Source organism: Thamnophis sirtalis, unplaced genomic scaffold (genome assembly GCF_051295495.1).
Source record: "Thamnophis sirtalis isolate CommonGarterSnake01/CBP01778 unplaced genomic scaffold, rThaSir2_p1.2 scaffold_7, whole genome shotgun sequence".
In the NCBI taxonomy this organism is placed as follows: Eukaryota; Metazoa; Chordata; class Lepidosauria; order Squamata; family Natricidae; genus Thamnophis; species Thamnophis sirtalis.
In genome coordinates, this window is record NW_028261387.1 from 89,654,113 (window position 1) to 89,726,201 (window position 72,089).

The window sequence follows — 72,089 nt, forward strand, 5'->3', positions numbered from 1 at the left end:
TTATAACCATTTTTTTAAAACTCTTACAACTGTTGCACCATCCCCATGGTTACATGATCCAAATTTGGACACTTGGCAACTAGATCATACTTATGATGGTTGCAAAAAAATCCAATTTGTCTGAGATAGTATAGTGTTGAGAAGTGGGTTAGACTAGAAGGCCTCCAAGATCCCTTCCAACTTTGTTATTCTGTTATATCCTGTTTTGTTTATTCCTGTTTCTTAGTTCTTCTATCATAAATGTTCAGGCTCTTCTCTGAAATACTGCTTATTCTGGCCCCTGATCCCTTCTTGTAAGATAATTGGTTGACTTTTTTTGAAGTCACAGTGATCATTGTTACCTGTAGTTCTTTCGATGTCCGCATTCTTTCAGCTGATATTTTAATGTTTATACTGGTAGTCCTTTGACCACAACTGAGCCCAAACTTTTCATGGCTAAGTTGTTAAGTGAGTTTTGCTGCATTTGACGACCTTTCTTGCTTTCACTTATTAAGTGAATCACTGCAGTTGTTAAGTTAGTAACTTGGTTGTTAAGTGAATCTGGATTCCCCATTGTCTTTGCTTGTCAGAAGGTTGCAAAAGATGATCCCATGGCCTCAAGACACTGTAACTTGTCATAAATACATGCCAGACCAGTGGTGGGATTCAGCCAGTTCGCACCACTTCTGGGGAACCAGTTGTTAACTTTCTGAGCAGTTTGGTGAACTGGTTGTTGGAAGAAATCATTAAGGCAGAGAACCGGTTGTTAAGTTGTTTGAATCCCACCACTGTGCCAGATTACAGAATAACAGCATTGGAAGGGACCTTGTAGGTCATCTAGTTCAACCCCCTGCTGGAGCAAGAGACCCTACGTCATGTCAGACAAATGATTTTCCACTCTCTTTTTGAAAGTCTTCACTGATAGAGCACTCACAACTTCTGAAGGCAAGGTCTTCACTGTTTGATTGTTCTGTCAAAACATTTCTCCTTATTTCTAGGTTGAATCTCACTTTGATCAATTTCCATCCATTGCATCGTTAAAGATAGACCATGAAAATTTCTAGGAATGAGCCATCTTAACTCTCTCTCCCAATCAAATTATCCAAACTTTGTTGTCTCTTGGCTCTCCGGAATGCAGCCACCTCTGTCTGGCCATCCAGACTAAATTCTCATCAGTGCCCATATAATATATTAGAGCCATGATGGCACAATGATAAGAATACAGTATTGCAGTCTAATACTGCCGACTGCCAGCAGTTCAATCCTGACTGGCTCAAGGTTGATTCATCCTTCCCCCCTTCTAAGGTTGGTAAAACGAGTAACCAGATTGTTGGGAGGGGGGCAATAGGCTGACTCTGTAAACCACTTCGAGAGGGCGGTAAAGCACTGTAAAGCGGTATATAAGGCTCAGTGCTATTGCTATTCTTTAGAATATAATACAATAGCAGAGTTGGAAGGGACCTTGGAGGTCTTCTAGTCCAACCTCCTGCCTAGGCAGGAAACCCTATACCATTTCAGACAAATGGTTATCCAACATCTTCTTAAAGACTTCCAGTGTTGGGGCATTCACAACTTCTGGAGGCAATTTCTGTTCCACTGATTAATTGTTTTCATTGTCAGGAAATCTCTCCTCAGTTCTAAGTTGCTTCTCTCCTTGATTCATTTCCACCCATTGCTTCTTATTCCACCCTCGGGTGCTTTGGAGAATAGTTTGACTCCCTCTTCTTTGTGGCAACCGCTGAGATATTGGAACACTGCTATCATGTCTCCCCTAGTCTTTCTTTTTATTAAACTAGACAAACCCAGTTCCTGCAACCGTTCTTCATGTTTCAGCCTCCAGTTGCCTAATCATCTTTGCTGCTCTTCTCTGCACTCTTTCCAGAGTCTCCACATCTTTTTTACATTGTGGCGACCAAAACTGGATGCCGTATTCCAAGTGTGGCCTTACCAAGGCCTTATAAAGTGGTGTTAACACTTCACGTGATCTTGATTCTCTCCCTCTGTTTATGTAACCTAGAACTGTGTTGGCTTTTTTGGCAGCTGCTGCACACGGCTGGCTCCTATTTAAATGGTTGTCCACTAGGATTCCAAGATCCCTCTCACAGTTACTACTATTGAGCAAGGTACCAACTATACTGTACCTGTGCATTTCGTTTTTCTTGCCTAAATGTAGAACCTTACTTTAAGGGTCAGCAAATCTCATTCTTTAGTTTGCCCAGGAACCATAAATCAACCTCACAGGTAGTGTTAACACATGAAGGAAGACAAATATACGTGCCCAGGATAATGTTGCAGGATTCAATCTGGGTCAGTCACTGGGACCAGAGGTTGAGGCTTCCAAACTTTTGGACTCGTGCTGATGCCCATCCTCAGGGAACTTCTCTCTCTGACCAAGAAGGAAGTGCCAAAGTGAAAACTGTATCGTGAATCATGATCCCTAGATGGCACAGAGTTAATCAGCTTAAACCAGGTGGGGTAAATATATTCTGGGAAGATGGATTTTTTTTAAACCACAGGGTCCCCTTAACAGCTGCATTGATTTGCTTAACAAACATGGCAAAAAAAGTCCATAATATCAATTATAGTTATAAGTAGAGGGGCTACCTGTCTCAGCCCCAATATCGCTTGCTTGCTATCGGCTGCCATAGTAATAGGGCGGGAGGGGTTTTTGGTATTTGGGAGGGGAATCGTGCTGGAGGAGATATCGGAATGAGGAGAGAGTTTTGTTCTCACCATCTTCTGCACATGCTGAATGGTCATGTTTAAGTCCTGGTCAAGGGCAAACCATCTCTGCATTCCAGATGGATGAGGCCACCTGAAGATGTTCTCCACATGACATCCTTGGGGGCTGGAGATTGGACATTTAGCTTGGGGTTGTTGGAGGGAGGGATTTGGGTAAACTTTTGATATGTACAACTTCGCGCCTTTAGCCTCAGATCTTGCTTTACTTTTTCTGCTTTCACTATATATATTCAGTAAAAGTACCCTTCCTCTAAAACAACGGAGTTGGGGGTTTCCTTTCTTGAATTTTGAAGGAGGCGCATCTGACAACCTGTACATCTGCAGATCCCCATCAGTGGTGGGTTTCAAAAATTGTTCGAACCTACGCTGTGGGTGTGGCCTCCTTTGTGGGAGTGGCTTGCCGCCCAGGTGACCAGATGGGAGTGGCTTGCCGCCCATGTGACCGGATATGAAGATGCCGACGACACTTGTCAGAACCACCTTAAATTACCTCACACACAGCACTGGCATGCATAAGAATATGATGTAAACTTGTTTTTTAAAAGGCATCTTTGGTTTGCGTTAAAACAACTTTGACACATGCAATGTTCTGATTGCCCCACAAACGCAGTAGTCATCCTTACCTTTCACAGAGGCACTGAGTTTTATAAATATGAGCATGATAGTGTAGAATAATCATATCCAAGGACCAGTGGTAGGTTTCAAAAAAATTTGGAACCTCTTCTGTAGGTGTGGCCTGCTTTCCGGTCCACTGGTGGAACCTCTTCTAACCGGTTCGGTAGATTTGATGAATCGGTTCTACCAAATAGGTGCGAACTGGTAGGAACCCACCTCTGATCCCAATACATGGTGGTACAGCCACATCTTTAAACCTTGGGGAAGACCAGCAGTGATAAAGATGAAGCCTGATTTTGGGAAACAGGATGATGTTGGGTAAGGACCAGGACAGAAAAGGGTCCCCTCTTGGATCCTACCAGTTGACCTTCTCTCCTGGACAGATCCCAAAGCATACATTATATTTCTCCCACCCTGCAAATTTCTCGTTGATTCAAGGTTCACTAATTCCCTGAACGCATAGCTTTAGAAGTAGTCCTTGACTTATAACCATCCCCATTCGTTCCCCGAGGATGGGCTCCAACATGAGTACGAAAGCTTAGAAGACTAAAACTTTGGTCCCGGTGATTGACCCAGATTGGATCCTGCAGAGTTATGCTAGATTAAAATGTAAGAGGCTTGTTTGTTGTGCAAACAAAGGTAGACTCCATGTCAGGAGATTTAAAGGAAGTGAGATCTGGGCTTAAAGGTGTGGTTGGCTTGACTTAATTATGTACCAAGATTTGCACACATCACCTCTCTTGTGGGAGCTGCATTAGTTACCGATTTGCTTCTGGTTCCAATTCAAGATACTGTCCTGACTGAGGCTTCCCAAGAGTATAAAGCAAACTTCTTGTCCCGACAAAAAAAAACCTTTTATAAATTGACTGTGAATTCTGCTCATTCACACCCTAGATAGTCTTTTAAGGGAGGATTTATAGTCACAGACCTTATCTGGCTTGGAGAGCTGACAGGCTGATATCTGAAAAAACGTGGCAAGGAGTCTCGGAGAGTCACGAACCAATGAAGCGAACTAATTATCTCTTGCCAACTCCCCTCCCCTTTCGCTCCTCTCTTATTTCCTCTGGGAGGGGCCATTCATTGTCCACCTGGGGTCTCACTCCCAAGTTGATGTCTTTGATTTCTTACAGACATTTCATTACACAGCTAGGTAACATCATCAGTGCTAGAAGGGAAAAGGGTTGCGAGGAGGAGGAAGAGGAAGAAGAGAAGGAGAACTGTGGTGTCCTTGATGCTCTCTGAGCTTGGCTGATTTCTTGCAAACATCTCATTACCCAACTGAGTAACATCATCAATCTAGAAGGGAGTGAGGTTTGCGAGGAGGTGGCGGCGGCGGTAGGCGGTTGTGGGGTCATTGGTGTTCTCTCAGCTTGGTTGATTTCTTACAGACATTTCATTACACAGCTAGGTAACATCATCAGTGCTAGAAGGGAATAGGGTTTGCGAGGAGGAGGAAGAGGAAGAAGAAGAGAAGGAGAACTGTGGTGTCTTTGGTGCTCTCTGAGCTTGGCTGATTTCTTGCAGACATCTCATTAGCCAACTGAGTAACATCATCAAATGTAGAAGGAGTGAGGTTGAGAAGGAGGAGGAGGCGGCGGCTGTGGGGTCCTTGGTGTTCTCTTTGCTTGGTTGTTTTCTTGCAGACATTTCATTACTTAAGCTTAGTGATGTTACCTAGGGCGGGCAATGAAACATCTGCAAGAAAACGACCAAGTTCAGAGAGTACCAGATTATAAAGGAGACTATTTGTAGCTCAGGATCCCACAGTTCAATCCTGAGCTACAGATATTCTTCTTTATTGTTTTCTGTTCGCTTCGGCTCAAAGCCGAGGTGTAGACAAGACCATGAAAAGACAACCACACCAATACAAAACTGGCTCTCCTTAACTATCTTCCCATTCACAGAGCAAGCATGATTTGCCCTGAATCCCATTTTTATGATCTCTTGAGCCCTGCGAGGTGGAAGTCTATTTTCAGCCCAGATGCTCCTTCAGGAAATGAAAGAAAGCAGCAAAAATGTTAACATAATGTACCGGTTAATGCTGCAAGCCATGTTGGATGTCTTTGTGGTCTCCCTCTTGATGTTCAGTGTTGCAGATTTCTGCTCTCCTGGCTGGCTCAAGCTATTCCATTGGCGCTGTATTCTTTGTCGTGCTGCCACACCGAATCACAAAACAGCATTTTAAGAGAAACAGAGCTTCCGGTGCAAAACATCCCCCCCACCCCAATACCCTCCTATAGCTTTCTTTTCTTGAATCTTTGAGAAGGGGATTGAGGCGAAGATAGCAAGAATTGTAATAGGATTTCTAAAAAATAATATTTATTTTCTCCGAACAATTTAGACCCTGGAAATGCAAGATGTGAGCTGCAGGTTTTCAGTCTCTTGAAAGACATCCCAAAGGTGTTTTTTTTTCCTAGAGGCAAATGGACTTTCTGGTTTTTCTTGGAAGACGTTTCGATTCTCATCCAAGACGTTTCCTCCGCTCTGAAGGGTAGTCACCATAAATTGCAGAGCTAAATGTCTATGGAGATTCTCAGTCATCTAGGACATGGTTATCCCAAAGGTGCTTTTTCCAAGAGGCAATTGGACTTTCTTGGTTTTTATTCGAAGACGTTTCGCTTCTCATCTTGGATGAGAAGCAAAACATCACTGCTGATGTTACCTAACGGAATAAAGGTAGTCCTTGACTTACAACAGTTCAGTTAGTGACCGTTCAGTTCAGTGGTGGGTTTCAAATTTTTTTAGAACCTCTTCTGTAGGTGTGGTCTGCTTTGTGGGAGTGGCTTGCCAGCCATGTGACCGGGTGGGAGTGGCTTGCTGGCCATGTGACCGGGTGGGAGTTGCTTGCTGGCCATGTGACTGGGTGGGCGTGGCCAACTTGTAAAATGTGGTGAAACTCACTTAACAACGCTCTTGCTTAGCAACCAAAATGTTGGCTCAGAAACTCTGGCATTTGAATCACGCAAGTCTTAAAGCTGTCAAGTTACAAGAGCCTTGCACCACTAACCCTTTAGAAAAAAAACCCAGGGGTGTTCAAACTTGACAGCTTTAAGACTTGTGGACTTCAACTCCCAGAATTCCTCCTCCAGTCATGTTGGCTCAGGAACTCTGGCATTGAAGTGTGCAAGTCTTAAAGCTGTCAAGTTACAAGAGCCTTGCACCCCTAATCCTTTAGAAAAAAACCACCCAGGGGTGTTCAAATTTGACAGCTTTAAGACTTGTGGACTTCAACTCCCAGAATTCCTCCTCTCGCTCTTCAGGGTGGGGGGAGGGAGCTGGAACCGGTTCTAAACGGCACGGTAGATTTGTGGAACCTCTTCTATAGAAGGGTTCCACCACAAAACCGCGGTAGACTAAAGCGCGCTCGACGAAACCGCGTACCTGACGTCATCACAGCGCGACGAAAACAGCACGCTGTGAGCGGTAAACTTAAAATTAACGCGTAAACCTAAACCTAACCCCCCCAAACCTAACCCTAAACCTAACCCTAAACCTAACCCTTAACCTAACCCTAAACCTAACCCTTAACCTAACCCTAACCCTAACGCTAACCCTTAACCTAACCTAAACCTAACCCTAACGCTTAACGTAACCCTAAACCTAACCCTAACCCTTAACCTAACCCTAACCCTAACCCTAACCCTAACCCTAACCCTTACCTTTACGTGAATCGGCTTGCTTTAAAAGCGCTTTTTAAAGCGCCCTTTTTTCTCTGCGGTCGTATTTGTCGCGCTGCTGATGACGTCAGGTACGCGCTTTAATCGGGAGCGCTTTAGTGGACCGCGGTTTTGTCGTGCCACGCTATAGAAGAGGCTAGAACTGGCAGGAACCCACCCCTGGTTCAGTTACAATGGCAGTGAGAAAAGTGACTTATGACCATTTTCACAGTTATGACATCATCCATTTGCAGCAATTGATATGACATTTGCAACATCCCTACAGTCATTTGACCAAAATTCAGATGTTTGGCAACGGGTTCATTTTTATGACCTTTGCTATGTCTCAGGATCAGGTGATCACTTTTTGCGATCCTCTGATAAGCAACGTCAAAGGAGAAGCCAGTTTCACTTAACAACCGGGATACTTCTTTAATGGCTGCAGTGATTCACTTAACAACAGTGGCTTGAAAGGTCATAAAATGGGGCAAAATTCACTTAACAAACGTTTCACTTAGCAACAGAAATTTTGGGCTCAACTGTGGTCGTAAGTCGAGGACTACCTGTAAGAGAAAATTAATCCTATGTTTACAGACCTTCTTCTTTTCGGTGTAGATTAATCCTGGGTTAATTTAATTTAACTTTAATTTTAATTTAGGGGTTTAAGGAATTTTGACTAAAAGGTTTTTTCCTGTTTGCTATTTTTTTTTTTTACCTCGTTAACTTAGTTTCAGCTGGACGGCCAATTTACTAGCGTAGACGCTAATTCTCAGTCCATTGTGGATTCTGCTGATGTTTAAGGAGAGACAATATAACGAAGAAAATATGTTTTGATATAAAACTTCCCGCAACCATTTACATCTCTGTGCTCACCGTGGAATCAATTGCTGGAAGGAAAATGTACCGACCTCTTTTTTCCTTAGCTGGTTATTCTTAATAAGCGGGATGCTATTCTTTAAGCTTTGTAAAAGTTCACGATTTGAGACTTCCAGAACCCCATTATCATGATTAGCTTCTCTCTGGGGAGATGTCTGCCTCACTGTCATTTTTGATACCATGTCAAAAAGGAGACCAGGCCATCTCCCCCCACCCTCCCCCATAACGCTGCCCGAGTATGACCTTTTTCGGTGCCAATGTCTGGATCCTGGCTAAGCGTTACTCCCCCCTTCCTTCCTTCCTCCTTTGTGAATGCATGAACAACATGGAAATCGCACCCCCCCCTTCTCACCCACACCATCCCGGAAGTTTAAAATATGCTTTCTCGGATTTTTACAATCTCGTTGTCACTTGCAGGAGCCCGGGAAGGGAAAGGAAGCATCATCTCCGGCCAATGTGGCAAATGTGGTTATGCCAGATAATGGCGGCGATCGAAATCGAACCTGTCAGCTGCCTTGTGGCCATCCGCGAACATCCCGCATTCTGCTTTGCATGTTAACAGTTTGCAGCTAAGAAAAACCTGATTCACCAGTATCTCATTAAAATAATGCGGGCAGGATGAACAAAGCTGCGATGGCTGGCTGTACGTCACACTAAATCATGACGCTCTGGGGGAAAGCAATTGACGATGGCCTCATTATTTTAGACAAAAGTGGGCTTGGAGGATATATATATATATATATATATAAAGCCCACACTCAGGAATGATGCATTTTTTTCCCCCCAGCCACATTTTCTTTCATGTACTTTGGGCGAAAAGGATTGTCGGCATCAAAAGGAGCCCCAGAACCGGCCTTATTTATTTTCCAAAGAATCACTTTTGGTACGACTCAACAACTAGAGGATTTCCAACTGTTTAAATGCTTTTTTTTTGGGGGGGGGGGAGATTTTTAAAATTCTTAAATTTGCGAGGGTGATAGAATCACTAGAGTAAAATGTAGAAGAGTATTGGAAATATCACGTAAAGAGAGGAAAAGAATAGGAAGAGGAAAAGGAAGAGAACAACAACAACAACAACATCAACAGGCTTTGCATCCACGAAGTGACATCGACAGGTTGTACCTGCTAAGAAAAATAGGGGGCAGGGGGCTACTGCAAATCCATCAAACAGTAGAAGAGGAAAAACAAAGTTTGAATGATTATGTGAACCAAAGTACAGAAAAATTACTACAGGCTGTGCAAACGGAGAACAGTAAAAAACCAACGATTTGAAACAAAGGCAGAATATAAGGAAAAACAGCTGGATGACAGATTAAATAGATGGAAAACCAAAGCTTTGCATGGGCAGCACTTGAAAAACATTGAAGGAAAATGTGATGACAACTTGACATGGACAAGGCTTAAGATGGGAGCTATCAAGAAAGAAACAGAAGGTTTAATCCTGGCTGCTCAAGAACAAGCACTACAAACTAATGCCATGAAAGCGAAGATACAAAAATCCACTGACAACCCAAACTGCCTACTTGGCAATAACAAAATCGAAACGGTTTCACATTTAATATGTGAATCCAGCAAAATCGCACAAACTGATTACAAAGCTAGACATGACTGAGTTGTTAAATTAATCCAATGGTCATTATGTAAAAAATATGATTTACCTGTATCCAGACGTGGCACGACAAAACCGCGCTCGACTAAAGCGCGCCCGATTAAACCGCGTCGCTGACGTCATCAACAGGGCGATAACAGCAAGCGCGGAGAAAGAAGGGCGCTTTAAATAGCGCTTTGAAAGCAAGCCGATTCCAGTTAAGGTAAGGGTTAGGTTTAGGGTTAGGTTTAGGGTTAGGTTAAGGGTTAGGATTAGGGTTAGGGTTAGGTTAAGGGTTAGGGTTAGGTTTAGCGTTAGGTTTAGGGTTAGGTTTAGGATTAGGTTTAGGGGGGTTAGGTTTAGGTTTAGGGGTTAATTTTAGGTTTAGCGTTTACAGCATGCTTTTTTCTCTGCGCTGTTGTCGCGCTGTGATGACGTCAGCTACGCGGTTTCGTCGAGCACCCTTTAGTCGAACGCGGTTTTGTGGTGGAATCGTATCCAGAAAGTCATGGGAACATAAAGTGGAAAAAGCTATTGAAAAAGAGAAGGTGAAGATCTTGTGGGACTTTCGAATACAGACAGATCATCATTTGGTACACAACATGCCAGATATCACGGTTGTAGAGGGCCGAAATGTACAATTTATTGATATCGCGGTACCAGGAGATGCCAGAGTTTAAGGAAAAAAACTGGAAAAATCACGAAATACCGCGTCCTGGCCATTGAAACGACCCAATTATGGATGAAACATGTAACAGTGATACCCATTGTCATCGGTGCACTTGGTACTATGTCCAAGAATTTTATAAAACACATCAAGAAATTGAAGCTTCCTGCAACAACACCAGCGGAAGTGCAAAAAAACGTGCACTATTTGGAACATTGTACATCTTAATAAGGTATTTGGTTGATACCTGGGATGCTGGCAGCAACCCGTATCAACCATTAGCACCAGTCAGTGGTATTTGTGATGCATTTTTGAATGTTCAGTTGACTGAGTTTCATGTTTAATGAATAAAGTAATAATAATAATAATAATAACAACAATTATAACAATAATTGAAAGTATGGTTCATTGACATTGCAATACCTGGTGATACACGAATTGAAGATAAACAGCAAGAAAAAAATCACAAAGTACCGAGACTTGCAAATTGAGGTTGAGCGACTGTGGAAAAAGAAATCATGTGTTGTCCCAATTGTAATTGGAGCCCTTAGAGCAATACCTAAAGGGCTACCTCGCTATTTGGAAAATTTAAATTTATCAGACTCTACAAAAAACCACCCTACTTGGAAGAACTTATATCCTCCGACGACATTACCTTAACAGTTCCTAGGCCCTTGGTTAAGACTCGAGCTGTTGGGCTACCAACCAGCCCCAAAGGCTGTGAATCTCACCAAAGATTAACATAACAACAACAACAACAACAACAACAACAACAACAATGTCGACGAGAAGGAATATGAAAAAAATCGCAAAATACCACGACTTAAAAATCTAAATTCAATGATTATGGCACAAACCAGCAGTGGTAATTCCAGTGGTAATCGGCATACTAGGTGCTATTCCAAAATCACTGGAATTACATTTAAAACTGTTAAAAATTGACAAAATCACCATCAGTCAAATGCAAAAAGCCGCACTGCTTGGATCCGCACACATATTACGAAAATACGTTACGACGTCCTAGACCTCTGGATGGGGCCCGACTAGTAATCAATGCCAAATCCAGTGAAACAACTGGCCGCTGTGATACAATTCTGTTGCGATAATAATAATGTTAGAATGTTGGCATTTAATAACTGATTTTACTTATATTTCGGAGAACCATGATACAAGCAGGTTTTTTTTTTAGTTGCCTCTTAATAAATCATTAGCAAACCACCCTCAAGTAGCTGAAAATAGAAGGTGAATGAATGGGATCTTAAATTTATTAAAACATACCACTGAATCGACTTACCACCACAATTAAGCCTAACATTTCTGTTGCTAAGTGATATATTTGTTAGGTGAGTTTTGCCCCATTTTACGACCTTTCTTGCCACTGTTGTTAAGTGAAACACTGCAGTTGGTAAGTTACTAACCGGTGGTTAAGTGAACCTGGCATCCCCATTGCTTGTCAAATAGTCGCAAAAGGGGATTTCATAACCCAGGGACACTGCAACCGTCATAAACATGAGTCAGTTGCCAAATATTAAATTTTGATCACATGACCAATGGCCGTAAGTGTGAAAAACGAACATCTGGCATTGTTTTCAAAGCTGTTGCAAATTTGAATGGATCACTAAAAGAACTGTTGTAGATTGAGGACTACCTGTACAGTACAAGTATTGACAAAATAGTAGAAGAATTAATCACAAATCTACATTCATCTATCTGTAGGTCAGATTCTTGCCTTATGTCCTAAATTCAATGCCGTTGTAAATTTGAACGGTCACTAAACAAACTATTTTAAGCTGAGGTCTACCTGAGGTCTGGTCTACCAGAATTTTACCCATTGTGGATGGAAATGAAAATAGCTCTTCTGTGCGAAAGAAATTATAAATTTACGACGGCAGTAGCTTACAAAGGAAATCTCTATCAAATGTTTTATAGATGGCATTTGCCTCCAGCGAGATTGGCCAAAATGTACCCAAAGGCCTCCTCTGAGTCCCATCTGCCGGTCAATGTCGACTGGCAACTACGCGGAGGAGAGCCTTCTCGGTGGCAGCTCCGACCCTGTGGAACGATCTCCCCGTGGAAATTCGTACCCTCACCACCCTCCAGACCTTCCGCACAGCCCTCAGAACCTGGCTATCCCGTCAGGCCTGGGGTTAAGACTACAACCCGCCCGAATAGTATGAATGTTGTGTTTTAATTATGTATTTGTCTTATACGTTAAAAGTTTGTCTCCCCCCCGCCTTTTAAGTTGTAAGCCGCCCTGAGTCCCCCCAGGGAAAAGGGCGGCATATAAATAAACTTTAAATCTAAAATCTAAATCTAAATTTATCCCCTAATTGTTGGAGATGCAACCACAAGCCTGGAACATTCTATCACATGTGGTGGACGTGCCCCATCACAAGGAAGTACTGGTGCAAAAAGTGGTTAGAAGAAATTACCGAGCGAAAAATAGAACTCAAACCAGAAGCGTATTCTTATTAGGACTACTGGATCAAAAAATGGACAAACAATCTCAATACATAATTATACACATATTCACTGCAGCCAGGATTGGAAACTGGAAAAAAATCAATACACCCTCAGATGAAACTACAATCAGGAAAATACTCGAATGCGCAGAAATGGATAAAATGACAATAGAACTAAAAGAATGAGAAGAATCGGGCTTCTATAAAGTACGGAATAAAATGTACAAGTGTCTAGAAAACAGGAGCCAAGACAGAAAATAGAGAATACAAATGTATGGAGATATAAATAATGAATACTATTATAAGTGTTAATATTATGTTTGTTACAATATAGGACAAGGTTATAGTGAGAGGAAGGCAATGCAGAAGGGAGAATTATAAAAGCTAAGAAGGAAAGCTGATATAGAAAGCTGTAAAATTATTGTATATTGGTATGTATGTGTGGGAAGTTGTCATCCAGCCCACTCCCAGAAAAATGAAATATCCTATGAAATTTTGAAAAGGCAGAATATTTCTCTGGATATGAAAAGAAAGAAACATGTTTTAAAAGACAGAATAGTTGCCTGTAGCTTCCTGCCCATCCCCACTGTTAATGGGCCATTAAGAAGGCCAAGCTAGTCCCTTTACATAATAAAGACTTCTCCACTGCAGCCCCAGGGGGGAAGGGAGTAAAGGCATGATAATATTGGCCCTTTACTCAACTCACCACATGGCATCTGAGAACTCAACTAAATCTGGATTCAAAACACAGCCCAGAGAGTTGCCCCTACATGGCCCTATGGGAGTTTGACAACCAATCAGAATACATTTCTTACACAGGAACAGGAAACAGAGAGGTGGGACTGAATAGGTTATAAAAAGCCTAGCAAGCCGCTCCTTCAGTCCTTCTCTTCTTCTCCACCAACATTGAAGCATGTGATCCCCTTTTCTGTTCAGGACTCAAGCCATGTGGTCCTGTCCACCATTAAAACCATCTTTCCAAGCAGCCTCCATGTCTCCAGTGTCTTTTTCCCCACTTGAAGCCAAACCCAGAAGGACATTTCTTTCATCATATGTTCTGTGTTTTGTTTTGTCTTATTGTGTGTTTTTTTCCTTTCCTGTGTCTTTCCTATTGTTTTTAAAGATTAAAACATTGAATAAAAATTATTAAAAAAGAAAAGAAAATAGCTGTTCTGGACATGCGTTTGTTAATTTATGCTTTTGGGGCATGAAAATTAATAAAAGAAATTCTACTTAAGCAGGGAAATGGTGGCAGATGAGAATTTCAAAAAGCATTCTCCTCCAAATATTATCTGGATACAGTATTTGAATCCAAGAATATCTGTGGGGAAAGTTAAAAAAGAGAAAAAAGGCAGCCATAACTATGTAGCGGAAGCTCCGCCCCGCCTACAAAAAGGGGCGGAGTGTTATAACCACAGCCGCCATCTTGATATTTTTTGGCTACCTCCCCCCCTGAATGCCCCTTATCTTACATTCACAGTAAAAAAAAATAACGGGAGTGATTGAATACCGTGACGATTTGTTTTGCCGGCATGTGCCAACGCTAAGCCAAAAGTGCATATCTGGGATTATATTGGCCAAATTCATATTTGATTATGTATTCCTGGGATATTTTTATGCTATGATCCTTTAAAAAAAAAAAGGAGGAGAAAGTAATAACCAGCCGCAGAATTGAAAGCAGAATAAATCCTTCCTTTTCCATCCAGCCCCCTCAATAAAGGAGATTAAAAATGAAAGACGTATCATAAATAAAATTTGTATGATCAAAATTACTGTAGTAGAGTCTTCTTGGCATTAAACAGGATTTAGGAACTTTTCTGCTCTATAATATGCGTGTGTGTGTGTGGGGGTGGGAATACCCACTAGGGCTGCCACTAACATAAATGATACATTTCAAGTGTTTGTCTTCTCTTTTTAAAAATGCACTGTCCTTCGTGTGTGTGTGTGTGTGTGATTTTTATTGAAGAATGAGGTTTTACGAAGTTAGAAGTTACAGAAAAATAAAAAAGGACTAGTAGAGGCGAAAGAATGTAAGAAGAAAAATAGAAGATACAGAAAAAGGGAAGAAAAGGTGAATGAGGAATAAAGAAGGAAAAAAGAAAGGAAGAAATACTTAAAGTGACTTCGAATCATAGTTCTACCAGTTATAAACATAATTAAACCCTATTTCCACTCTCTCAAATTATATAACCTAATTCCCTTCTTCTCATATACATCTCTTTTTTAATTAGTCACCAGGTTATTTTTATCAATTTTCAGCAAAAGTCCACAAAGAGTCTCCAGAGAGACTCGGGGGGGGGGGGGGGAACCTATTCTCCAAAGCACCTGAGGGCAGGACAAGAAACAATGGATGGAAACTAATCAAGGAGAGAAGAAACCTAGAACTACAGAGGAATTCTCTGACAGTGAGAACAATTAACCAGTGGAACAACTTGCCTCCAGAAGTTGTGAATGCTCCAACATTGGAGGTTTTCAAGAAAAGATTGAAAAACCATTTGTCTGCCTAAGCAGGGGGTTGGACTAGAAGACCTCCAAGGACCTTTCCAACTCTCGTTATTCTGTCTTTTATCAAAGTAATTGTTGTCCCCTCCTTAATCAAACAAACCAATTTAGCCATTTCTGCAAGCTCTTCATGAACCATTCCTCCATGATTTAAAAAAAAAAATGTTTTTTTATATACAAAATGTAAAAATGTTGAACCTTCCATCCAGTGCGAAAATGCAGTAGGTTGCCAATATTTCATATAAATATTTTCTAGAATAAGAAGAACACTCGTGCTTTTGAATTTTGGTGGCAGAGAGCACTCCTGAGAATACGGTGGAGAGCCAAATAAAACAAGCCAAGGGGATCATCAAACAAATTAACCCAAAGTCCTCATTTGGGGCACAAATGGCCAGGCTCAACTTCTCCTATTCTGGATACATTATACAAAGACCCAATTCTCTGCAGAAGGATCCGATGTTGGGAAAGGTGGAAGGAATTGTTCTGACCGAGGCTTCCCAAATGCATGAAGCGAACTCCTTGTCCCATTTTATTCACTGACTGTGAATTCTGCTCATTCACATCCAGCAAAGTCTTTCAAGGGAGGATTTACAGTCACAGACCTTATCTGGCTTGGAGAGCTGCCAGGCCGATATTGGCAAAACTTGCCAAGGAGTCTAGGAGAGTCACGAGCTAATTAATTGTTTCCCGCAAGCTCCACTCCCCCTTCGCTCCTCTTTTATTTCCTCTGGGAGGGGCCATTCACTGTCCACCTGTGGCCTTACTCCCAAGTCGACCCCTTTTCTTTAGCTGTTCCCTTCGTCTGGCCACTCTGCGCAAGCACACACTGGGAACAGGCTCCAACTGTTCCGCTGCCTCACTGATGTCTGACTCTGAAGGCAGTTGATAACTGGCATACGGTTATGGCCCCCTCTCTGCCTCCAACACAGAGCCCTCATCAGAGCCTTCCCCAGACTCCAGGACTGGCCCATGTTCCTCCCCAACCTCCTCACTGTCCGAATTTGCTGCCAGCTCTGCTGGCCGCTGGTGGACCAGAACAGGAATGACCAAGAGCATGGCCAGCAGTTACAGTGGTGATGGGATCACCATTGCAAGACCTGAAAACCAAGTTTGAAAATCTATCCATGTGGCCGCAAAGAATCAAAACACAGAATAACAGTGTTGAAAGGGACCTTGGAGGTCTTCCAGGCCAACCTCCTACTTAAGCAGGATATCCTAATACCATTTGTGACAAATAGTTGTTCAATCCCTTGTTAAAACCTCCCACATTGGATCACCTACAACTTCTGGAAGCAAGTCGTCCTACTGATTCATTGTTCTTGCTGTCAGGAAATTTCTCCTTAGTTCTAAGTTGGATTTCTCCTTGATTAATTCCCATTCATTGCTTCTGGTCCCTGATCAACCCAAGGGAAGCGCTTCAAGCCGGCGGTAAACAGGCAGCCCCCAGGCTGATGAAATTGGGATGCTCCGGAAGGAAGGAAGTGAAAAGAGAAAGTGAGTCCATCTGGTGAGGTATTTTTTCTATTTTGCAAAAGACTGCCCAAAGAAATCTTTCTTTAAAGCCAAATTAGATCCTTAAGCAAAAGAACTGAGTGGCGAAATTAACCCTAATTGGATTGCTGTGGAAAGCTTTTTTTTTTCTTTGTAACTATTCTTTGTGGATTGAAGTGCTCGCAACATTTCTAATTTCTCCTCTTAAAGTGAACGGATTGATTTTTTTTTCTTCTGCTTCTTGTTGCTTTATCTTTTGACTTCTGGATTAAAACCTTCCTTCTTATTTTAACAGTTCTTCCTATTACTTGTTAGTAAATTTCACTAAAAGAAATCTAAAGAACTTTGTTTCCTATAAGCCAGAGAAAAATATTAGAAAGTGAAAAGTAGCACACTGCCACTCGGAGGTCAGAGGCTGGGGATTTTGAAACAACGTATCTATTTTCTTTCCTTCTTTGACTTCACAGACTTTGTAGCTGAAGGGTTTGCAACTTGTTTACAGAAACTGATAAAGAGCCAAGGGCAGGAATTGTTTTCACAGGTGCCTTTGAGAACTATTTTGGCAGGGGAAAGAAAGCGGGGGGAACAGAACCCTTCTCCTTTGAAGAGCATAAAAGAACTTGTGTTCAAGTCAATCTAAAATAAAAAATAAAAGAGGCCTGGAAGGCTAGAGTGGCAGTGGCTATTAGTTTTTTCTTCTTTCTTTCTTTCTTTTTCTTTCTTTCTTTCCTTCCTTCCTTCCTTCCTTCCTTCCTTCCTTCCTTCCTTCCTTCCTTCCTTCTTTCTTTCTTCTGTTTTGGAAACATGGATCAATATTCAGATGAGGAAACCTTAAAATTCCAAAATATCTTGGCTGGAATTCAAAATCTATTGGAAGGATATGGGAGAATTGAGAAGACATTGGAAAGGCTAGTCTTCCTCACAGCAAAGGATGATGGGGGTTGGAGCCCCAAAAACTAAAGGGGAGAATGAAGATATATAGAAGATAAAGATAAGACAATTGATGAATTTATTAATGGAGTAAATGTGGGTGAAAGTGGAAAGAAGGGAATATGGAAAAGGGACTTCAATGAATTGGAGCTCTACCCCCGATTCCAGGACACAGAAGAAAAAAAATAGTAATGATGATGGACTTAAGAAGAGAAATGTTATCAGAAGCAAGATTGACAACCAAAGACAAGCTAATTTTAGTAGCAGCTGGTGGGCAATGAGATTACCTGAGAGATCCCTCAAGCAACAAAGTGCGGAGAGAAGTCTATAAAAACCTTATAATGGAGATAACAAGAAGACTGACATCACAATTGGCAAGAGAGATAAGACTGTTTTGTTATTGGAAAGATACAGGTTGACAATGAAAGTTGATAATAAAAAATTAGTTGCTTTTGGTGATTAATAAGTAGGAATTTTGTAACTCTTAGATTGTTTTAGATTGTTATCAAATGTTTATTCGCTAACAATTAGTTAACTATAATAACAATAATGAAATGATAATAGATACAGCTTAATGATATATACATGTATTGGCAATCTAGTAAAAGAAATTTGGATATAAATTGCAAATTGTGACTTGGGAAAAGATCTATAAATTTTATTAACAAAATTTTATTTAGATCTTGTTATAAAGGTATAAGGTTTTTTTTGGGGGGGGTTGATGAGAGGAGATGGGACATAAATACTAAATGATTTTTAGCCAATTATAACAACAATGAAATGTCAATGGACATTGTTTAACAATATATACATGCTATGGTATTGGCAAAAGTAACTTTGATATAAATTCTAAACAGTGAGTTGGGGGAAAAAAGGGGGGGAAGGTTTAGAAACTTTATTAATTGACTTTTACTTAAAAGATGTTATAAAGGTGTAATGTTATTGGAGAATTTTTTGAAATAGGTAATGAATGCCATTATGTGGCTGTGTCTTTAAGTATGAATGATTTGAGGTAAAAGCATGTTCAAATAATTGTAGTCAAATGAGAATTGTGGTACATTGATAGTAAGATATACAAAGATTTTTGATTTAAAGTGTATAATCTAATATGAACTATAAGTAATGACTGTGGAAGAAATGCACGAAAGTTATCTGTAACCAATTGACACGCTTTCTACAAGATATAATGAAGGATGATTCTTTTTTCGTGTTTTTGTTCAATTAAAATAAAATAAAAATTAAAAAAAAAGAGTCACACAAAATTTAATCACATTAAATGAGAATAAATAAGGAGTTAGGATAGAGAATCTTGGAAACTGGCTGAATAAAACTCTTACCCCAATTTATGAGTGAATTCATTAATATGTGTCTGTGTGTGTTTGGTTAAACCTTGTTTTCCCAGACTGAAAAATTGAAGGATGGACTGTACTTTTCCCAAAGAAATCTCAGGCTGAAACCTCCATCTGCTCTTTCTTAGTGATGTTTTAAAACAGGGGGTTCCAACCTTGGCATCTTTAATACCCGTGGACTTCAAATCCCAGAATTCCCCAGCATGGCTGCCTGGGGAATTCTGGGAGTTGAAGTCCACAGGTCTTGAAGTTGCCAAATCTTCAGAGTCTTGTTAGAGGACAGCAAAGTGCAGACTAACCAAATACTTTGGGAATAAGGAGGCTATTCTATAAACAGGTGCTATGATAGAGACTCAACATTAAAAGAACTAAGATCTTGGCATCCAGTCCCATCACTTCCTAGCAAATAGCAAAGGAGAAGAAATGGAAGCCGTGACAGATTTTATTTTCTTGGGCTCCAAGATCACTGCTGATGGCGACTGCCGCCATGAAATTAAAAACGGACGGAAGAGTGCAGAGAAGTGCAGCAAAGATGAATAGATGAATAGAGCAGTGTTTCTCAACCTTGGCAACTTGAAGATGTCCGGACTTCAACTCCCAGAATTCCCCAGCCAGCATTCGCTGGCTGGGGAATTCTGGGAGTTGAAGTCCGGACATCTTCAAGTTGCCAAGGTTGAGAAACACTGGAATAGAGGAATGGAGACTCAAATATATGAAGAACGGTTGCAGGAATTGGGTATGTCACTCTAGTTTAATGAAAAGAAGCACTAGGGGTGACATATGATAGCAGTCTTCCAATACTTGAGGAGTGCCACAAAGAAGAGGGGAACAGGTAAACCTATTCTCCAAAACACCTGGGGTAGAACAAGAAGCAATTGATGGAAACTCATCAAGCAGAGAAGCACCCTGAAACCAAGGAGAAATTTCCTGATAGTTAGAACAATTAATCAGTGGAATGACTTGCCTCAAGAAGTTGTGAATGCACCAACACTGGAAGTTTTAAAGAAGAGATTGGACAGCTATTTGCCTGAAATGGCCTAGGGTTTCTTGCCTAAGCAGGGAGTTGGACTAGAAGACTCTTCCAACTCTGTTATTCTGTTATTTTATAGGATTTCCCCATCTTTCCTGGGTCATTCTTTTTCCTTCAGCATTTCATGTCACTGGATCTGATCTACCTTTCCATGGATTATATCAACATTTTCTCTTTTGAAGCCCAGGGTGTAAATGTATCTCCTCTCTGACTCTCTTAGCAGAAAGAAAAAGCCAAAACTTTCTCCCTCAATCCCATCCCTGTCCCTTACTTATTTATTTTTAAAAAAAACAACACTCATGGATTTGCTAATTGCAGCTGAGTGCAGGCTTTTCCTTAATTTGCCTTTAAGTTTCTGTCAGGCCAGAAATACAAAAATTGCAACCGGATGGATTTCCCCCCCGTTAATAATAGTGTCCATCATTCTCATTTTTTTAAAAAAAAAATAAGAACATAAAACTAATAAAACAGTACCCAAACGTACATGTCACCATTTCAAAATGGTCACCTGTCTTTCAATTATATTTCCTGCATTTCACTTTCAAACAGCAAAATCCATCCTGTTAAATATGCTCAATGGGAAGTAAGTTCCATTGAAATTAATACAAATCAGGGTGTTAGTCAAAACATGGCATGTATACACTTCAGAATGGGAATTCTGCAGTCATATTTCACTCTTTCTTTTCCCGATCCTGATGGTGCATATGGAAATAAACATGAATGTTAAAACAGACTGATCCAGATTAGTACATTGTAAAAGACAGCATTATTCCTGATTCACTGCATATTCACTGCACACCAAGACAACTAGACACAAGAACAGTTACTGTATTTCCCAAACACCATCACTCTGCTAAACAAATAATTCCCTCAACACTGTCAAACTATTCACTGAGGTTGCATTACTATTACTATTAGTCTTCTCCATCGTTCCTATTATCCATCTCCTCCTCCCACTTATGACTGCACGACTGTAACTTTGTTGCTTGTATCCTTACGATTTATATTGATATTGATTGTTTCCTGATTGCTTATTTGCACCCTATGACTATCATTAAGTGTTGTACCTTACAATTCTTGAAGAATGTATCTTCTCTTTTTATGTACACTGACAGCATATGCACCAAAGACAAATTCCTTGTGTGTCCAATCACTCTTAGCTAATAAATAGCAATAGCAGTTAGACTTATATACCGCTTCATAGGGCTTTCAGCCCTCTCTAAGCGGTTTACAGAGTCAGCATATCACCCCCCACAGTCTGGGTCCTCATTTCACCCACCTCGGAAGGATGGAAGGCTGAGTCAACCTTGAGCCGGTGAGATTTGAACCACTGAACTGCAGATAGCAGTCAGCTGAAGTGCCCTGCAGTACTGCACCCAAACCACTCTCTTCTATTATTGTCCTATCCTATCCTGTTTGAAAGAATATCAAGAATAATGATTGAATCTAGATATGAAATTTTCTGCAGATTGGAAGCACGCCACTCTATTCTCACGAAGAATGACTAAATTTAACCCACACCTATATTGCATTTACAGAAATATATCTAGGTAGATTAACATACAAGGACACAGACTTTATGCGATCGAGCGTTCATATTTCAAACTACTCTGATGTCCTTTTTCTTTCAAATGTTGAAATCAGCGCAGTAAGCCTCCAGAGTTAGAGAAAAAAAATATATCTTCACTTCAAACAGGAGAATGACTACAAACTATAATTAGAAATACCTATAATATATATTTGTAATTTCTGTTTATATGTAAGCAGGACATTGGGAAATTGTAGGCTCAATCTGAGAATGAAGTTTTGGCCCTGTCTCTGTCAACTACAGGGAACACTTGTGAATTCAGAGTCATTTTGTAAAACCATTTTTAAAAAAAAATCTCCAAACAATAATAGGGAAAAAATTATAGCAGCCAAGATTGGGGAAAAAAAAACCCCATTCAACAACATTCATTCTGTATCTTAGAGAGCAGCTGGATTTTTCTTTCTGCATCCTGACAGTATTTCTTTCAAAAGTATATTAGTAAAACCCTAAACTTATTTATCCACACTGACACTCACACACAAACACACACATGCCTGCTTATACTACAGAGGTTCAAGTGGAAATGAAGTCCATTCCATATCATCCTTCATTTAAAAAAAAACATTTGCTTATTTAATCCATTTTTGTTCACAATTCCTATTTAAATGAAAACTATGCATTTTTAGTGAGAATGGCTAAAAAGAAAGCGTGACCCGTCAAAACCGCGCTCGACTAAGCCGCACCCGATTAAACCGCGCCGCTGACGTCACCAACAGGGCGACAACAGCCAGCGCGGAGAAAGAAGGGCGCTTTAAATAGTGCTTTGAAAGCAAGCCGATTCAACTTAAGGTAAGGGTTAGGTTTAGGGTTAGGTTAAGGGTTAGGGTTAGGTTTAGGGTTAGGTTAAGGGTTAGGGTTAGGTTTAGGTTTAGGGTTAGGTTAAGGGTTAGGATTAGGATTAGGTTTAGGGTTAGGTTAAGGGTTAGGTTTAGGGTTAGGTTAAGGGTTAGGTTTAGGGTTAGGTTTAGGATTAGGTTTAGGGGGGTTAGGTTTAGGGGTTAATTTTAGGTTTAGGGTTTACAGCGTGCTTCTGTCTCCACGCTGTTGTCGCCCTGTTGATGACGTCAGCGACGTGGTTTAGTCGGGCGCGGTTTAGTCGAGCGCGGTTTTGTGGTGGAACCAAAAGAAAGAGAATATGGACACTTTAACTACTCTTAACATTCCAGTTCCACCATTATTATGAATACAAATTAGTACAAATAGTTCAAAGTACTATTAGTATTATTAATATTAATACTAATAGTTCAAGGTACTAATACAAAGTCACCCAGTCAACTTTCATGCCTAAGGTGGGACTTGAACTCACGGTCCCTTGCTTACTAGCCTGGTGCTAATAAAAACAGATGCTGCGGTCACACAAAAACTAATTGCCAGCATTTTCTGATGACTGCCCAAGAACTAAATAAAAGTATATATACTTTTAGGGCATGCCCAAATGATATTTGGAGTTTATTTATTTACAGGTGAATGTTAACCTTCAAGGATTTGAGATCGCATTCTATCAAATACCCCTATTAATAACATTTTCATTAAAAGGCATGCAACGTATTCTTCACCACATACCTAAGTGGTGACGTTCAAATTTTTTTTTTACTACATGTTCTGTGGGTGTGGCTTGGTGCGCATGGCAGGGGAAGGATACTGCAAAATTTCCATTCCTACCCCACTCCTGGCAGAAGGATATTGCAAAATCCCCATTCCCACCTCACTCTGGTGCCAGCCAGAGGTGGCATTTACTGGTTCACCAAACTAATCAAAATTTCCGCTACTGGTTCTCCAGAATCGGTCGGAACCTGCTGAATTTCACCCCTGCTTTTACACGCAACAAATGTCATTTCAAAGCCAAATTATTCACACAGGGCAAAACAGACAGGAGTTTTTAAAAGGTAGCCATCCAAAAATTCAATTCAGAAAATTCACCGGACAAATACGATGAGGTTTTTAGCCTCGGGGTAGAAAAATATACCATCTCGGCAAATGTACGTCCCTCAATCTAGGCAACCTTTTTCAGCAGAAAAAAAAGGAGATACGGCTTAATTCTCTTTCCCTAATCGGCAAATTTTCATTTGCAACCATCCATCCCTTTTCTGCAGGCTGAATGTCCTTTTGTTTCTTTAGCCCTGATGAAGGCTAAGGAAAACAGAGCAGAGAGAATGGGCAGAAGGAATTACTGTCTTTCTCTCACTCTTTCTTCCAACATAGCTTTTTTCATAAGTCCCCATTTTTGGTTGAAGTATCCTTGTATTTATTTATTTATTTATTTTTTAAAAAATGGCCAGCCTAATTAACAAGTCAAAGGAGAGGTCCTTGTTGCTGTTGGAATTTGTTTGTTTCCTGGCAGATGTTTCTTTACCCAAACTAGGTAACATCATCAGGGCTACCAATGTTACCTCGGAGAGCACCTCGTTTCAAACCTGAGCTACAAATATTCTCCTTTATTGGTGACAAGTCAAAGTTTGCTTTGTCTTTGCTCCAGCTTCTGAAAATGCTGAGCGCTCATAACACTAAGCAGATTTCTGCTACAACCTACCTGTATTTATTGTAAATGCATCCTCATTTAAGATATGCTTCCAAGCAAACCTTTACGGTTTGACCCATAAATGAATGAATTTCAGCTCCGAATCAAGGCTGCATTTAGTCCACCCGAAAGCCTCACTTCTCCCGTTCAATTTAATAAACATTTCTCAATTGAACACGATAACGGCAACTCCTTCACTTTACCTCATTGTAGGCAGGGAGTCTGACTTCCATTAATATTACAGGAGGTTTTTTTTTTTCATAAAATGGCAATTGTAGAACAATGCAGTGCTTCTGATCTAAGGAGAGAGCAGTTATAAATTCAAAGTTATTAGTAGAAGTCTGCAATCAAAAAATAAAATAAAACCTTGTTTCTCTTAAGAAGAAATTAACTCATCCGCTGTCTCATTAGAGGGTGGCTGAATGGCTAAAAAGATACCACGTTGAAATAATTGCGGCTAAATTCTTTGAGGCAAAAAAAAATAACTTTATTAGAACCTCACGATTAATTTCTAAATGAAGCCATTGTTAAAATATACTCTAAATGTTTTACCTGTGCCATATCAATCTGCACACTGAAACATATTATTGTTAGCTTTTTATTGCTGTTAGGTTCTTTCTTTAAAAAAAAAATACAAACAGGTGTTTATTTTGCTTGAGTTTAACTAATCTTTAAATAAACAACTGTTTGTATAAAATGCCGCTTTACATGTAACGTAGCTTTAAAAACAAAATGAAATTAAGAGACTGGAATGAAAATGAGAAGCTGCTAATTTGATATGCCTTTTTCTTGCTGAAAGTTAATAACCTATTTCTGTTTGCAAACATACGAGAGCAGAAAAAAAAATTGAGAGAAAGGACGCGAATTAAAATAAAACACTAAAGACAAGCAGGTTTGAATCCTTCTCACATTAGTCTTAATGCTGGCGACAGTCCTGCAAATCAGTTTAATAATCTTAAACAGTTACACTCCCTCTCATCTGTAAAATAAATAGCTTGGACAGAAGAAGCCTGGAGGCATTCACTGGACTAATTTGCGTTTTACTCTAACAATGAATGGCAAGTTTCTACTTTAATGCAAGTCTATCTTGATTATCTCTTCATTGGAGGCACCAGCACCCCCTCAGCCTGTCCAACTGCTACCTGAAGAACCAATAAGCTGTACATTCATTTGACAAAAACTTACCAAAAGGAAATATACTGGAATCTCACCAGAATGACTAAAAGGAGGTGGGTTTTTTTTTTCAAAGTTAAACTTTCTAGACATCTATTTCACCAATCAGTTCAGCTAGATCCTGGTTTATTTTGTAGAATTATCAGAATTTCAGGCCTGCCCGCTACACCCAATTTAAATCAATCAATCAATAAGGTGTCCAAGCATCCTTAGGACCAATGACTTCAAACAGAGGGGTACAATTTTTCAGCTGGATTTCGGCTTCCAGCTACAATTTCAGAAGCTGGTCCCATTTGATGAACAGTGGAATTGCTTGATCTGAAATGAAAACCAATCAAACTCAGCAGGTGCCCAGGACTTGGCTCTGGATGATGTTTTTACCTGGTAGACTGAATGCAGGTAAGCATCCTAAACATAAATATGGAGGGAACCCAAATAACCATACCTCACAGACTTCTAAATAAAAATTAAAAATGCAGGTTCACACGTACCAACTTGTTTGGAATACCTTAACGGGCAGACCTGAGTTGAAAAAGCTTTAATCTTGTGCCAGATTTCCAGACTTCTGCAATGATAAGACTGTCTTACAACTTGCACTTTTTTAAAAGTTTAAAATCCATATTTCCATGTGAATTCTGACTTTCAAGGAAGGAGCCTGTCCTGATCAACCAAGTTAAAAAAGAGGGGGAAAACCCCCACACTTCTCTTCTTTTACATCAATTGTTGTTTTTTTAAACACAAGGAAAATAGGAGAAAGTAGGAAAATAGGAAGAAGGTATGTTGGATATGTCTGCCACATTGAGTTATTTGTAAAAAGAATAAATGTGAGATATAAATAGAAGATAGATAGATAGATAGATAGATAGATAGATAGATAGATAGAAAGATAGATAGAGGGATAGATACTGATGTAGACAGCTAGACAGAAAGAATATAGATAGATGGGAGAGAGAGAGAGAATAGGTAGATAGATGATGATAGATAGATGATAGATCGATAGATGCAGATATTATATACAGATCTATTCCAGGCCACCCCACCTGAAATAATGCAATTATCTTTTATTTAAATATTCTCCTGCACAGCCACGAAACACTTTTATCTATTGTCCTATATCTAATTACTTTGTAGGTATCTATAATGTACATTACTTATAGTATCTGTTTCTACATATAAAGGGATTTCAGGTTAAAGATAATAATATAGTATATACATAAACTGATTCTGAATTCTGCCAGGGTTAAACATACATAATCTCCATGGAATTGAACAAGGCTGCAATGCTGAATCCTTTGTGAAATTAAACTCTTTTTATAGTGTCACTAGTTACATTTGGAGGGAAATTGTTGGAAAGACATTAAAATATCGACTGCAGACTCTGAATTCTTTCTCTAAGCCAAACCTCATTTTCTCCCAATAAAACATCACCAAAATCTGCAAAATTTACTACTAATTTTATGTGGGTGCAATTAAACCCTTTCACATCTCATTTTAAAATCTCATTCTAAGGAGTCAATTAATTAGAAAAAAGATTCCATAGCTTGATAAACTTTCATTGCTTTTTAGCTAAAAAAAAAAAAAAACACCAATTGTAGTTGTTTCTATATTAGCCTGCTGAAGCCAATAGGATTTTAAAGTGTTTCAATTTGCTGGATTAGCCATAATATATCTGGTATTATTCAGAATGTGTACCCTCGACTCCTCTAAAAAGAATCCCCATTTACAGAATTAATTCATTTAGCAAACCGACATTCTGAGAGATTTAGGACAGAGCCATCTGAGTTAATGGATGTGATTTTTTTTATTTAATATAAATACAAATAAATCAGCTCAGAGAATTTTAATGTCCCAGATTACCAAGATAGAAAAAACGGTTCAACCATAATGGAGAAGACAAAAAAAAAAAGCATTGAAAAAGCAGCTCACACTTAAAAAGTTTGTAGTTAAGACAAAGAATAGGTCAAAAGGTTTAAGATAGGAATATATCTAATCAACCGATCAATCAATCCGTTACAAAGCAACCTTGGATTCACAATCAGGATCCCAAATGAAAATTTTAGAACGGAGCATTTTGAATACATTTAACCAACAAAATTGGGGGGGACTGCTTAAATATATATATTTAAAGTAACTTCGCATTCAATTAAACAATTGCATAGGTTTGTCCTCCAGATGATGATATTTATTCCTCCAAAGGAATCTGGCGCAATTTCTTTTCCCCATTTTTTTCCTTCTAGAGAAAAAAAATGGTTTATAATCTCATACTGTAAACAAGTGTTGTTTTTTGGAAGTGATGGACGAAAATTAATTCAGGACAAAGTTGAAAAGTGGGGAAAAAAACCATGACCACGGTAGGGGGGGGGGGGGAAAGAAAATTCTGAAACTTAAAAATATTCGAGAAAGGGGTTGCAAGAAAACAGGGTGAAGTGGTGAAGGGGAAGAAAGGAATCCGGATTAAACCTGTGGAAAAGGGAAAGCGAAGGGAAGGCAATTTGGGGTGAGAAGGGACTGAAAACGAAGGAGAAGGTCTAGGCTCTTAGGAGATGGGAAAGAAGGGAAGGCCCGGGCTGGAATTATTATTATTATGATTTTTTTTTTGCAGAAGCGTCCAAGGTCTCATTACGGTTTTTCGCTGCAGTGTTTGCAAAGCGCCGAGGCGGCTCCGGCGAAGGCAGTACATTTCTCGGGGCAGTTGGGCAAGGCGGCGCCCGTGAAGGGATAGACGGCGGCCGATTGTCCGAAGGGGCCCAAGCCGGGCGGGATGGAAGCGCCGAGAGTCTGGCCTTGGTTGAGATAGGCCACCAAGCGCCGCATCTCCTCCAGGGCCTGCGCCTGCATCAGGATGTAGTTCTTGGCCAGGAGCAACGTGGCGATCTTGGAGAGCTTGCGCACCGACGGGCTGTGCGCGTAAGGGATGACGGAGCGCAGGCCGTCCAGCGCGTCGTTCAGGTCGTGCATCCGACGCCGCTCGCGGGCATTGATGCTCAGCCGCAGCGAGCGCTGCTCCTTGGGCTTCTTGGGCCCGAGGGCGCCTCCGCCTCCTGCGGTCTTCAGCTTGGCCTCGCCGCCGCGTTCGAAGCTCGGGCTACCCGCCTTGGAGCCCTCGAAAGCCTCCTCGTCGTCGCCGCTCTGCTCGCCGCTGCTCTCCGCGGCTTTGCCCAGCTGCGCCGCCGGGAAGGCCAGCCCGCCCGCGCCGCCGGGGTAACCGCGTCCGGCTTCGCCCGCGCCCCGCACGGCGCCGTAGGCGAAAGCCGTCTGGTTGTAGCTCTGCGCCAGCGCCAGGTAGGACTCGCCGCCCAGCGCTTTGAGCTCGGCCATCGCTGGCCCCGATGGCCCAGCCGGGCTAGGACGGCCCGAGCCGCGCTTCTTCCAGACGGCCGGGAGCAGCGCGCTTTTTCTCCCCAGCGCCGGCTCTGCGCGGATCCAGCCCAGCCGTCGCGCCTCTCCAGAAGATCGCGAGCCTGGCGCGCCGTTTCAGCACCAAGGAGAGCCGCTCCGGACGTCGGGGAATCAACCCTGCTCTTCTTGGGAAGGAGGTGGGTTTTTTTTTGCGCCGTCGGCCCGCGCAGGCGAGGATCGGCTCTGTCCAGCTGCGCTTCTCGCCCTGCGCTCGTCCTCTTCTTAGTTAGGGACTTTTTTTTTTTTTTTGCGCCCTCGGGGATCGGCTCTATCCAGCTGCGCTCCTGCGCTTTTGCTCTTCTTGGGAAGGACTTAATTTGCGCCGTCGGGCCGCGCAGGCGAGGATCGGCTCTGTCCAGCTGCGCTTCTCGCTTCTCTCTCCTCCTACCCCCCCCCCCCGGCGATCCGGGGAGCCTCGCCCGAGATTCGAGGGAGAGAAAGCGTGCGCCCTGGTTTCACCTGCTCCGGATTCGCGGTCGCAGCCGTCTAGGATCCGGCGCTTCAGCTGTTGCCCACCCTTTTCGGCTCCTCCTGGGCGCCGCCGAAAGCCTGCCCGGTCCGATCCCGGGGAAGGTGGGCTTTGGGATGGGCGAGACGACGGCGGCAGCAGCAGCAGCGGCTCTGCGCCCCTGCCCGCCTGCCTACGGCCGTCTTGCTGGAGCAGCTCGCTGGGTCTGGAGCCAGCTGGCTCCGCGCGGTGCCCTGACCGGAGGCGGGATATTAATCATTGCCCACCTCGCCCATTATGTTGCGGCGAGGCGCCCGCTGGGACCGAGCAGCCACCCAATCACAACCATCGCTCTAATTAATGGCCTCTTTAACAAAAGAGAGAGAGAGAGAGAAAGAAAAAAGCAAGCGCGCCCCGTCAAGGTTGGCCGCCGAGCCGTTTGCGGATTCAATGGAACTGCGGCTGCTGCTGCTGCTGCGTCCTCGCCGCATCTCCGGACGGTTCCGTGGTCGCTCCCACAACCACAAGCCCAAGCAGATCGGGTTGAAGGCCTTCTAGCCTTAATTCTAGGGTTGAGCCAGGATTTAACCTGGTTATAGGCACCCTTTCTCTTGGTGTGTGTCTATAGGACTTTGTGTCTTTAAATCAGGGGTGTCCAAACTTGGGAACTTTAAGACTTGTGGACTTCAACTCCCAGAATTCCCATGGGGAATTAACCTAACCCTAATTCTAAACCTAACCCCATGGGAATTCTGGGAGTTGAAGTCACAAATCTTAAAAGTTCCCAATTTAATACCTCTAGTGCAGTGTTTCTCAACCTTGGCAACTTGAAGATGTCCGGACTTCAACTCCCAGAATTCCCCAGCCAGCGAATGCTGGCTGGGGAATTCTGGGAGTTGAAGTCCGGACATCTTCAAGTTGCCAAGGTTGAGAAACACTGCTCTAAGTGTGTAGATTTCAGGAACTGGGCATGGCTAGTCTAGTGAAAAGAAGGACAAGGGGGACCCTGGTAGCAGACTTCCAATATTTGAGGGGTTGCCATGAAGAGGAGGGGGTCAACCTATTCTCTAAAGCACCTGAATGCTGGATAAGAAACAATGGATGGAAACTAACCAAAGAGAGAAGCAACCTCTAATAAAGGAGACACTTCATGACAATGAGAACAATTAAATCGGTGGAACAGTTTGCCTCCAGAAGTTGTGAATGCTCCAACAGTGTTTAAGAAGAGATTGGACAGCCATTTGTCAGAAATAGTATCCGTCTCCTACCAGTGGTGGGTTGCAGGCGATACGCCCCGGTATGGAGCCTGCCCGGAACACTGGGTACCGCTCTGGTACGGTGCTCCGGAGGGCCCACCCACGCTCCTTACTGGTCTTTAAAAGTCTTCGGCGGTTCTGTGCATGTGCGTACAGCACCTGCGCGAGACTCCACCAAGCAGCTGGAGTGTCGCGGAGGCATCGCTGGAGGGCAAAACGCATGCACAGGGTGTGTGCATGCGTGCTGCGCACACCAACCAACCACTGTCTCCTACCTGAGCAGGGGGTTGGACTAGATGACCTCCAGTGTCTCTTCCAACTCTGTTACTGCTTATTGTCGTAGGGTACAAATCCAGGTTTTTAAAACAACAACAACAACGGGTAACCAGGGAGAGAAGGAGTGAATTCAAGTGAAGTGTGTTGCAAGGGCCCTTGTGGTCACAGTTGCCCCTTGTTCTTCAAGTAGGTCCAGGAGGAGCCCCCACCCTAATTGTACAGTAGTCCCAGATTCAGATGGGAGTTCTCTCATTCCAGGGAGACTCACAGCCAACTTTGAATTAGAATAACAGAGTTGGAAGGGACCTTGGAGGTCTTCTAGTCCAACCCCCTGCTCAGGCAGGAGACCCTACACCACTTCAGACAAATGGCTATCCAACATCTTCTTAAAAACTTCCAGTGTTGGGGCATTCACAACTTCTGGAGGCAAGTTGTTCCACTGGTTAATTGTTCTGACTGTCAGGAAATTTCTCCTTAATTCTAAGCTGCTTCTCTCCTTGATTAGTTTCCACCCATTGCTTCTTGTTCTACCCTCAGATGCCTTGGAGATTAGTTTGACTCCCTCTTCTTTGTGGCAGCCCCTGAGATATTGGAAGACTGCTATCCTGTCTCCCCTAGTCCTTCCCATTAAACAAGACATACCCAATTCCAGCAACCATTCTCCTTTGCAAGGAAACCATCAGGCCACATCTGGAATGGGAATTGCCATAGGTAAGAACTAACGCACAAGCTTATATCAACAGCTTATATGCTTAAGTTTTTAAAGTTTTAATAACATTTGTATGCCGCCCAATCCCGTGGGACTCCGGGCGGCTAACAATACAGTAAATCAAAAAAAGAAGAAGAGGAAAGAAAAAAATAGATTAAAAAAAACACATCATGCACTCCATTCTAAGTGGGGCTGGACCATATTTTGGGGTCAACAGCCCCAGGCCTGTCGGAACAGCCAGGTTTTAATGGCTTTACGGAAGGCCGGGAGGGGGTCTAGAAAGAGCGCAGAGAAGAGCAGCAAAGATTATAAGGCGTCTGTACTCATACAATGAACAGCTAAGGGGGTGTCTTTAGCCTAAGAAAGAGAAGACTCGGGGGACACATGATAACTCTCTTCCGATATTTGAGTGGCTGTCAGAGAGAAGATGGGATAGACTTATTTCTCCAAAGCACTTGAGGCTTAGGACAAGTTGTAATGGGTTGGAGAGAGATAGTGAAAATGATTAATCAATGAAGCAACTTGCTTCTGGAAGTTGTGGATACTCCATCAATGGAGGTTTTTGACAAGCAGTGGTCCAGGATGATATAAAGTCTCCTGCCTTCAGCAGGGGTTGGAATAAAAGACCTCCGTGCTTCCTGGAGAACAGTTTGTCTGAAAAGGTATATAGGGCAGCGGTGTCAGTCTTTGAGGGCGACATTAGGGTTGTGTTTGAGCTCGGCGGGATGGTGGTGGCCAGCTCAATGTCATTTGTGTCAGGGGCACCTGTGGTGGCCAAGTGCTAAGGCAGGACATCCCTCAGATCCTCCCTCCCTCTCATTATAACCTTCCTTCCTTCCTTCCTTCCTTCCTTCCTTCCTTCCTTCCTTCCTTCCTTCCTTCCTTCCTTCCTTCCTTTTCCTTCCCTCTTCATTCTCTTTTCTTCTTCCTTCCCCTCTTTCCTTCTTTTTCCTTACTTGCCCTCTTTCCACCTTCCTTTCTTTTTCTTTTCTTTCCTCTTTCTCTTTCTCATTTTCCTTCCTTCCCTCCCTCCCTCCTTCATTCCTTTTCTTTTCCTTCCCTCTTCATTCTCTTCTTCCTTCCCCTCTTTCCTTCTTTTTCCTTACTTGCCCTCTTTCCATCTTCCTTTCTTTTCTTTCCTCTTTCTCTTTCTCATTTTCCTTCCTTCCCTCCCTCCTTCATTCCTTTTCTTTTCCTTCCCACTTCATTCTCTTTTCTTCTTCCTTCCCCTCTTTCCTTCTTTTTCCTTACTTGCTCTCTTCCCATCTTCCTTTCTTTTTCTTTTCTTTCCTCTTTCTCTTTCTCCTTTTCCTTCCCTCCCTCCCTCCTGCCTTCCTTCCTTCCTTCCTTTTCTTTTCTTTCCCTCTTCATTCTCTTTTTTTCTTCCCCTCTTTCCTTCTTTTTACTTGCTCTATTCCCATCTTCCCTTCTTTCCCTTTCCCTTTCTTCTTTTCCTTCCTTCCTTCCCTCCTTCCTTCCCTCCCTCCTTCCTTCCTTCTTTTCTTTTCCTTGCCTCTCCATTCTCTTTTCTTCTTCCTTCCCATCTTCCCTTCTTTTTCTTTGTCTTCCTTCTTTCCCTTTCTCCTTTCCTGTCCCTTCCTTGATGCTCAAATGCAAAAGGGGAAACATGTCTCCTTTCGTTTTGCTTTTTTAGTTCGTTTTGCTAGCCCTCTGCCAGAGGAAAACGAGCTTGGAAGGGGCTACACCCCACCCCCCAGAGCTCCATTTTTGCTGGCAGGGGGCTGCAGGAGGCCATTGTTGCCATAAATGGTGTCCGGGAGGGCTGATCCTTTGCTATTTCCAGAGCGGCCTCGAGGGACAGATCTAAAGATCTTGGAAGAGCCAAGGTGGCGCAGTGGTTAAATGCAGCACTGCAGGCTACTGCTAGATCAGCAGGTCAGCGGTTCAAATCTCACCGGCTCAGGGTTGACTCAGCCTTCCATCCTTCCGAGGTGGGTAAAATGAGGACCCAGATTGTTGGGGGCAATATGCTGACTCTCTGTAAACCGCTTAGAGAGGCCTGAAAGGCCTATGAAGCGGTATATAAGTCTACTGCTATTGCTATTGCTAAGCATCCCGTATCTGACCCACAAGCCTTGAGTTTGATATGCCTGATATGGGGTCTCCTCCTGAAACGGGTTAGACTAGAACCGTGACAGTGAACCTCTGGCACGTGGGGCCATTTATTTTATTTTATTTTTTTAAATTTTTTTTAAATTTTTGTTACATAGACAATATATACACACAACAATAGAAAAACAAAAACAAAAAAGAAAAGAAAAAAAACACACAAAAGAAAAAAACAAAACAAAACCCATCATCACATTCAGTATGTTGTTTGGTTACAGGTGTTTTAACATTTATCATTCTTGTACATTTATTATTTCATTTAATAGGTTATAATTTAGTATCGTTTCTTATTCCCCTACCTGTGGCAATCCATCCCAACTACATTTCCCCCCCCCCACACACACACACCTCGTGGGGCCATTTATGAGGGCAAGCGAGGCCTTGCCTTGTCAGCTCCAGTGCGTATGCGCATGCTGGCCAGCTGATTTTCGACTTTGATTTGCAGCTGTTTTTCACCCAAAAAACCACCCAATGCACAAACTGGAAGCTCAGGAATGGACTTCTGGTTTGTACTTTGGACTGTTTTTCGTCCTCTGGAGGCTTCAGGGAAGCCTCCTAAAGCCTCCGGCGGGAGAAAAATGGCCCAATAGGCAACATGGAAGTCGGTTCCTGAACTTCGAGTTTGCGTTTTGGGCCATTTTTTGCGCCCCCCCCCCCCCAGGCTCCTAGAAAGCCTCTGGAGCCTGGAGAGAGTGAAAAATGGAGACATCGGGCCCACCAGAAGTAAAAAAACAGGCTGTTTCCGGCTTCTGGAGGGTGTCTGGGGTGGTGGTGGTGGGTGGGTCGGGGTGATGAAAGAAATGTCCTTCTGGGTTCGGCTCCAAGTGGGGAAAAAGACATTGGAGACATGGAGGCTGCTTGGGAAGATGGTTTTAATGGTGGACAGGACCACATGGCTTGAGCCCTGAACAGAAAAAGTGATCACATGCTTCAATGTTGGTGGAGAAGAAGAGAAGGGAGGACTGAGATGCTGAGTCCCTGGTTTTATGCCCTCTCTGGCCTTTGATCTTGAGCTTGTATTCTGATTGGTTGTCAGACTCCCATGGGCCCATGCAGGGGCAACTCTCTAGGCTGCGTTTTGAATCCAGGTTTGGTTGAGTTCTCAGATGCCCTGTGGTCAGTTGAGTAAAGGGGCAATATTATTATGCCTTAATCCCATCACCCTGGAACTGAAGTGGAGAACTCTTTATTATGTAAAGGGACTAGCTTGGCCTTCTTAATGGCCCATTGACAAAGTGGGGATGGGCAGGAAGCTACAGGCAGCTATTCTGTCTTTTAAAACATGTTTCTTTCTTTTCACATCCATCTGCCTTTTCAATATTTCCTAGGATATTTCATTTTTCTGGGAGAGGGCTGGGTGATAACTTCCTACAGGGGGAGGCCATTTTCGCCTTCCCAAGGCTCCAAGAAAGCCATGCCTACATGCGCGGGGCAGCGGGGGTGGATGGGTGGGTGATATGCACATGCGCCGGAGGCCTGGTGTGGTGGTGGCAGTGGTGTGTGTTTTTGGCACCCGAGGCGAAAAATGTTCCCCGTCACTGAGCCCAGGACCATCTCCGAGGTCCCTTCCAACTCTTTCTATTTTCTATGTTCCTTCTAGCCTTATGATTCTAGGTATTGAGTGGTGTTAACAACAAAGGGACAATTTGGTGGAGGGAGGGGCAGATTGGCTCAGAAGACAAGGATAAGTCACAAGAACATAATAGACACTCAAGGAGAATTAAACTTGCATGATAGCTGGCAGGTATCAGCTTCCGTTCTCAGAACTGCCCTGATGAGTTGTTTTATTTTAAATGCTTCGTAAGTGGATGAAGCAAAGCAGGATTTGAATAACGAAGGAGGGAAAGAAGGGGATTGAGTTGTATTGGCCTAAGGCTGGGTTTTTAACTGGAAAAGGAAGAGTTGATATATTGGAATGCAGCAAGGTAATTAAACTTGTGAGATAGTGGTAGGTTTTATTTATTATGGGATTATCGCTCAGTGCAGTACAGACATGGAATAAAATAACTCTTGCAATTAGGTATTGCAATTAATTCTAGAATGCAAAATCAGGAGCTTCTCAGCTAAAAGGTCTGTGATACGCAATAATGTTTACCACTATATTTTCCAAGCCGCACCTAAGAATTAATTAAGACTTGACAGTCAGTTTGGTATAGAGGTTTAAGATGCTGGTATAGAAACTGGGAGGCGGTGAGTTCTAGTCCTGCCGTAGGCATGGAAGCTGGCTGGGTAACTTTGAGCCAATCCCTAGGAGACTGTGAGTTCTAGTCTGTCTTAAGCATAAATGCCGGCTAGGTGACTTTGGGCCAATCACTTTGTCTCAGCCTAACCTACACCACAGGGTTGATGTTTTGGAAAAAATAGGAAGAAGAAGGAGTATTAGCTTTGTTGGCCACCATCACTTACTTACAAAGGCAGGCTAAGAATCTAATAAAGAAACAAATAAACAAATTACACAACGGTTGGAGCTCATCCTGACCATTAGAACATTTTATCAGTGAAAAAAATTGCCTCCAGATGTTGTGAATGCTCCAACACCGGAAGATGTTGGATAACCATTTGTCTGAAGTGGTGTAGGGTATCTTGCCTAAGCAGGGGGTTGGACTAGAAGACCTCCAAGGTCCCCTCCAACTATTCTATTCTATTATATTCTATTCATTAATATTCTATTCATTAATATTCTATTCATTAATATTCTATTCATTAATATTCTATTCATTAATATTCTATTCATTAATATTCTATTCGTTAATATTCTATTCTAATATCCTATCCTATTCTAATATTCTATTCTGTTCTATTCTATTCTATTCTATATTCTATTCCATTCTATTCTATTCTATTCTATTCTGTTCTATATTCTATTCTAATATTCTATTCTAATATCCTATCCTATTCTAATATTCTATTCTATTCTATTCTATTCTAATATTCTATTCTAGTCAAATATTCAATTCTATTCTTCATTCCTCTATTCTATTCTATTCTATTCTATTCTATTCTATTCTATTCTATTCTATTCTATTCTATTCTATTCTATTCTATTCTATTCTATTCTAATATTCTATTCTATTCTAATATTCTATTCTATTCTTCATTCCTCTATTCTATTCTATTCTATTCTACTCTACTCTACTCTACTCTACTCTACTCTACTCTACTCTACTCTACTCTACTCTACTCTACTTTACTATATTCTATTCTATTCTATATAGGCAGGGCTCAACTAATGACATGACCCCCCCCCAGCTACTTACAATTCATTTTTGGAGTTATTATGGCTGCAGTCACATGATCTCATTTTGGCGTACTTGAATTAAACGATCACCTTTATGACTGTTTGCAGCATTCACTCAAAGACCGCCACAAAAATGGTTGAAAAATCCAGTTATGCGATGCCTCGCCTTTTGAGTGTAATAATTTACAACTGTAACTCCAGGCTCAGTTAATAATCCTAAGCCTAGGTCTGTATACCTTTACAGATTACAATATATGCATTTAGAAGAGAATTTTTTTAAAAAAATTGAAACCTATTTATTAACATGTCTACGGAGATTGTCAGTCATCCAGGTCCTGGTTGTCCCAAAGGTGCTTTTTTTCAAGAGGCAACTGGACTTTCTGGTTTTTCTTTGAAGGCGTTTTGCTTCTCACCCAAGAAGGGCCAACTTCTCAAGGAAAGAAACGGAGCTGAAGAAGCTTCTTGGATGAGAAGCTAAACATCTGTGCCGAGGTGGCACAGTGGCACAGTGGTTAAATGCAGTACTGCAGGCTACTTCAGCTGACTGCAGTTCTGCAGTTCGGCTGTTCAAATCTCACCGGCTCAGGGTTGACTCAGCCTTCCATCCTTCCGAGGTGGGTAAAATGAGGACCCGGATTGTTGTTGGGGGCAATATGCTGACTCTGTGAACCGCTTAGAGAGGGCTGAAAGCCCTATGAAGCGGTATATAAGTCTAACTGCTAACTGCTATTGCTATCTTCAAAGAAAAACCAGAAAGTCCAGTTGCCTCTTGAAAAAAAGCACCACTTTTGAAAGTTGCAGGATTTGGACAGGCATCTCATGTCTGGCATCCCCAATTCCAGAATACAGCAGTTGAACTGGTGGATTCAAGTTCAGTTCAAATTTATTCAAAGAAATACCGGTATTTTAAAAAATAAATAAATCAAGAACTAGTAGATTCAACCAGTGGATTCAAGATTCAAACCTGTGCATCAACAGACGGATAGTTTCAAGATTGAGTGGTAATACCGCTTTATACTGCAGTGGTGAGACCAGATTTGGAATGCTGTGTCCAGTTTTGGTTGTCATCACACACAGACACACAGACGCACAATCTTGAGACTCTAGAACAGGGATGTCATACTCAAGGCCCAGGGGCAGGATCCGGCCTGCTGGGTGCTTAGATCTGGCTCGCAGGGCCGCCGTGGAAACAACAAAAGCCTGACCTGTGGTGCCTCTTGTCAGTGAAAATGGAGCTCACGAGGGCCACGTGTGACCCTCCGGAGCACCATTTAGCAATAGCAATAGCAGTTAGACTTATATATCGCTTCATAGGGCTTTCAGCCCTCTCTAAGCGGTTCACAGAGTCAGCATATCGCCCCCACAGTCTGGGTCCTCATTTCACCCACCTCGGAAGGATGGAAGGCTGAGTCAACCTTGAGCCGGTGAGATTAGAACCGCTGAACTGCAGAACTGCAGTAGCCTGCAGTGCTGCATTTAACCACTGCGCCACCTCGGAGCAAAAGGGGAGTGGAGTTTGCAGGAGACAATTAGTTTGCTTAATTGGTTGGTGACTCTCCAGATGTCGGCCTGTCGGCTCTCCAAGCCAGATAAGGTTTGTGATCCTCCCTTGAAAGACTTTGTTGGATGTGAATGTCACATCAGCTGAAGTGGCCTGCAGTACTGCACCCTAACCACTGCGCCACCTCGGCTCTACCATTGATGATGGTAGAGAGCCGTTGCAGCCTAAAATGGAGCTCGGGAGCCCGTTTTCAATGGCAGAGCACTCGGGCTACCACAGGCGCTCCCGACATGAGTGACATCAAGCTGGCCCTGATGCGGCCCTCAATGAAATCGAGTTTGACGCTCCTGCTCTAGAAAGAGTACAGAGAAGAGCAACAGAGATGATTAGCAATAGCAATAGTGAGACTTATATACCGCTTCATAGGGCTTTCAGCCCTCTCTAAGCGGTTTACAGAGTCAGCATATCGCCCCCAACAACAATTCGGGTCCTCATTTTACCCACCTCGGAAGGATGGAAGGCTGAGTCAACCTTGAGCCTGGTGGGATTTGAACAGCCGAACTGCTGAACGGCAGTCAGCTGAAGTAGCCTGCAGTGCTGCATTTAACCACTGCGCCACCTTGGTTCGGTATTAGGGGTCTTGGGTCTAAACCATACAAAGAACAATTGAGGGAACTACCGTATTTTTCGGAGTATAAGACCCACCTTTTCCCCTCAAAAAAGAGGGTGAAAATATGGGAGCATCTTATACACTGAATACAGCATTTGTGGCCTCCTGAAACCCCGCCCCCTTTGCAAAAATGACCATGCATAGCCTTTAGGAGGCTTATAGAGTGCTTCTGGGGGCTGGCGAGGGCAAAAATGAGTGAAAAATGGGCCATGTTTTGCTCGGTTTTGCGCCCCCCCCGGCCCCCAGAAATATTCTGGAAGCCTCCTAAGGGCTATGCATGCCCTTTTTCACAAAAAAACCGGGCCCTTTTTGGGAGTTCTGCAGAGTGCAAAAACTCTGCAAAAATTTTTCCTCTTCAAAATCTTGGTGCGTCTTATACTCTGGTGCGTCTTATACTCTGAAAAATATGGTAGGTATGTCTCATCAAGTGAAGAGAAGGACTAGCAGTCTTCCAGTAGTTGAGGGCCCATCACAGAGAAGATGGGGGTGATGTGTTCTCCAAATCTCCTGAAAGGAGGACAAAACCGGGAACTTATCAAACAGGAATCCAACCTAGAACTAAGGAGAAATTTCCTGACAGTGAGAACAATTGGTGGAATGAGTTAACACTTCTGGAAGTTGTGAAAGCTCCATCCCTGAAGGTTATGCAGAAGGGACTGGCTGGCCATTTGTCTAAAAAATGTATAGGGTCTCCTGCTTCAGCAGGGAGTTGGACGAGGTGGTTCCACCACAAAACTGCGTTCGACTAAACCGCGCTCAACGAAACCACGTAGCTGACGTCATCAACAGGGCGACAAGAGCACGGAGACAGAAGCACGCTGTAAACACTAAACCTAAAATTAACCCCTAAACCTTAACCTAACCCTCCTAAACCTAATCCTAAACCTAACCCTAAACCTAACCCTTAACCTAACCCTAAACCTAACCCTTAACCTAACCCTAAACTTAACCCTAACCCTTAACCTAACCCTTAACCTAACCCTAAACCTAAACCTAATCCTAACCCTTAACCTAACCCTAACCCTAACCCTTAACCTAACCCTAACCCTAACCCTAAACCTAATCCTAACCCTCAACCTAAACCTAAACCTAACCCTAACCCTAACCCTTACCTTAAGTTGAATCGGCTTGCTTTCAAAGCGCTATTTAAAGCGCCCTTCTTTCTCCGCGCTGGCTGTTGTCGCCCTGTTGATGACGTCAGCGACGCGGTTTAATCGGGCGCGGCTTAGTTGAGCGCAGTTTTGACGGATCACGGGACGAGGTGACCTCCAAGGTTTCTTCCAACCCTAATTGTTCTATTTTCTAAGTTAAATAAGACAGTTTCTGATTGAAAGCCAAACCTTCCCTCCCCCTCAAACCTCCATAGCCGCGGTAGCGCAGTGGTTAGAGTGCAGTAGTGCAGGCTACTTCTGCTGCCTGCTGGCTGCCTGCAATTTGGCAGCTCAAAGGATCAAGGTTGACTTAGCCTTCCATCCTTCCAAGGTGGGTAAAATGGGGAGCCAGATTGTTGGAGGCAATAGGCTGACTCTGTAAACCGCTGTGAAGTGGTATATAAGTCTTAAGTGCTATTGCTATAAGAGTAAGAGGAAGTCAGTGGTGGAAGAAAGAGAGGATTATGGGCTTGCTCGCACTGGTTTTCTATTAGCAAACTTTAATTTGGATTTTAATTTGGAGCCGAGGTGGCGCAGTGGGTAGAGTGCAGTACTGCAGGCCACTTCAGCTGACTGCTAGTTCGGCAGTTCGGCGGTTCAAATCTCACCGGCTCAAGGTTGACTCAGCCCTCCATCCTTCCGTGGTGGATAAAATGAGGACCCAGACTGTGGGGGCAATATATGCTGACTCTGTAAACCGCTTAGAGAGGGCTGAAAGCCCTATGAAGCGGTATATAAGTCTAACTGCTATTGCTATTGCTATTTCTGTTCGGAGTCAGAAGGTGGACCTGACCTAGATGCCCCTTCCAACATAGACACTAAAAAATCAGGATTATTGCAGCACATTAAAACTTTTAGTTTGCGTGGCATTAAGGTTTCAGATAAAACCAGTATTTCTGCTGTAGAAGGAAAAAAAATTAGTTCTCAATCTATGGAAAGTTAAGTGCTGACATCTAATGGCAATCTAGTATATTGCATTTAAAAAAAAATCTGTGGATCTTTTATTTCTTTGATTAGAAATAGGAATGGTATTCAGCCGGTTCGGACTGGTTTGGGCAAACTGGTAGTGGCGACCTGTGGGTGATTTTGACCATGTGAACACAGGGAGGCTACAGGTTGTAACTTTAAACGGTCATTAAAGAAAGGGTTGTAAGCAGGGGCGGAATACAAAAATGTTAGCAGCCAGGTTCTTTGCATGGTTGCTGGATTGGCGTGGCCATGATGGGCGTGGCCTACTCAGCCTCCTGCACCACGGTGCCATCCCCAGACTCCGGAGGCCTCTTTTGAGCCTCCCGGAGAGTGAAAACGGCCTCCACCAGGCTTCTGGAAGCCAGAAATAGGCCCATTTTTGGACTTTTGGAACTTCCGGTAGGCCCGTTTTTTGCCCGCCCCAGGCTCTGGAAGCTTTCCCCAAGACTCCAGGAGGATGAAAACATCATCAATGGGCCCGATTTTGGAGTTCTGGTACTTCCGGTAGGCCTGTTTTTCGTCCTCTCCCAGCTCTAGAGGCCTACGTTTCTGGACTTCCGGGAGGCCCATTTTTCGCTCTCCCAGAGCCTCCGCACAGGGGTTCCACCACAAATCCGTGAAGCCTTTCTGCACGGAGACATAAGCGCGAAGACTAATTCGCGCCGTTCTAAGCGCTAAGGAAAAACGCGACACTACCGCGATGACATAATCGTGGAGGGCAAAATCGCGCATTCCCAAGCACTCAGTACCCTAAACCTAACCCTAAACCTAAACCTAACCCTAACGCTAAACCTAACCCTAACCCTAACCCTAACCCTAACCCTAACCCTAACCCTAACCCTAACCCTAACCCTAACCCTAACCCTAACCCTAACCCTAAACCTAAACCTAAACCTAAACCTAAAACAAACCCCTAAACCTAATCCTAATGCTTACCTTAATTGAAGTCAGCTTTCTGCCGCGGTGCCGTTTTAAAGCGCCCTTCTGTTGCTGCGCTGTTGTCGCGGCGGTGATGACGCGTGGTGATGACGTCGCAGCTTTAGCACCGCGATTTTATCGCCACGATTTTGACCAGCGCGGTTTTGTCGTGCCACGCGCACAGGCCCTGCACTTACCTGGCATGATGGAACGGGCTGCGTGGAGACTCCTGGGAGGGTGGGGTGGGGCGTGTGGGGCCAGCTAGCCCTTGCAACAGCCGGTTCAGTGAACCGGATGCAAAATTAACATCCAGTTCGGCCGAACCGGTGCAAACCGGCTGAATCCCACCCCTGGTTGTACGAAAACATTGACGAGGGAATTCTGGGAGTTGAAGTCCACAAATCTTAAAGGTGCCACGGTTGGTGACCTTTGCATTAAAGGATGCCCTCAGGTGAGGGACAACACATAGTTTGGCCTCCTATGACACGGGAAGCTGGCTTGCATTATGACATTTTGAATGGGCACCAGCAGCTTCCTGGATCGTCCTTGATTTAAGTCAGTGTTTCTCAACCTTGAACAACTTGAAGATGCGTTGGACCTCAACTCCCAGAAAGAAGAAGGGGAGAATGCCATGCCCCGAGGATCCCCACAAAAAAGGGGGTTGTATTTTGATCCCTCCCTCCATCAGTTATGGATTAGAACCAATAGCAATAGCAATAGCAGTTAGACTTATATACCGCTTCATAGAGCTTTCAGCCCTCTCTAAGCGGTTTACAGAGTCAGCATATTGCCCCCCAAAACAATCCGGGTCCTCATTTTACCCACCTCGGAAGGATGGAAGGCTGAGTCAACCTTGAGCTGGTGAGATTTGAACTGCCGAACTGCAGATAGCAGTCAGCTGAAGTGGCCTGCAGTACTGCACTCTAGCCACTGCGCCACCTCGGCTCCAACCCAAGAGGAAGGAAGAGAACCAGCATGAGTCTCTGCCTCTAATTCCTAACTCCTAACATTGGTCCCAAAGAAAGTATTATGTGAGTTGATTGGCATTCTCCTGCCAAAATTTGTTTTTTCCCCTTTGTTTTTACTTTTATTTGTATTTCAGTGATTTAATGAGGGTTATACGACTTGAATTGCCACTGTGGCTGTATGCTGCCCTCACATCCTGTGAGATGAGTGGCTGTTTAGAATACAAAATACAGAATAATTGTAATTGTAATTTAATAAATTTATATGCCGCCCAATCCCGTAGGACTCCCGGCGGCTTACAAATGCAAGAGTAAAATAAAAAGTAAAATATAGGGAAAAACGAAAACAGATTTAAAAGCAACACACCATACACTCAAACCTAGATGGGGCTGGACCTCATTCATGGGGTCAACAGCCCCAGGCCTGCCGGAACAGCTAGGTTTTGGTGGCTGTTCGGAAGGCCGAGAGAGTGGGAAGGGTCCGGATCTCTGCAAGTAGATTGTTCCACAGGGCTGGAGCAGCTACAGAGAAGGCCCTCCCCCGGGGGGTCATCAGCCGGCATTGTCCGGTCGACGGCACCCGGAGGAGGCCCAGCCTGTGAGATCTTATTGGCCGTTGGGAGGTATGTGGCAGGAGGCGGTCTTGCAGATATCCAGGTCCTAGGCCATGTAGGGCTTTAAAGGTGATAACCAGCACCTTGAAGCGCGTCCGGAGACCGATAGGAAGCCAGTGCAGCTCCCGGAGGATAGGTGTAACATGGGTGTATCCAGGTACACCCTATATCGCTCGCGCGGCCGCATTCTGGACCAACTGTAGTCTCCGAACGCTCTTCAGGGGCAGCCCCATGTAGAGCGCATTGCAGAATAACAGAGTTGGAGATGCTTTAGTCCAACCTGCTACTCCTGTGGGAGATCCTTCACCATTCCGGACAAATGGATGTCCAACCTCTTCTTGAAAACCTCCAGTGATGGAGCATCCACAACCTCTGGAGCTCAGTGAATCCACTGATTAATTGTTCTCCCTGCATTGAAATTTCTCCTTAATTCTAGGTTAGATTTCTCTTTGATAAGCTCCCGTCTGTGACTTCTTTTCCTGTCCTTGGATGCTTTGGAGAAACGATTGATCCCCTCTTCTCTGACAGCCCCTCAAGTACTGGAAGATTGCTATCATATCACTCACTAATCCTTCTCTTCGTTAGACTAGACCAGTGGTTGGCCACCTGTGGCTCTGGAGCCGCATGCGGCTCTTTCATCCCTCTGCTGTAGCTCCCTATCACCGGTCAGTGCCACAATTTTGAGAAGAGCTTCCGGTTAGGGGGGAAGAAAGCACGGTGCACCAAGAGGAGTCTATAGCAAGGGGCGGGTTGGGGTCAGCGCCACAATTGATAGGGCTTTCAGTTAGGACAGGTAAATAAACAAGGATGCCGTGCTAGGAGGAGACTCTATGGTGGGGGAACTGGACTTCCGGTCGGCTCCAGAATTGAAGAGGGGGCTTCCAGTTAGGATTTTTGTGGGCTCTTTGGGTGTTTAAGGTTGCTGACACCCTGGACTAGACATACCTCAGTTGTTCATCGTATGGTTCGGCCACCCCTCCGCTTGTCTTCGTTGCTCTTCTCTGCACTCTTTCTAGAGCCTCAATATCTATTTTGTACCATGGTGACTCATAAGACTTGAATGTGGTACTCCAAGTGTGATGTCACCAGTGCAACTAAGATGATCAAAGGCCTGGAGACTAAACCATATGAAGAGTGCAGGGGTGGGTTTCTCGCCCCGTTCCAACCGGTTGGAACACCTGGTTCTGATTATTGGGATGGGTGAGCGAATACTTTTGGCAATATAGTGTAGCAGTATTCCAGTATTTGAGAAGTTGCCACACACACACAAAAAAAGGAGGGGGTCAATTTATTCTCCAGAGGGCAGGACAAGAAGCAATAGTTGGAAACTAATCAAAGAGCGAAGCAACCTGGAATGAAGGAGAAACTTCCTAAGAGTGAGGACAAGTAATCAGTAGAACAAGTTGCCTTCAGAAATTGTGGGTGCTTCATCACTGGAGGTTTTAAAGAAGAGACTGGACAATCACTTTTCTGAAATGGGATGGGACCGGGATAGTGAACTTATGGCATGCGTGCCCAAAATGGCACGCATAGCCATGTTGCCTGTGGCATCCCCCCCCCCTTTCTCTTCTGGGTTTCTGGTCCACATGCCTTTGTGCGTGCGGCAGTGCCGGAAATTGAAAGAGCTGGTCTTCTGTTTTCTGGCGTGAGCATGCATGCTGGCCAACTGATCGTCGCATGTGCATGTGCGCCAGTAACCAGAGGTCTAGGTAGCATGCACGCTGGAAAGCAGAAGTACATTTTTCAGCGTGCGCATACCCCCCCGGCCAGCTCCTCTTCTGGGTTGCATCCCAGATGACACTGTGGGTGTGGGTTCCCTTTTTGGCACTCTGCGCCCAAAAGGTTTGCCATCACTGGTATAGGATCTCCTGCTTGAGCAAGGGGCTGGATTAGAAGACCTCCAAGGTCCCTTCCAGCTTCACTTCTATTCTATTCTGTTCTGTTCTGTTCTGTTCTGTTCTATTCTATTCTAATATTCTATTCTATTCTATTCTATTCTATTCTATTCTATTCTATTCTATTCTATTCTATTCTATTCTATTCTATTCCATTCCATTCCAATCCAATCCAATCCTATTCTATTCTATTCTATTCTATTCTATTCTATTCTATTCTATTCTATTCTATTCTATTCTATTCTATTTTCCTTTCCTTTCCTTTCCTTTCCATTCCATTCCATTCCATTCCATTCCATTCCATTCCATTCCATTCCATTCCATTCCATTCCATTCCATTCCATTCCATTCTATATAAAACAATTCTATTCTGTCACTTAATGTCATCTGGAAACTCTCCCTCTGTTGAGGGACTGCATTGGCTTTTTTGGCAACTTCAGAGCCGAGGTGGCGCAGTGGTTAAATGCAGCACTGCAGGCTACTTCAGCTGACCGCAGTTCTGCAGTTCGGCTGTTCAAATCTCACCGGCTCAAGGTTGACTCAGCCTTCCATCCTTCCGAGGTGACCCGGATTGTTGTTGGGGGCAATATGCTGACTCTGTAAACCGCTTAGAGAGGGCTGAAAGCCCCATGAAGCGGTATAGAAGTCTAACTGCTATTGCTATTGCTATTGCTAACTTCAGCACCCTGCTGGTGCATGCTCACTTGGACACCTAAATGAATAAATAAACGAATAGCATTAGAGATGGTATGGAAAGCTCCCGAGAAACCAAGGACAGCCAAGATGAGACCACCTCATCACTGATGAGCTATGGTGGCGCAGTGGTTACATTGCAGTATTTCAGGCTTCTTCTGCTGACTGCCAGCTGCCTGCAATTTGGCAGTTTGAATCTCACCAGGCTCAAGGTTGACTCGGCTTTCCATCTTTCCGAGGTTGGTAAAACGAGGACCCGGATTGTTGGGGGCAATAGGCTGACTCTGTAAAACCACTTAGAGAGAGATGTAAAGCACTGCAAAGCTGAATATAAATCTAAGTGTTATTGCTATTGCTATCACTGGCTGAAATAATCCACAAGTATGATCATTGTTGCTTCAGTCCTGTTGTGGCCTGCCAGCGGCCAGCAGAGCTGGTGGCAGATTCCAACAGGGAGGAGGTTGGGGAGGAACATGGACCAGTCCTGGAGTCTGGGGAAGGCTCTGATGAGGGCTCTGTGTCGGAGGCAGAGATGGGGCCTGGGCTGTCTGACGGTTATCAGCTGCCTTCGGAGTTGGAGATCAATGGGGCAGAAGAACAGCTGGAGCCTGTTCCTGATGTGTGCATGCACAGAACTGCCAGGAAAAGGGAACAGCTAAGGAACAAGGGCCCACTCTAAAGGCACAGGTGGACAGTGAATGGCCCTTCCCAGAAGGAATAAAGAGGAGCGAAAGTGGAGGGGAGTTTGCAGGAGACAATTAGTTCAATTCATTAGAGTGAAGATCTGTTCCTGATTTCTTGCCAAGTAATTGCCTGCTACAGCTTGGCGTTTTGAAGATATCGGCCTGGCAGCTCTCCCAGCCTGATAAAGGTCTGTAGTTGTGAAATCTCATGAAAGACTGTTGGCCGGGACTTCTCTGGAGAGGAATTCCCTTTAAAACTAAATAAAAGAGGTTTTAAGTCTGCTCCATGCTCTTGGGAGGCCTAGGTCAGAACAGTCCCAGTTGGGTGACCTTGAGCCGGTCACCTTCTTTCCGTGACCCATCAAAACCACGGTCCACTAAAGCGCGCCCGATTAAAGCGTGTACCTGACGTCATCAGCAGCGCAACAAATACGACCGCGGAGAAAAAAGGGCGCTTTCAAAAGCGCTTTTAAAGCAAGCCGATTCACATAAAGGTAAGGGTTAGGGTTAGGGTTAGGGTTAGGGTTACGTTAAGCGTTAGGGTTAGGTTTAGGATTAGGTTAACAGTTAGCGTTAGGTTTAGTGTTATGTTAAGGGTTAGGTATAGGGTTAGGTTTAGGGTTAGGTTAAGGGTTAGGCTTAGGGTTAGGTTTAGGGTTAGGTTAAGGGTTAGGCTTAGGGTTAGGTTTAGGGTTAGGTTTAGGGTTAGGTTTTGGGGGGTTAGGTTTAGATTTACGCGTTAATTTTAAGTTTACCGCTCACAGCGTGCTGTTTTCGTTGCACTGTGATGACGTCACGTACGCGCTTTCGTCGAGCGCGCTTTAGTCTACCGCGGTTTTGTGGTGGAACCCTTCTTTCAGCCCTAGGAAGGAAGCAATGGCCAAATACTTCTGGGAAATCTTGTCAAGAAGACTTCTGGAGCTTGTCTATTATCCAAGAATCAGATGCCATTGAACAGGAGGCAACAAATATTTATCTAGTTGCATTTGCCTGCTTTCCTTTTTTCTGTTCTTGGCCAGCCCACAAGATGGCAGCCTTGCAACATCTATGGAAGAGCCGCGAAGACCTCATTTTTGCCCACTTAATCCCTTCTGGTTTCCATCGCACAAGGAAGCCTGCGAAGGCTTGTCTTGTGACCTCCAGAAGGAAAATGCAAAGTCATCTTTCTCCTTCGTAAACGCCTTTGGAGTAATGCATGAGATTGCTTCGGAGTAATGGATTAATTGATGCCATTGAGGCCATGCCTGCAAACCGAACGAGGAAAGAGATTTCGGCCTTCATCGAAGCATCTCCTTTCTGTTGCCGTGAGCTGCAGAGAGACCCCCTTCAGTGGTGGAAGAGCCTTCAATTATTCAGACACAACTGTGAATTCATTGGGCCTTTGTTTATTCATTTAGTGCACTGATGGCAAACCTATGGAGCCAAGGTGGCGCAGTGGTTAAATGCAGCACTGCAGGCTACTGCTAGATCAGCAGTTCAGCGGTTCAAATCCCACCGGCTCAGGGTTGACTCAGCCTTCCATCCTTCCGAGGTGGGTAAAATGAGGACCCAGATTGTTGGGGGCAATATGCTGACTCTCTGTAAACCGCTTAGAGAGGGCTGAAAGCCCTATGAAGCGGTATATAAGTCTACTGCTATTGCTATTGCTATTGCTATGGGGCTCATCTGGAAGAGGAGCCGCCCAGGGGCCATGCGTGTGCCGGAAAATGAACGTAGAGTTTCCAGCGCACGCATGTACACTGGCCAGCTAGTCTTCCGGTTACTGGGGCACATGCATGTGCGACGATCAACTAGCCGGTGTGTGCATGTTCGTGCCGGAAAGTGGAAGACCAGCTCTCCCAGGTTCTGGCACTGCCGCACTCACAGAGGCCAGGGGATTGCCTCGTGCGCATGCGCGCCAGAAACCCGGAAGAGGAATGGGTGACGCTGCGCATGCCAGGCGACGCTGCATATGTCACTTTGGACATGCGTGCCATAGGTTCGCCATCATAGATTTAGTGTATGGCAAACAGGTTGAAGCCTGTTTGCCATACACAGAGGTGGCGCAGTGGTTAAAGTGCAGTACTGCAGGCTACTTCAGCTGACTGCTAGTTTGGCAGTTCGACTATTCAAATCTCACTGGCTCAGGGTTGACTCAGCCTTCCATCCTTCCGAGGTGAGTAAAATGAGGACCTGGATTGTTGTTGGGGGCAATATGCTGACTCTGTAAACCACTTAGAGAGGGCTGAAAGCCCTATGAAGCGGTATATAAGTCTAACTGCTATTGCTATTGAAAAGTGCATCACAATTACATTCTCAATGGACAAAGGTGAAACTCTTTATTTACAAATGCAAAGGCTATTTATATAGGTGACCCCCTCAACCGATGACCACCATGGAGCCCAAAATTTCTGTTGCTAAGGGAGAGCAATAGCCATAGCCTTTAGACTTATAGCAATAGCAGTTAGACTTATATACCGCTTCATAGGGCTTTCAGTCCTCTCTAAGCTATATAAGAGCCAAGGTGGCGCAGTGGTTAAATGCAGCACTGCAGGCTACTTCAGCTGACTGCAGTTCTGCAGTTCGGCTGTTCAAATCTCACCGGCTCAGGGTTGACTCAGCCTTCCATCCTTCCGAGGTGGGTAAAATGAGGACCCGGACTGTTGTTGGGGGCGATATGCTGACTCTGTAAACCGCTTAGAGAGGGCTGAAAGCCCTATGAAGCGGTATATAAGTCTATCTGCTATTGCTATTGCTATTGCTATGCACACCCCCTTTGGGACCTCTTAAGAAATGCCTAAGGTCCACGGTAAGACAGCTTAAGGTGAAAGGTATGGGGGTTAGAGGAACAAACAACACGATCAGGTAGGGAGTTCCTCACATTTACTACTCTATTGTGGAAATCGTTTTTCCTGCAGTCAAGATTAGAGCGGATTACATTTAGTTTGTATCTATTGATAGCCCTTGTATTATTGCAGTGGGAGTAAAAGTAGTCATTAGGGCAGGTTATTTTGTGCACTAAGCTCAGGTCGGAAGGTAGGGTGGTGTAGTTCAAGGTTATCCAGGCCTAAAATTTCAACCCTGGTGGTATACGCAACTTTATGACGAGCGGAGTTAGTACTCTTCTTGTAAAATACCACTGGACCAGGGGTGGGTTTCAAAAATTGTTCGAACCTATGCTGTGGGTGTGGCCTCGTTTGTGGGAGTGGCTTGCCGCCCATGTGACCGGATGGGAGTGGCTTGCTGCCCATGTGACCGGATATGAAGATGCCGACGACACTTGTCAGAACCACCTTAAATTACCTCACACACAGCACTGGCCTGCATAAGACTATGATGCAAACTTGTTTTTTAAAAGGCATCTTTGGTTTGCGTTAAAACAACCTCAACACACGCAATGTTCTGATTGCACCACAAACGCAGTAGTCATCCTTCCCTTTCACAGAGGCACTGGGTTTTATAAATATGAGCATGATAGTGTAGAATAATCATATCCAAGGACCAGTGGTGGGTTTCAAAAATTTTTGGAACCTCTTCTGTAGGTGTGGCCTGCTTTCCGGGTCCCCTGGTGGAACCTCTTCTAACCGGTTCGGTAGATTTGACCAACCGGTTCTACCGAATAGGTGCGAACAGGTAGGAACCCACCTCTGCACTGGACCCTCTCTAATGTTTTGATGTCCAAAATGCAGTGTGGGTTCCGGGCAGGTGAGCAGTGTTCAAGGATAGTTCTCGCAAAGGTTTTGTAAATGCTAGGCCTGATCCAACAGAGCTAGCCTCATGTCCTTGTAAGGTATGAGAGGGGGGTAGGTAGCGTTTTAAGGAACTGCCCAAATGAAATGCCTTTTTGTTCCTCCCGAAAAAGACGCAGTTGCTTCAGGAGGTGTCAAGAAGTGTTGGGAATCTGGATGTTGGCATGGATGTAGGTGATTAGTGGTTTTGTGGTTTTACTCCGCCTTGATAGATTTATTTGGGTTTCGGTTTCATGGAATGCTTGTTTTATTTTATCTTGTTTACTACCAAGAGTTTATTTAGATACCAGTAGTTATGTGACTAAATGTGATAGATATAGTTTAGGGGTTCACCGACAAAAGGGCGACCGACAAAAGCGCGCCCGACTAAACCGTGGTGACAAAACCGCGAGTTCTAAACCGCACCGATGAATGAGCAATGAAGCACGCCGACAACAGCGCGCCGACAGAAGTGCGCTGTAAACCTAACCCTAAACCTAACCCTAACCCTAAACCTAAACCTAAACCTAACCCAAAACCTAACCCTAAACCTAACCCTAACCCTAAACCTAACCCTAAACCTAACCCTAAACCTAACCCTAACCCTAACCCTAACCCTAAACATAACCCTGAACCTAACCCTAAACCTAACCCTAAAATTAACCCTGAACCTAACCCTTACCTTAAATCGCGCTTCTGTCGGTGCGCTGTTGTGGGCGCGCTGTTGTGGGCGCGTTGATGACATCACGGTTTTATCGCCGCGGTTTCGTCGGCGCGCTTTAGTCACGCGCGCATTTGTCGGGTCACGATAGGTAGGTAGGTAGGTAGGTGGATGGATGGATGGATGCATAGATAGATAGATGGAGGGAGGGAGGGAGAGAGGGATGGACGAAGGGAGGGAGGTAGTGGTAGAGACGTAGAGATAGAAGTTGAAAGAGAGATGAAAGAGAGAGAGAGAGAGAGGAAGGGAGAGAGAAATCGAGAGATCTCCTTGGTACTCTCTGAGCTTGGTTGTTTTCTTGAAGACGTTTCATATGGTATACCATTGCTCTTCCTTAAAAAAAAAGCATCTATGATTTGCATGATTGCTCAGGAATAACAATTTTAGTGTACTACTCACGAACACAACTGAGCCTCAGATTTATGTTGCTAACTGAGACAGTTGTTAAGTGAGTTTTGTCCCATCTTAAGACTCTTCTTAAGACTTTTCTTAAGCCGCCCGGAGTCCTCCAGGATTGGGTGGCCTATAAATCGTATGTATGTTTGTATGTATGTTTGTATGTATGTATGTATGTATGTATGTATGAATGAATGAATAAACAAACAAACAAACAAACAAACAAACAAATAAACAAATAAACAAATAAACAAATAAACAAATAAACAAATAAACAAATAAACAAATAAACAAATAAATAAATTTTCTTGCCCAGTGGTGGTATTCAGCCAGTTCGGACCGGTTCGGGCAAACTGGTAATGGCTACCTGTGGGTGGGTCAACCCACCTGCCCTGGCACTATGGTGCCCTATTTAGCCACATTTTCTAAGCCACATGCATGCCTGCAAGCCGCACACACAAGCAAAGCCCATGCGCAGAAGGCATGTGAGTGAGCAAAGCGATGATGCACGCACACATGCGCACATTTTTCCTGGTGGTAAAATTATGTGAAACTCACCTCTCTGAATGTGTGTGTGTTTAAGGAAGAGCAATGGTGCTTTTTTTTTGCAGGGACAATAAACACTCTTAAATTACCCTGCGAATTTGGGGAGACGGCTCCGTTTACACGAAGATCAGAGTTCCCCTCTCGTTATCAATAAGCCATCAATAAGCCACATCAGACCTTCATAATGATGGCGTTTAATTAAACAACAGAGGCAAACCCCATGCATTAATAATGAGGCACAACACATCAGCATGCAGGACTAAATACATTTTTAAATTAATAATGAGGCGTGATGGCATTAGCGAGAAAATGAAATTTTATGAACAACTTAATAAAGCCTCTTATTTGCTGAAGTTTTAGCATCTGGGGAATGGAAGAATGGCGAGGGGAAATTTTTTTTCCCCCCCAGAAAGGGAGGGTCGCTGAAGCAGGCTCTCTAATTCCATTTTCTCAAATTAGCAACCCTTCCTCCCGATGAGTGGTGAAGTCCTATAATCCAGTGTTTCTCAACCTTGGCAACTTGAAGATGTCTGGACTTCAACTCCCAGAATTCCCCAGCCAGCATTCGCTGGCTGGGGAATTCTGGGAGTTGAAGTCCAGACATCTTCAAATTGCCAAGGTTGAGAAACACTGCTATAATCAGACATAAGGGCAGCGGTGTCCAACCTTGGACTTCAACTACCAGAATTCAACAGTCAGCATGGTTGGCTGGGGAATTCTGGGAACTGAAGTTCACAGCTCTTCAAGTCGCCAAGGTTGGATGCATGCATCTTCTTAGAGCAGAGATGCCTAACTCAAGGCCTGGGGCCCAGATCCAGCCTGTGGGGTGCTTAGATCTCGCTTGCAGGGCCACCCTAGAAACAGTAAAGGACCAGCCTTTACTGGTGTCAGGGTCCCAAGTAACACCCTCAACGAAAAAAGACTCCCAAGCTTGAAGTTCCTCAAAGTTCCATTTTATTAGAGACGCCCTATTGGCACATCTGGGAAAACCCGAATCCGAAAGCTTCCAGGTTTTTCCCACCCCAAAAAAAGGCCCAGCCCCTGCCCAGCACCCACATGTCCATCACATGGCCCAATCAGGCACCGTCCCAACTGGAGATGCCTCCCAGTCACGCCACTCCAGGTGCAGGGCATGATGTCCTTGACTCTCTGAGAAAGGAATGTTATTATATATCTCCTGTACTCCATATAGTTCCCCCTCCCATTTTTTTCACAGCATTGAATGTGACAGACCTGAAGGCCCAATGCAGAAAATGGCTTCCAGGCCGGACACACGGTGCCTCTGCCAGCAAAAATGGAGCTCGGGAGGGCTGAGGGTTGCAGGAAGTGTTGCAGGCGAAAAGGGAGCTCTCAGGCCTCCACAGGCACCACGGCCAGAAGTACAATACAATACAATAGCAGAGTTGGAAGGGACCTTGGAGGTCTTCTAGTCCAACCCCCTGCCTAGGCAGGAAACCCTATACCGTTCCAGACAAATGGCTATCCAACATCTTCTTAAAGACTTCCAGTGTTGGGGCATTCACAACTTCTGGAGGCAACTTCTGTTCCACTGACTAATTGTTCCAACTGTCAGGAAGTTTCTCCTCAGTTCTAAGTTGCTTCTCTCCTTGATTAGTTTCCACCCATTGCTTCTTGTTCTATCTTCAGGTGCCTTGCAGAATAGTTTGACTCCCTCTTCTTTGTGGCAGCCCCTGAGATATTGGAAGACTGCTATCATGTCTCCCCTAGTCCTTCTTTTCATTAAAGTAGATATACCCAGTTCCTGCAACCGTTCTTCATATGTTTTAGTCTCCAGTCCCCTAATCCTCTTTGTTGCTCTTCTCTGCACTCTTTCTAGAGTCTCCACATCTTTTCTACATCGTGGCGACCAAAGCTGGATGCCGTATTCCAAGTGTGGCCTTACCAAGGCATTATAAAGTGCTATTAACACTTCACGTGATCTTGATTCTATCCCTCTGTTGATGCAGCCTAGAACTGCGTTGGCTTTTTTGGCAGCTGCTACACACGGCTGGCTCCTATTTAAATGGTTGTCCACTAGGACTCCAAGATCCCTCTCACAGTTACTACTATTGAGCAAGATACCACCTATACTGTACCTGTGAGATTGAGTGAGATTGTGTGATCTCAGAGAGAGCCAATGCTCTCTCTGGCCATGCCCATCAGGGGTGGGTTCTGGCAGTCACTACTGCTGGTTTGCATGCGCAGAAGCAAAAAACCAGATGGGAGTGCCCACTGTGCCACCTGGAGAACCGGTTCAGGGGTGTGGCAGGCCTGGGTCATTTCCGGTTCCAGTGACCCAGGCCGCCAAACCACTCCTGGTTCAGTCTAAGTGGTCTGAACTGGTAGGAACTCACCACTGATGCCCACCCTGGCCTCCTGAGGTCAAACACAACCCTGATGCAGCCCTCAATGAAATCAATTTTGACTCCCCTGACTTAGGGGATACCCATAAAGCCACCTGCGCAAGAGACAAGACCGTTCTTCAGAAATCACTCTGAACCATACAGGTCATCCTCAATTTACAATCACAACTGAGCCCCCAAATTTCCCTTCCTAAGCGAGACGATTGTTAAGTGAGTACTTTCCCCATTTTACAACTTTTCTTAGTGCAGTTGTTAAGGGATAGGTCGTCCTCAACGTACGGACGCAATTGAGCCTGAAATTTTTGTTGCCGGGCGAGACGGGGGCTAAGTGACTGTTGTGACTTTGTACGATCGCTAAACGAATAGTTGTAAGTTGATTAAACTTACACATCGGTGGTAGTCTAGATCCAACTGAAATGGCATCACTAGGATTTTTATCCACTTATTGAGTCCTTCCCAAGTACCTGGAAGAGACAGATGCAGCTTCATAATGCACCTTTGCAGAATGTGTAAGCTGTTTGGCATCAAGCTGCCTTTTGCAATTGACCGATGGTGATTTTGTCAATGCCGCTGGTGTTCAAATGGTGCTTCAGTGTTTTGGTGTTGCACCCAAGGTGCCTACTACCATTGGTATTATGACCTTTGCTCGTTTTCGCCACAGTTCGATTTCTATTTGCAGGTCTTTGTGTATTGCAATGGTCTCCACTTCTTTCTGGAGTCTTCTGCTTGTCTCCAGGCACCGCTAGGCCCACTCTCCAGACACTTTTGTCTTCCTTATCGACAATTGTTAAGTTATGTGGCAGAGGCTTGTCTGTGTGAATTCTAAGATCCCGGAGCACTTGAGCGGCTTCATTCTCTATTAGTGTGTCTTTTTTGTGTAGTCCCACCAGTTCTTGTTGGCAGGCGAATGCTTATTTCTTGCAGATCTTCCAGTGTACCATTGTTGCCACTTTGTCATGAGTTGTTTGTATTCAGTCTAGGTAATCTTGCAGCAGCTAATTAAGTGGTTGACTGCTTCTTTAGCTTCTTTGCAGAGATGGCATTTATTGCTGTCTTCTTCCCTCCCTCTTTTCCTCCTTCCTTCCTTCCTTCCTTTCTTCCTTCCTTCCTTCCTCCCTCCCTCTTTTCCTCCTTCCTCCCTTCTTCCCTCCCTCTTTTCCTCCTTCTTTCCTCCCTCCCTTCCTCTTTTCCTCCCTCCCTCCTTCCTTCCTCCCTCTTTTCCTCCATCCTTCCTCCCTCCCTCCCTCTTTTCCTCCTCCCTCCCTTCCTCCCTCCCTCTTTTCCTCCTTCCTTCCTCCCTCCCTTCCTCTTTTCCTCCCTCCCTCCTTCCTTCCTCCCTCCCTCTTTTCCTCCCTCCCTCCTTCCTCCCTCCCTCTTTTCCTCCTTCCTCCCTTCCTTTCTCCCTCTTTTCCTCCTTCCTTCCTCCCTCCCTCCCTTCCTTCCACCCTCCCTCCCTCTTTTCCTCCTTCCTTCCTCCCTCCCTCCCTCTTTTCCTCCCTCCCTCCTTCCTTCCTCCCTCCCTCTTCCTCCATCCCTCCTTCCTCCCTCCCTCTTTTCCTCCTTCCTTCCTTTCTCCCTCTTTTCCTCCTTCCTTCCTCCCTCTCCTTCCTCCCTCTTTTCCTCCTTCCTTCCTCCCTCTTTTCCTCCTTCCTTCCTTCCTCCCTCCCTCTTTTCCTCCCTCCCTCCTTCCTCCCTCCCTTCCTCTTTTCCTCCATCCTTCCTTCCTCCCTCTTTTCCTCCTTCCTTCCTCCCTCCCTTCCTCTTTTCCTCCCTCCCTCCTTCCTTCCTCCCTCCCTCTTTTCCTCCATCCCTCCTTCCTCCCTCCCTCCCTCTTTTCCTCCTTCCTCCCTTCCTTTCTCCCTCTTTTCTTCCTTCCTCCCTCCCTCCCTCCCTTCCTTCCACCCTCCCTCCCTCTTTTCCTCCTTCCTTCCTTCCTCCCTCCCTCTTTTCCTCCCTCCTTCCTTCCTTTCTCCCTCTTTTCCTCCTCCCTCCCTCCCTCCCTCCCTCTTTTCCTCCTTCCTTCCTCCCTCCCCCTCCCTCTTTTCCTCCTTCCCTCCCTCTTTCCTCCCTCCCTTCCTCTTTTCCTCCATCCTTCCTTCCTCCCTCTTTTCCTCCTTCCTCCCTCCCTCCCTCCCTCCCTTCCTTCCGTCTCCCTGTAGATTAGACAGAAGGCTGGGATGGAAAGCACCAATTTGGTATATCTAAGAATCCTTTATTTATTCATTTAGTTTGTCACTCATGTACAAGATAACAGGAATAAGAATAAACATGAATAAGAACACAGCAAATGGGTACCAATAAATTGGGAGAGTAGGACAGGGACGTTAGGCACGCTGATGCGCTTATGCCCGCCCCTACTGTCCAACACAATGCACCAACTTTTCTCCCCGTTACTTGAATACAGCTACGTAGGCATAGTCCAAAATGTTTTGCTAGGATCATGAACATTTCATTGCTCAAAGTTTTCTGACCCCAGTCTTATGCCTTTCAGCTTTAAATAACTGCCTGGATGAGTAATGCATTATTAAATGTGAAAGGTAGAAAAGAAGTAAGAGAATTCACAAATGGCAGTGTCTAAAAGAAGGAGTTTGACTCATTGACTCATGGCTGATTTCTGAAGGCCGGTGTAGGCATGGAATGAAAGTTGATGACTGCTTCCAAAATTTCTTCCAAGTCAATGCTCTCCGAATAGAAAAAAAAAAAAGGAAATAAGAGTTACATCCAGAGGGAGGGAGTTATATGCCAATTGAAGCACTCATAACGTAAGGTGGTATCAGATCTGAGCTGACTAATGTTGGAAGTGGATTATGAAGCCAGGCAACCACGCTGGTCATCAGAGCTCTTTTCCAAAGCCCCTGAAGACCAGACAAGGAATAATGCCTGGAAACTGACCAAGGAGAGATTCAACCTGGAAACAAGGAGAAATTTTCTGACAGTGAGAATCATCAACCAATGGAACAGATTTTACCTTCGGAACTTGCGGGAGCTTCATCACTGGAGGCTTTCAAGAAGAGATTGGACTGCCATTTGTCAGAAATGGTGTAGGGTCTCCTGCTTGAGTGGGGAGTTGGACTAGATGACCTATAAGGTCCCTTCCAACTGTGTTAATCTGCTATCTGTAATCTGAGATGAAGGCAAGAGAATCAACAATTGGGAATTTCCATAAGTGACAGAAAGAAAGGTAGAATTTTTTATAATGGTGCAGATTTAAGGGAGATATTGTTGAACTGCCAATTAGCACAGCCAAGGGAAGGTTGTGGATGCTGTAACTCAGCATCTGGATAGCCACAGTTTTAACACCCATGGGTCAATGTCTTTAATGACAAATCCTCAGTACTGGGTCAAACTCCAGCTACTATTCAAACCAGCACAATTCATGGTGCTAATTATCACCTTTAAAGCCTTATAATGGCTTGGGACCAGGCTATTTGAAGGCCCACCTCTCTCCTGTTACATCCACCAAGGGTGGGGAAGTACGGCATTTACAGGCCCTATCGATTAGGGATGTACATCTGGTGGGGCCATGAAAAACAGTCTTCTCAGTGGTGGCCCCCTCTCTATGGAATCATCGCACTATTGTTGCCCCTGAGGTATGTGTGACACCCCCACCCCCCACCTTGTTGCTTTTCTGAAAGGCTCTGAAGATGTGGCTTTGTAAATGGATCTGGGGACCTCAAATAGAGATGGAGCCAGTCAAGTGGGCTGATTTGATTGTGTTGCTGCTGCCATGGGGTATATGCAGGGGGTGGAGTTTTATGAGTTTTTATGTTGTGGATTTTTAATGTTTGTTGTAAGGTGCCTGGAGTCACCTACATGTGAGTTGGGTAGCTATATAAATTTAGTTAATAAATAGATAATAGGTAAGGTAGGTAGATAGATATTCATAGATAGATAGATAGATAGATAGATAGATAGATAGATGATATATAGATATAGATAGATAGATGATAGATGATAGATAGATATAGATAGATAGATAGATAGATGATAGATAGATATAGATGGATAGATGATAGTTATAGATAGATATAGATGGATAGATGATAGTTAAAGATAGATATAGATAGATGACAGATAGATAGATAGAGATAGATGATAGATGGATAGATAGATAATAAGATAGATAGATAGATATTCATAGATAGATAGATAGATATAGATAGATAGATAGATATTCATAGATAGAGATAGATAGATAGATAGATAGATAGATAGATAGATAGATAGATAGATAGATGATATATAGATATAGATAGATAGATGATAGATGATAGATATAGATAGATGATAGATGATAGATAGATATAGATGGATAGATGATAGTTATAGATAGATATAGATGGATAGATGATAGTTAAAGATAGATATAGATAGAAGACAGATAGATAGATAGATAGAGATAGATGATAGATGGATAGATAGATAATAAGATAGATAGATATTCATAGATAGATAGATAGATAGATATAGATAGATAGATAGATATTCATAGATAGATAGAGATAGATAGATAGATAGATAGATAGATAGATAGATAGATAGATAGATAGATAGATAGAGATAGATAGATAGATAGATAGATAGATAGATAGATAGATAGGGATACATAGAGATAGATAGGTGGGTGGGTGATAGATAGATAGATAGATAGATAGATAGATAGATAGATAGATAGATAGATAGATGCCAGATGATAGATAGGTAATCAGACAGATGACTGATAGATAGATAGAAAATAGATGATAGATATTTGATACTAGACAGATGACAGATACATGATTGATAGATGATAGGTGAAAGAGATATACATAGAGAGACAGACAGACAACAGACAGACAACAGACAGACAGACAGAAAGTATCAGTCAGTCAGTCAGTCTTGATGGGTGAGCAGAAAAGGCACACAGAATTCGGGTATCATAAACCCAAGGGCCCTTCACCCTTCGCTTTCCCTCCCTTTGCATTCCTGAAAATGCGGCGCTTCTCCCTGCATTGTTACATTAACAGCATTACTTGCAATATTGCTCTTAACACCACCGTGCATGGAGCATATTCAATTACTGCCGCTCTTCGTGTTCGTAGCGCCTGGGAAATCTGAACCCAGAGTGGCTCCCTGCAGGCTGCCCCGCTCCTCCCCTCCGTAGCTTGGCAGCGCCCTGCAGGGTCCTGTCTGTGGAAGACGGGGCAGGGGTTGGGGAAGCCATGGCACGACTTTCCTAATTGAGACTGATTTGACAGCGGCTGCTCCTGGGGTTGCATTTTCCGAAATGGGTTTTAGAAGCCAAGTTGGCAATAGCTTTTCCCTTTTCCTTTCCTTTCCCTCCTTCCCTGGAGCCCACTGCTCACCGGTTCCTCTTGCAATTCCGTTGTGTGTTTCTCTCTTTGTGCAACTCCCATTATGACTTTGCAGTGAGAACAGTAGGAAATTACGGTTTACACCAATGGACGGGAAAATGCATTTTCTTTTCCACTTAGAGAAATGACAGCTTTCAAAGAGAGAGCTAAAAGTCCTCCCTTAGCAACAAGAGTTCTATAAATGCTGTTTTTTTTTAAAAAAGCACACATGTGCTTGCCCGCAGAGAGAGAGAGAGAGAGAGAGAGAGACAGAGAGACAGAGAGAGAGAGAGGTAGAAAGAGAGACTAGAGACAGAGAGACACAGAGAGGGAGAAAGAGATGAGAGACAGAGATGGAGAAAGAGAGAAGGGAGGGAGATGATAGAGAGAGAGGGAGAGAGGTATGAGAGAGACAGACAGACAGAGAGAGAGACAGAGACAGACACAGATAGAGACAGGGAGAAAGAGAGAGATGAAAGAGAAAGGGAGAAAGAGATGAGAGCAAGACAGAAGGAGAAAGAGATGAGAGACAGGGAGAAAGAGATGAGAGAGAGATGAGAGAGAGAGGGAGAAAGATGGAGAAGGAGAGAGAGGTGAGAGAGATAGAGAAAGAGAGATTAAGAGAGATGAGATAGAAAGAGAGAGAGTGAGAGATGAGAGAGAGAGTGAGAGATGAGAGAGAGAGAGACAGAAAAGGAGAAAGAGAAAGATGGAGAAGGAGAGATGAGAGAGACAGAGAGGAAGAGAGATGAGAGAGAGAGAAAGAGAGATGAGAGAGACAGAGAGAGATAGAGAGAGGGAAGGAGGGAGAGGGAGAGAGAGAGCGAGACAGAGTGAGAGAGAGAGAAACTTCCAATCACTCTTCATTATTATCATTTGTGAGGTGGGGGCTCCTTAAGGGTCTAATGTGGAGCAGATCTGCCTTACTCTCTCTTAAAGCTCTGATCCTGAATTACTGTAAAACAAAAGAAAGTAAACATGGCAATATTTGTGCTATTTATTTACTGTTGCCATTTACAAGTTATTTAGGCACTTCTTGGAAAAATGAATATAAATCACGGTGGGCAGCTTTGGATCGATGATATTCCAGATATTGGAAAGCAAGTCTTGTGCACTGAACGTTGTGCCACACCACATCACAGAGATGCGCAAATGAGGTTTGAGGTTTAGCTGGTGGAAAGGACACCATAATACAGGTAGCCCTCGAATTAACGACCACAATAGACCCCAACATTTCTGTGTTGTCGCTTAACAGAGACATCCATTAAGCAAGTTTTGCCCAATTCTACAACTTTCCTTGCCACCGTTTTTAAGTGAATCACTACAGTTGATAAATTCGTAAGCCGGTTGTTAAGTGAATCTGGCTTCCCCAAAAGGGGACCACGTGTTCCCGGGAAACTGCAACCATCATAAATATGAACCAGTAGCCAAGCGTCTGGATTTTGATCGCATGATCTTGGGGATGCTGCAAAGGTCGTAACCAGAGGTGGGTTCCTATCAGTTCGCACCAGTTTGGTAGAACCGGTTCGTCAAATCTACCGAACCGGTTAGAAGAGATTCCACCAGAAAGCAGGCCACACCTATAGAAGAAGTTCCAAAAATGTTGGAAACCTACCACTGACACACACACACACACACACACACAGAGAGAGAGAGAGAGAGAGAGAGAGAGAGAGAGAGAGAGAGAAAGAGAAAGAAAGGAAGGAAGAAAAAAAAGAAAGAAAAAGTGAGAGAGAGATGAAAGAAAAAGGAAAAATGGACAGAGAGAGAGAGAACACATGGCCGGCAAGCCACTCCCACCATGTCACATGGCCAGCAAGCCACTCCCACAAAGGAGGCCACACCCACAGAGTAGGTTCGAAATTTTTTTGAAACCCACCACTGGTTGTAACTGTGGGAAAACTGGCGTAAGTCACATTTTTCAGTGCCATTGTAACATTTTTAACGGTCACTAAATGAACTGTTGTAAATCGAGGTCTGCCTGTACAGTCCCAAGTGCTGACAAAACCGTAGAAGAATACATCACAAATCTACATTTACTTCTAGGTCACATTCTTGAATTATGTCCTAAATTCTACCAAGGAGTTTATATTATCATCAATTTGCAGAGTTTCTGATGCTTGATTTAAGGGGCAGGGTTTTTTTTTTTTTGGAATTGTTTCTTTATTTAATTATTTTTGCCTTGCCTTAATTATTTTTAAGATAGTGAACACATCTAATACTATTCACTTCTCCTATTTTCTTTGTAACAACCACCAAGTGAGGTGGGTTTTGCTAAGAGGAGGACTGATTCACTCTCACCCAACCATCTATCATGCCAAAGGTGGAACTAGAACTCACAGTCTCCTGGTGAATGTTCTAAAATCACCCAACAGGCTTTTATGCTTAAGGCAGGACTAGAATTTACTGCCAGGGTCCCAAGTAATAACTCCTTAGAAAGCAGAACTCCAAGGCAGACAAATTCCTCAAAGAACAATTTTATTTGGAGAAATCATATTGGCACAAGCCGGTGAAAACCAAAACTGAAAGTTCCAGCGGTTTTCACCTGATTAAAAAGTGAAAGTTCCCCCTTTTCCCCAAACAATCAGTGACATTGTCCAATCAAGGTGCTGGCTGGTTGCCTGGATACTGTGCTCCTCCTCTCTCCAGCCATCTGTTGGAATGACCTTGGTTCCTACAGGAAACTATTTTGTTTTGGCTACAAATCTAACTATGTCCCCCTCTCCTTATCCCTTTTTTCGCACTGTGAAAGCCTCCAAAATGGCCCCAGCTACATTCGCTTCAGAGTTGACATTTACCATCTCCTGGTGATTGGCCCCGAATCACCCAGGTATCTTTCATGCCTCAGGCGGGACTAGCACTCACAGTCTCCCAGTTTCTAGCCTGGTGGCTTAACCACCAGACCAAACTTGGTGTATTATTATTGGTCTATAAACATCTGCCAACTCCAGGGGAAGGACTCGATTGGTGAATAAAAATGCCAGATCAAATCTGAACATCTGGCTGACTGCATGACGAACCATAACTGCTCTATTATTTTTTTCATCAAGAACACAATTTATTCCCATGTTGTCATTCCGAATGCCACAAAATTAATTTCCTCAAAATAAGACGGAGGTAAAGAAAAAATGCTAAGCTTGCATGTTGTGAACTAAAAGCCGAAGGAGTAGAAGAGCGATTAAACCGTGAGCAAGAATGGATCTGTGTGTGAAGGTTCCCCTTGTACACATGTGCTAGTCGTTCCTGACTCTAGGGGGCGGTGCTCATCTCTGTTTCAAAGTTGAAGAGCCAGCACTATCCGAAGACGTTTCTGTGGTCATGTGGGTGGCATGATTAAATGCCGAAGGAACAACGGAACGCTGTTCCCTTCCCACCAAAGGTGGTTCCTATTTTTCTAGTTGCATTTTTACATGCTTTCGAACTGCTAGGTTGGCAGAAGCTGGGACAAGTAACGGGAGCTCACTCCGTTATGCAGCGCTAGGGATTTGAACCGCCAAACTACCAACCTTTTTGATCGACAAGCTCAGCAACTAAGCCACCACATATATATGTATGTATGTATATGTATATGTATATGTATATGTATATGTATATGTATATGTATATGTATATGTATATGTATATGTATATGTATATGTATATGTATATGTATATGTATATGTATATGTATATGTATATGTATATGTATATGTATATGTATATGTATATGTATATGTATATGTATATGTATATGTATATGTATATGTATATGTATATGTATATGTATATGTATATGTATATGTACGCTGCGATTAATCAGGTTGATTGTGAATCTCCTGTAAATCTCCCAGGCCTATTGTAATACTCCAGCATGGCAATTGCATCTCGCAGAGCCGAATTGCCATAATGTGCCATGAAATTAAAGCCCGATGTTACTCAACACAAGAGAATGCCAGAGTCTTCAGAGTCTTCTGGGACGAGTAACGGGAGCTCACTCTGTTACGTGGCGCTAGGGATTCGAACCACCGAACCGCCTATATACAGCCATATAAAGTACGCATTTGTGTTACTGAGCACTGGAAGATTGTTTGAGTGACCACAGGGAGGCCCTAATCATCATAAGTTCAAATCTGGGTCATAGGTAGCCTGGGGGTAGGTTTGTGATAACTTTGAATGATCACTAAAAAGGGATTCCTAGGACGCTGGAACCGTCATAAATATATATCAATTTCCAAGTGCCTGAATTTTTTATTATGATTATTTTTTTATTATACATTTTTTTAGCTATATATAAAATTTCTATATTCACAATAATAGTGTACTGTACAATCACTTTTAAGTACAGCTAATGAATCTTATACCCCACCATAGTTATGACTATTATTCTCAAAACCTATTCACCCTCATCTTCACAATTTTTTTGTGTTATTTAATTAAACTCTATTCAATTTTATCTATAATCAATCACATCAAACATTGTAGGCATCATATAAACATCACCTTTATAACCACTATCCTCCAAATAATCATAAGGTTTACTTGTCTTAATTGTTCAATGTTCATTATTCAATTATACAAATTACTTCACCTTTGTTTACATATCCAGATTTCTAACTTCTGCTTCTGTTTTCTAACCATTAATAAAATAATTCCCAAATTAAGCAAGTAATATTTTCCACATTTCTAGTTTCTATCTTTGCACTAATTCTTAATAGTGTCCCAATTTTGATCGTGTGACCTTGGGAACGATGCAATGTCGTAAGTGTGAAAAATGGTCATAAGCCACTTTTTTCAGTGCTGTTGTAACGCCGAATGATCATTGAAATGAATGGTTGTAAATCAAGGACTCCCTATAGATAACTTAGATGTGCAACAGAGAGTCATGGGTTATACAGCAGGGGTCCCCAATCCACAGTCTGTGGAACAGCACCGGGCCACAGCATGTGAGAAACTGGGCTGCTCAAACAAGCAAAACCCCATCCATGGGATACAGGCAGCATGTGAAACCACATCCACTCCGGTCCATGGAAAAACATCTCTGTTGTGGCCTGCCAGGGGAGCTGGTGGCGGACTCAGACAATGAGGAGGTTGGGGAGGAACATGGGCCAGTCCTGGAGTCTGGGGAAGGCTCTGATGAGGGCTCTGTGTTGGAGGCAGAGAGAGGGCCAGGGCCATCCGACAGTTATCAGTTGCCTTCGGAGTCGGAGATCAATGGGGCAGAAGAACAGCAGGAGCCTGTTCCCGAAGTACGCATGCCAGTGGTGGGTTGCAGGAGGTACGCCCGGTACGGGCGTACTGGAGCCTGCCCGGAGCACCGGGTACCGTTCTGGTACGGTGCTCCGGAGGGCCCACCCTCCTGCTCGCGCTCCTTACCTGTCTTTAAAGTCTTTGGTGCTTCCGCGCACAATCATGGCACGTACAGCGTCTGCATGATGCTCTGCCGAGCAGCTGGAGCGTTGCGGAGGTGTCGCTGGATGGTAAAATGCATACACGATGGGTGGGTTTCAGGCGGTTCACGGCGGTCCCCGCGAACTGGTTGGTTGACGAACCCGGAAGTAAGTAACTTCCGGGAACGCCAAAGGGCCCACCCGCCCGCGTTTCTTACCCAGTTTTGATGAGTTCTGCGCTTCCACGCATGCGCAGGACGCATACAGTGCCTGCGCAATCCTCCACTGCGCGCGTGCACGAGGACGCCGCCGGCCCCGTTCCAACTGAACCGGTTGGAACGGGGCGAGAAACCCACCCCTGATACACGAACTGCACGCGTTTATGTGGACGCCGCCGGGCCCATTCCAACCGGTATGGTTGGAATGAGATCCAGAACCCACCCCTGGCGCATGGCACAGAGCTTCCAGGAGAAGGGAACAGCTAAGGAAAAAGGGCCGACTCGGGAATAAAGGCCACAGGTGGACAATGAATGGCCCCTCCCAGAGGGAATAAAGAGGAGCGAAAGGGGAGTGGAGTTTGCAGGAGACAATTAGTTCGCTTGTTATTGTGAAGCTTTGCTCATCTGAGTTCGTGCCTCGCAGAGATTCCTTGCCAAGTATTTCATTTTACAGCGTTGCACCTGGGAGCTCTCGGCCTTTACTGGGACGAGGAGTCTGCTTCATGATCTTGGGAAGCCTGTGTGGCTGCTCCGACCCTCTGGAATCAGCGACCCCCAGAGATCCGGACCATACCCACTCTCATGGCCTTCAGGAAAGCTGTTAAAACCTGGCTGTTCCGGCAGGCCTGGGGCTGTTGACCTCATTGTTGAGGTCCAGCCCCGGTTAGAATGAATGCATGTTGTGATTTTAAACTGTCTTTTTCTTTTCTTATTTTTTTTTCTTTCTCTTTTTCTTTTGTAAGCCGCCCGGAGTCCTTCGGGATTGGGCGGCATATAAATTTTAATAATAAATAATAAATAAATAAGCCTAGGTCAGAACAATGGTCAGAGCCGAGGTGGCGCAGTGGTTAAATACAGCACTGCAGGCTACTTCAGCTGACTGCAGTTCAGCAGTTCGGCTGTTCAGATCTCACCGGCTCAGGGTTGACTCAGCCTTCCATCCTTCCGAGGTGGGTAAAATGAGGACCCAGATTGTTGTTGGGGGCAATATGCTGACTCTGTAAACCGCTTAGAGAGGGCTGAAAGCCCTATGAAGAGGTATATAAGTCTAACTGCTATTGCTACTGCTATAACAATCTCCATGGAACCAGTCCCTGGTCCCACTGCTCTGCAAGCTTTTTAAATTTGCCGAAACATGTTTCTGAGGGGTGCTATTCACCAACCATCAGAATACGGAATTCTGCACCGTCACTAAATGAGCAATTGTAAATACCCGTAAATACTTTGAAGCCACTATCAGAGCTTTATTTCCCCCTTCGCTCTTTTCAGGAAGAGGTAATTCTTGACTTAACAACAGTTCCTTTAGTGACTGTTCAAAGTTACAACGGGATTGAAAAAATGGAGTTGGGACATTTTCCACACTTACGATGGTTACAGCACCCCCAAAATTTGGATGCTTGACAACTGACTTGTCTTTATGATGGTGGCACTGTCCCGGGGGTCATGCGATTCCCTTTTGCGACCTTCTGGCCTGCAGTGAAGTGAGTCCCTTAACAACCTCACGATTCACTTAACAACGGCAGTGATCCACTTAACAAGTATGGCAAGAAAGGTCCCACTCACCACCCTCCAGGCCTTCCACAAAGCCCTTAAAACCTGGCTGTTCCGACAGGCCTGGGGCTAAAGAGCTTTTGCCCCACCCCTCGAATGGTATGGTTGTTGTGTGCTTTTAAATTGTGTATTGTTCTGTTCGTTTTTTTAATCCCTTATCTGTACCCCCTTTCCTGACTTGGATTGTGAGCTGCCCTGAGTCCCCTTCGGGGAAAAGGGCAGCATATAAATGCAATCAATTCAATTCAATTCAAAATGGGACAAAACTCAATGGACTGCTGTCTGGCTTAACAAATTAAGGCATTTTGGACTCTGCTGTGGTCGTAGGTTTGAGGACGACCTGCACCTGGCCCAGAAAAGGGGGTGAGGATGATGTCTCCGCTTCTTCGGTCAAATCGATTTGGCCTCTTTCTTGCTTTTACAAGCCCCGCTGTACGGATGAATATTTATGATGTTGGGTGAGTGGCAGACCAATCCAGGCCTGCAAGGTCCAATAGAATTAATGTAAATTCCAGTCAACCGTGAAAAGCCGCTCAAAGTGAACTACATTTCAGCCCCACCAAACAGACATCAGAAAGCTGAATTCCAATGTGATAATTACACACAATGGGGCAGCAATCAGAGGAAGACTGGGGGTTTTTGCTGATAAAGGGCAGTAAATCTTCTCTGACAAGGGCTTGTTGTGCTGAATCAGGCTTCCGTGGGGTTACGCTTCAATGTCTTGTCTTTGGACTGGCAGTTTTGACCCCGGTGCAGGAAATCCATCCGTCTGTCTGTAGCTTTGCTGCTTGCACTGACTCGATTACGGCTAGTCCAGGATTTACAACTGCAATTGAGCCCCAACGCTTCTGTTGCTAAACAAGGCAGTTGTTAAGTGAGTTTTGCCGCATTTTACAACCTTTCTTGCCACCTCTGTTAAGTGACTTGTGCGGGCAGTAAGTGAATCTGGCTTCCTCTATTGCCTTTGCTCGTCGGAAGCTGGCTGGGAAGGTTTCAAATGGTGCTCCTATGACTTCAGGGCAGTGCAACCATCACGAATAGAATAGAATAGAAGAATAGAATAGAATAGAAGAATAGAATAGAATAGAAGAATAGAATAGAAGAGAAGAGAAGAGAAGAGAAGAATAGAATAGAAGAGAAGAGAAGAATAGAATAGACTATAGAAGAATAGACTAGACTAGAATAGAATAGAAGAATAGAATAGAATAGAAGAATAGAATAGAATATAGAATAGATTAGAATTGAATTGAAGAATAGAATAGAAGAATAGAAGAGAATAGAAGAGAATATAGAATAGAATATAGAATAAATTAGAATAGAATAGAATAGAAGAATAGAATTTGTGGTCCAGCAGGAGCCGTTGGAGCTGCCACCAGACTCCGACAGCGAGGGGCCCTATGAGTCGGCTCTGGAGGATGTGGAGGACCCTGGGCAGGGTTCTGACTCTGAGCAGGGCGCAGAGAGGCTGGTTCGCCACCAGGAGGCGCCTGAGCCTTGGACCAATGGGGAGGAGACAAGAGAGTGTGTTCCTGACGTCAGCAGTGAGTTGTTCCTGGATGCCAAGCACCGAAGAGCTAATAGGCATCAGGAACAGTTGCACAAGTACAGGAGGTAATTGCACTCAGCTGGTGGTCATTAGGCTCCTCTCCAGACTATAAAAAGACTGTTTGTACAAACGCCCTTTTGCAGAAATCAACACAGGAACGAATGTCGGAGAACGTTATTGTGAGCTTGGTAGGCTGGATTGCTGCCACGGCTTATCTGTGTTGGATTGCTGCCAAGGACCTGTCTGTCTGTTAATTAAATGCCGTAACTTATCTTTGGCTCGGAATGTGTTGGTGTGGGACGAGGTGGGGTCAAAACAGAATAGAATAGAAGAATAGAATAGAATATAGAATAGAATAGAATATAGAATGTAGAATGTAGAATGTAGAATGTAGAATGTAGAATATAGAATATAGAATATAGAATATAGAATATAGAATATAGAATATAGAATATAGAATATAGAATATAGAATATAGAATATAGAATATAGAATATAGAATATAGAATATAGAATATAGAATATAGAATATAGAATAGAATAGAATAACAGAATTGGAAGGGATCTTGGAGGTCTTCTAGTCCAACCCCCTGCCTAGACAGGAAACCCTACACCATTACAGACAAATACATGCTAGTTGCCAAGTGCCTGAATTTCGATCACGAGGCCCTGGGGAGCCTACAACGGTTGTAATGTGACAACTGATCGCGTCACTTTTTTCAGTGCTGTTGTAACATGAAGATCACCTATATTGTGCGGTACGCTACACCGGCAGTTCCCAACCTGTGGGTCACATCCCACTAGTGGGCCACGAGGGGTTTGCAACTGGGCTGTGGAAACAGCCAGCGAGTGCACAAACGGAGGCGCACCCACACTTGCATGAGCAGTGGATGTGAGCACGTGCGCACAAACTTTATTTACATGCATGCATATCATTCATGGAAATTGAGCTGCGTGCATGCTTGCTGGCTGCTTGTGCAAACCATCGACTCCACGGTACCTCTGCTAGCGATAAATGGAGCAAACGACAGCCTCCCAGGCTCCATTTTCGCTGGCAGAGGGCTGCAGGAGGCCATCGCAGTGATGCCAAGCTGGCCACGCCCCCACACCCACGCCCTGAGGTCAAACACAACCCTGATGCTGCTCTCAATGGAAATAGAGTTTGACACTCCTGACCAAGATCAATCCAATCAATACTGACCGGCAAGCCACCAGTACTTAAAATGAGAGCAAGCCCCTGTCAGCTGCCACCTTATGCTTGTGCTTCACTGCTATGCCGTGACAGACTGCCATGAACTATGGGGGAATGAAGAGGCAGAATACTTGGGGAAGTGAAAGTAAATGTATCTCCTTGAGACACTGCCTCAAGGTCACCCAGCATACGCTTGGACTGACAGTTATGAAAACCGTGACCCGTCAAAACCGCGGTCCACTAAAGCGCGCCCGATTAAAGCGCGTACCTGACGTCATCAGCAGCGTGACAAATACGACCACAGAGAAAAAAGGGTGCTTTAAAAAGCGCTTTTAAAGCAAGCCGATTCACATAAAGGTAAGGGTTAGGTTTAGGTTTAGGGTTAGGGTTAGGTTAAGGGTTAGGGTTAGGGTTAGGTTTAGGGTTACGTTAAGCGTTAGGGTTAGGTTTAGGGTTAGGTTAAGGGTTAGCGTTAGGTTTAGCGTTAGGTTAAGGGTTAGGTATAGGGTTAAGCTTAGGGTTAGGTTTAGGGTTAGGTTTGGGGGGGTTAGGTTTAGATTTACGCGTTAATTTTAAGTTTACCGCTCACAGCGTGCTGTTTTCGTCGCGCTGTGATGACATCACATATGCGCTTTCGTCGAGCGCGCTTTAGTCTACCGCGGTTTTGTGGTGGAACCATGAAAACATCTTGCCTGGACCTGATTGGTTACATGTGGATGGGCGATGAGATACAGCTAAGGAAGGGAAAGGTTGAACTTAGGGATTTTGGCCCGCGATTCTCAGTTCTGGCTTTGCTTTACTGCAATACATGTCTAACAAAACTATGCCTTTCTCAACCAATGGAGCCAAGGATTGTTTCTATTTAGAGGTTTAAGTTGTGGCAGGCCTTACCATCCTACTCCCTTACTAGCGCTGATGATGTTACCTGGTTGGGTAATGAAATGTCTGCAAGAAAACAGTCAAGTTCAGAGAGCACCAAGGATCTCACAGTTCAAACACCTGAGCTACAAAAAGATAAAGGATCATGCCCATGATGGTTTATGGGAGTTTGAAACTTGATTTCTCTAATTCCTTTTGTGAATGCCTCTTGAAAACAAGGCATAATTCTAAAACACCCTCCCCCCCAAAAGCAGCACATATCTTTCAAACAATCCTCTCTTACTAACTTTTGTACTTCTTAGACAGTGACTATAACAGTGGTGGGTTTCAAAAATTGTTCGAACCTACTCTGTGGGTGTGGCCTCCTTTGTGGAAGTGGCTTGCCACCCATGTGACCGGATATGAAATTATGAATTAGTACTTAGGTCGGTCCAAGTAGCTATTCAGAAACTCTGGCATTGAAGCATGCAAGTCTTAAAGCTGTCAAGTTACAAGATCCTAACCCTTTAGAAAAAAAAAACCTAGGGGTCTTCAAACCTGACAGCTTTAAGACTTGTGGACTTCAACTCCCAGAATTCCTCCTCCAGTCACGTTGGCTCAGGAACTCTGGCATTGAAGCATGCAAGTCTTAAAGCTGTCAAGTTACAAGATCCTTGCGCCCCTAACCCTTTAGCAGTGGTGGGTTTCAAAAAATTTTGGAACCTCTTCTGTAGGTGTGGCCTGCTTTCCGGGTCCACTGGTGGAACCTCTTCTAACCGGTTCGGTAGATTTGATGAACCGGTTCTACCGAATAGGTGCGAACTGGTAGGAACCCACCTCTGGACTATAAATATACCCTGAATTGCAAAATAACTACTCAGTCAAGGTGATTTTTCCTCCTTTCGGGAAAGCGCGTCCCCCAAGAAAGAAATTTCTTTTTCCAGAAGTTGAAAACTTGCATAACTCTAGTTTCAGAAAAGGATTGGGAGTTTGCAAAAACAAATAAATAAATAAAATAACAGGAGAGGAAAAAGAGAAACCTGTGTTGCATTTGTGCACCGAGTGACCCAGTGAGAATTGCTAATGCAAGTAACATGTTAACAAGGAATTTCAGTTAACTAAGTATGGATCACAACAATTGCTTCCAGCACGGCTGAGTAAAGTTAATGGTGCCTCTAAAAGGATTGGGTCTACTCAAGGTCACCCAACACGTTAAAACCAAGTTAAACGAAACCAAGTATAAGTATTAACACAAGTTGGCTTTGTATCTGTGTGTCCGACTCCAAGACCACCATTTATTGCAGTGGTGGGACCGCCTGCTGCCAATTACCTCCCAAAGACCCATTAGATCACACAGGGTTGGCCTCCTCCGGGTTCCGTCTACTAGCCAATGCCACCTGGTTACTACCCGGGGGAGGGCCTTCTCTGTGGCAGCTCCGGCCCTCTGGAACGAACTCCCCGCAGGGATTCGGACCCTCACCTCTCTCCAGGCCTTCCGAAAAGCCGTCAAAACCTGGCTTTTCCGGCAGGCCTGGGGTTGATGAGTTCCCCTCCCTTCTCGACTTGTGTGGTTGCGTGATTCTTGCTTATTTTAATTATCTGTATTTTGTT

The 72,089-nt window shown here is 43.9% G+C and overlaps 1 protein-coding gene across 1 annotated transcript; it reads right to left on the bottom strand.

Annotated features, from left to right (window-relative positions):
- Window positions 1-27,534: 27,534 nt before the first annotated feature.
- On the bottom strand, window positions 27,535-28,657 carry BHLHE23 (basic helix-loop-helix family member e23). The gene has a single exon (XM_014063737.2). It carries the CDS (start codon window positions 28,482-28,484, stop codon window positions 27,786-27,788), a length of 699 nt encoding a protein of 232 aa, XP_013919212.2. The 5' UTR covers window positions 28,485-28,657; the 3' UTR covers window positions 27,535-27,785.
- Window positions 28,658-72,089: the final 43,432 nt, after the last annotated feature.

Bases quoted from the DNA above. Each gene is read 5' to 3' on its own strand.
- BHLHE23 (XM_014063737.2), bottom strand. From the start codon at position 28,484: ATGGCCGAGCTCAAAGCGCTGGGCGGCGAGTCCTACCTGGCGCTGGCG.